The following is a 72,089-nucleotide window of genomic DNA, read 5'->3' as shown; positions in this document are numbered from 1 at the left end:
AAAATAATTGTGTTTGTTTCGGTTTTTAGCAATATTTGTAAACAAATGTGTAAATATTTGCGTGCTATAACGAGCATGAGGAATTGTTCTTTGAAAAAAAATGGCCTCTATAAAAGTTCAATTATCGAATAATTGTGTTTAACCGAATCTGGAGCAATATGGACGTACCTTGCATTTTCATTTGTTGAGCGATTTGCTGCCAAACACATCTACGATCCGATAAGGACGCATTATTTTTGTAAAGCAAAGGACACTGACGCACAACCTCTATAAGACGATGATTTACATCCATATTATTTTTATACTCTAGCAACAAAGTTGCTACGAGAGTATTATAGTTTTGTCCACATAACGGTTGGTTGTAAGTCCTAAAACTAAACGAGTTAGATATGATCAGGGTGACGAAAAAATTTCAAATCCGGGTGTCTGTCTGTCCGTCCGTCCGTGCAAGCTGAGTAAAAATTGAGATATCTTGATGAAACTTGAAAGACGTATTTCTTGGCACCATAAGAAGGCTAAGTTCGAAAATGGGCGTAATCGGACCACTGCCACGCCCACAAAATGCCGAAAACCGAAAACACATAAAGTGCTATAACTAAGCCAGAAATAAAGCTATTGAAATAAAATTTGGTATGAAGAATCTCGCAAACTAATTAAGCTATATCAAGGAAACTTTCTAGAGTCGTTTCTTTTAGGTACTACTTATACAGTCCAAAAATGAAGGAAATCGGGTCATAACCACGCCCACCTCTCATACAAAGGTTATTTTGAAAATTACTAAAAATGCTGTTGCGTCAAGCGACATAAATATACAATTGTAAAAACCTAAAACTTAAAATAAGAAAATGAATTGTAAAAGAAATATTAAATAATTGAATTTATATATACTGAATTATAAAATTTACATATGTACTTACCCTAAGAATTAATTATAATACCAATCTTTTACTTACCTTAATACTTACCTTAAAATTACTCTATTACAATTTTTAACGAAAGTTCGAAAATACTTATACTTACCCCTTTTATAATATGTACGTACAATTACCACTAGTTTAAGCCGTTAGTTTAAGATTTAAGCTAAGCAATTCCTTAAAACGGAATAAAGAATTCTTCTTGTTTTAACCGTGAAACCGTACGCACGCGTTTTATTTTGACGGCTATTTTATATTTTCATTTAATACAGGCAATTAGGTTTTTTATATTAATCGCGCACCCCCTTATCTTTTCGTAATCGTAACTTTTCATTTCTCAAAAACGCTTGAGAATTTTCATGGCGCCCGAGCAGGGACTTTGTGAGCGATTTTAGTTAAAAACTTATTGTAAAGTGCCAACTAATAGTGTTAGTGCTAATATACTCTTTTCGTACCAATTGCCTGTAATTCTTTTCGGTTTTCGGCTTTCGTGACAGTGAAGTGAAAACAAATAAAAATTGAACATATAAAACATACATAAAAGCACATTGGAAATTAAAATACAATAGTGTACCTATATATACATGTACATAGCAAACAGCAAATAATTTGCTATATAGTGAAGTGTGGTGAAAATTAACAAATAAGATAAAAAGTGCAAACGAATACAGTGCATAAAATAATCAGTGCTTAAATTTGAAAGTACAATTACATATATATACAATAACATAATCGGTATATCAAGTGCAAGTGTCGATAGTGCAGTGTAGTGGTAACTAAAGAAGTAAAAAAGGGAAAAAAGAATAATTAAAAATTATATACATAAATAAATATACATACATAAGTGAAGTGGAGAGTGCAAAAAGTTGGTTAAATATACGTACATACACATATACGTATACTCTATATACTTACCGGCGGTTACCTAATACCTGTGAAATAAAAGAAAATAAAATAATAAATAAAAATAACAATTATAAAGTGTATATAACAACAATACTTACCCAACGTTACGTGAGAAGAAGTGTGTGCTGAAAGTGAGATAAATGTACATATGCTAATGCTAAATACTCAACTTACCTCAACTTCCCTAAACCTTCAAAAAATAAAAACAACAAAACCAAAGAGGTGCATATGTACAAGTGCTCAAAGTGACAACCAAACAAAAGAGTGTAACCAAAAAACGTGCGAAAAGAGAAAAGGTACAGTGAGTGTCCTAAATAATCGGCTAAAGTGTAACAAAAAAATATATATATAAATCTATACGACATACAAGCATATATATTTTTTATAAAATACCGCTTTTAGTGCCGTAAACTCTGAAACCGCTAAAATATCCGGTGCCGCTAAATCCGTTAAGGAAAAAGTGCCGGTGTAGAGATACAACACCGTTTAAAAAAAAAAAAATCATAATAAATATACGTACCAAATTTACTGTGCGGTGATCAGTTAGCATTTACTGTTTAAAAAACCCTACGTCATCATCCATCCTCGCTGCTGCTGCTGCGCCATCATCCTTGCTGCTGCTACTACGTCACCACCATCGCCGCTGCGACTTTAACGCCAACGTCATCACTGCCGCTACATTCACCACTGCTACGCCAACGTCATCGCTGCTGCTACACCGGCCACCGACGCTGCATCTACAACACTACTTACGCTTCGTGGGAATGAGCTGCCGCTGCATCATCTGCCAAAGGGAAGTGAACGCAGGCAAACCGCCTACGCATTCACAACAGGTAACGAGTGCGGATTATTGAAAGTGGTGCAAACAAAAGAAAATTCCAATAAATAAAAAAGTGCACACTTTCAGTTTTTGGCTCTCCCTTTTTCACTATATTGACTTAAATACATACACATATAACAATATATACATATATACATATTATATATTTGAACCCCACGTATATTTATATCTAAATGTACAAAGTTGAAGTGAAACAATAAGGGATTTTGGGATTGCGGTAGCTTATATATAAAGCAATAAATTATTTATTAAATAAAGAAATAAAATATATAAAATTAAAATTATTAGTTTTTTTTTCGCAATTTTTCCAAATCATTTTTCACAATTTATCGGTCGGTTTTTCGCAATTTTATCGATTTTCGTACATCAAATTAATTCTATTGTGCTATTGCTCATTTTGCATTATTTTCGATTTGGCTTTTTTATTTGGGAATCGATATTTTTTTTCGTTTTCGTGAATTGATTCCCAATATTTTCAGACTTTATTCTGTTGCCAAATTTTCTTTTTCGTGAATTTTAATTCAAACAAAGCAAAATGAGCAAGCCAAAGCCAACTATCGCTAACCTGTCTCCAACTAAGGAGTTGACGGACTTAAAGTCGTTAAGACGTCAAAGAACGGTTGCGAAAAGTAGCATTTTGCGCATTAAAACGGGCCTTCTCGAAAAAACTATGTCACTTGATCCTATTAAATTAGAATGTCGGCTCGACATCTTGAATTCACATAGTGAAAAATTAATGAAATGCCAATCTAAAATTGAAGAGATTGATGAAGATGACATGGCCCGAGGGGAGTTAGAGGATATAATCGTAGAAACGAAATCCCTAATTAAATCAATTTTATCAAAACATAGAACGTCAATTGCCGAAACATCATTCGTAGCTTCTCACAGCTCACGTCTTCCAAAAATGAATCTGCCGAAATTCAAGGGAGAATATTCCGAATTTAAAAATTTCATGAGCTTGTTTGAGAGTTTGGTTCATAATGATCCAAATATCCCAGATATTGAAAAATTTAACCATTTGATTAATTGTTTATCTGGTGAGGCTTTGGGAACAGTGAAAGCGTTCCAAATGTCGGATGAAAATTACCCGAAAGCGTTGGCAAGTCTCAAAAAAGTTTATGATAATAAATGTTTGATATTTTTCAATACAATATCTAAACTTTTTGAGCTGCCAACCATCCCAAAGCCATCCGCGCCGTCATTGCGATCAATGATTGACGAAGTGTCTGCAGTATACGACTCATTGCTATCGCTGGGCGATGAGAAGCAGATAACAAACGCGATAATTATACACATAGTGATGACAAAGGTCGATTCTGCCACCCGATCCAAATGGGAAGAACAGCTGGACTACGACAAGCTGCCACTGTGGAAGGACTGCGAAGCCACCTTAAATAGACGATACCAGCAATTATCAGCGGAAGGAGCCTCACATTCAAGGACGAAGCCCATACCAACAGCCAGTGCGAGCCATGGGAAACAACAACATATGGATAGGACCAAATCGGCGCTAGTTGCAGCTAATACGAGGCAGCCTCTTTGTCAGCAGTGCAAATCAAAGGACCACTACTTAACTGCCTGCCCCACTTTCAAGACGCTTCCGGTGCAGCAGAGGTTCGAGTTTGTGAAATCGGTGCCCTTATGCATAAATTGCTTGCGTAAGGGGCATACTGTATCCAAGTGCAGAGCGGATCGATGTCGTGTATGCAATCGATCGCATCACACATTGTTGCATCAGTATCCGGTTTCCTTCCCCGCTGCACCTCATCCGCAGCCATCAACCACTCATGCCATGCATACAGCGAGTATGCCGGATCGGGTCATGTTGGCAACAGCAGTCATCCAAGTGAGGACCAGTTGTGGAGAGTACCTGCCTGCCAGAGCGTTGCTGGACTCAGGATCCCAGGTCAACTTTATGACGGAGGACTTGGCGCAGAAGTTGCGGATTCGACGCCAACATAAAATATTGAGCGTAATTGGAATCGGCAATTCCAATACGAAAGTGGGGGCGAAATTAAGCACGTTTGTTAAGTCGCGGGTAAATAACTATGAATTTTCGGCGGAATTCTGGATAATGCGTAGCATTTCGGCTAATCATCCAGACCATAACATTACTGTTAATGGCTGGAAAATTCCGCACAATATTGAATTGGCGGATCCAGAATTCCATAAATCTAAAAAAGTTGACATCCTATTGGGTGCAGAAATATTTTTCGAGCTTTTAGCTGTTGGCCAAATTAAAAATGGTCCTAATCAACCAACTTTTCAAAAGACGCTATTAGGGTGGATTGTATCTGGCAAATACGCCAGCAATTTAAGTTCTCCTCCCAAAATACAAAGCACATTATGCCAAGCTGAAGAAGACTTAACGTCACTAGATTCAGTAGTCCAAAAATTTTGGGCTTTAGAAGAATTACCTTCAGAATCAAATGGCAATAGATTCACACCAGAGCAACAAGAGTGTGAAAATTTTTTCGTTAATACAACTCAAGTATTACCATCAGGACGGCTTCAAGTCAGAATGCCCTTTAAAGCTGACCGTAAGTTACTCGGTCACTCATATGAAACCGCAGTTCGGCGGTTTCAGGCCCTGGAGAGAAGGACATTAAAAGATCCAGAACTTCGTAAAATGTATCTGGACTTTATGAATGAATACAGAGCACTGGGACACATGAGCCCAACAAACAATAAGATCCCGAGTGAGCCACACTACTTCATTCCGCATCAATGCGTTTTAAGGCCCGAAAGCACTACAACCAAATTACGTGTTGTCTTTGACGCTTCGAGCCGATCTTCATCTCAAGTAGCATTGAATGAACTTTTGATGGTAGGTCCAACCATCCAAGAAGAGTTATACTCAACTCTTCTACGTTTTCGCTTACATAAGTATGCACTAACAGCGGACATTACTAAAATGTACCGTCAAATTATTATGCATGAAGAAGACAGAAATTGTCAACTCATAGTGTGGAGAGAGCATCCTTCAGAGCAAATACAAATTTTTCGACTTAACACCGTCACTTACGGCACTGCGCCTGCTCCATTTCTCGCAACACGGTGTTTGCAAATGCTCAGCGATGCCAATACAATTAAATATCCACTCGGTTCATTGGCCATTAAAAGAGACTTTTATGTTGATGACTTATTAACAGGATCCGAAAATTTTGAGTCTCTAGATCTTTTAAGAAGTGAGGTAATTAAAATATTAGACTCGGCTGGATTCACCCTAACGAAATGGTTTTCGAACCACCCTAAATTTTTCGACAGTGATTACACTGAAAAGTCATTAAGCTTCAATGACAACAATTCCACTAAAACGTTAGGAATCCATTGGTTGCCGAAAGAGGATTTGTTTCGATTTGTCTTAGATGACAATTTTAATGATCTTCGAGCCACTAAACGAAACATATTATCAGTTTCTGCTCGTCTTTTTGATCCTCTTGGATTACTAGCCCCTCTAGTTACCAAAGCAAAAATCTTATTACAAGAGCTTTGGATTCAAAAACTGGATTGGGATGAGTCGATTCCATTGCGCCTTGACACTAGCTGGCAGAACTTCAAAGCCAACCTACTGCAGCTCTCATCAATCAGCATTCCTCGCTATGTAAACGTAGAGTCGAGTGCCATCTGCCAAATACATGGCTTCGCCGATGCCTCAATAAGGGCGTATGGATGCTGCATATATATACGAAGCCAATCTGCTAGTGGTATTAAGTGTATGCTGCTTACTGCAAAGTCTAGAGTGGCTCCGCTGAAGACCAAGTCTCTTCCGCGTCTCGAGCTCTCGGCAGCACATCTTCTTTCGAAATTATGGTCAAGAGTAGCGCCTATGTTGAGTCGACATTTCGAAAATATAACATTTTGGACAGACTCTGAAATCGTTTTACATTGGATCAAAACGCATCCATCTTCATTACAAACCTTCGTCGCAAATAGAGTGTCCGAAATCCAAGAGTTGACTGACAAAGTACATTGGCGGCATGTACCAACAAAACAAAATCCTGCGGATCAAGTGTCTCGGGGTTGTAACGTGGACGAATTGAATAATTCGATATGGTTTGGCGGTCCACAGTTCCTCCTAGAAGACCCTGCATTATGGCCAATCAATACCCACTTCCAGCTCTCACCAGAAGACGAAGCATTAGAGAGGAAGAAAAATACATTCACACTAATTTCGACCACTGAGAAAAATTCAATATTGGATCTTATTGAAAAAGTCTCTTCTCATAAAAAATTGCTTCGTGTGGTCGCATATATATTACGATGGATCAGACGACCATCAAAATCCTCCATGGGCAAGGATCTGACTTCAGATGAATTGAACTTGAGTTTTTTAAAAATTGCACAGGTGGTCCAACATTCAGAGTTTTCGGATGTTATTCAAAAATTGCATAAAGGTACCACCCTACCCGCAAACTTGCAAAAACTCAATCCATTTTTGCATGAATACTCGGATTTATCGCTTTCGTTTAAATTAATCCGAGTAGGAGGTCGCCTATTAAATGCACCTCTCCCATACGAAGCCAAATTTCCGCTATTACTAAATAAAAATTCGCACTTCGTTATAACATATTTACGGTACCTGCACATTCGAAATCACCACGCTGGGGCTAAAGCGTTGGTTGCGCTTCTTCGAGAACGCATATGGCTAATTAATGCCCGAGAAGCTTGCAGTAGAACCGTAAGAAACTGTATACATTGTTTTCATTACAAGCCGAAGTTGCAAAACCAAATTATGGGAAATTTGCCAGCCGAAAGACTTCGAGCACTACGACCCTTTCTCATATGTGGCGTAGATTTTTGTGGTCCGATATATACAACTTTAAAAATACGCGGTCGACCCCCCGTCAAAACATATATTGCAGTTTTCGTTTGCTTCACTTCAAAAGCAGTACATTTAGAAGTAGTTTCGGACCTTTCTTCTAATTCTTTCATTTTCGCCCTAAAAAGGTTCATTGGACGCCGAGGAATGCCGACGAAGATATTCAGCGACAACGCCACCAATTTCGTCGGCGCCGACCGCAAGCTGCGCGAGCTGACAGAAGCATTTCTGGCCCAGGCTCCAGAATTGAAGAGATTCGCCGCAGACGAAGGGTTCAAGTTCATCTTTATACCACCGAGGGCGCCGCACTTCGGAGGATTATGGGAAGCCGCGGTGAAGTCCGCCAAGCACCACATCGTTCGCGTAATAGGCAACGCGCTACTCACCGCAGAGGAGCTAGCAACACTGTTGGCCGAAGTGGAGGCCATACTCAACTCTCGGCCCCTAACACCGTTGAGCCAGGACCCCAACGACGGCGAAGCGTTCACCCCAGCGCATCTACTGATTGGGTGCTCCCTGCGAGCACTACCCCCAGAGAAGGTGCCAGAGGACCCAATTCGTTGTTGCGAGAGATGGCAACTTGTTTGCTGTCTCAAGCAACAGTTTTGGCGACAGTGGTCCAAAGTATATCTGACGGGCCTTCAGGAGCGGAACAAGTGGCTGCACCCCACACGCAACATGCAGCTCAACGACCTCGTACTCGTCCACGAGGACAACGTGCCACCACAGCAGTGGGTCCTCGGACGCGTCGTCGCAACCGTCGAAGGGCAAGACGGCAAGGTGCGAGTCGCAGACGTGGCAACGAAGACGGGCACAATTAAGCGCCCCATCCACAAACTGGCCTTGCTTCCAATGGATGTTGAAGGAACCTGATCCTGTCAAGGTGGCCGGTGTTGCGTCAAGCGACATAAATATACAATTGTAAAAACCTAAAACTTAAAATAAGAAAATGAATTGTAAAAGAAATATTAAATAATTGAATTTATATATACTGAATTATAAAATTTACATATGTACTTACCCTAAGAATTAATTATAATACCAATCTTTTACTTACCTTAATACTTACCTTAAAATTACTCTATTACAATTTTTAACGAAAGTTCGAAAATACTTATACTTACCCCTTTTATAATATGTACGTACAATTACCACTAGTTTAAGCCGTTAGTTTAAGATTTAAGCTAAGCAATTCCTTAAAACGGAATAAAGAATTCTTCTTGTTTTAACCGTGAAACCGTACGCACGCGTTTTATTTTGACGGCTATTTTATATTTTCATTTAATACAGGCAATTAGGTTTTTTATATTAATCGCGCACCCCCTTATCTTTTCGTAATCGTAACTTTTCATTTCTCAAAAACGCTTGAGAATTTTCAAATGCTTTAATTCAGTAAGGAAAACCACCAGAAACCTTAAATTTCATTGTAAAGATGGTACAGAAGAGCTGCTCAAAAAATTTTAAATGGGCGTGGTTCAGCCCACTTATGGGTCAAAAACCATATCTTCCTTACTTGTTTTATAATTCTTTTGTTTTTTAACTTTCGACTGTAAATACGCAATTGTGATGTTTTTCATTTGTTTACAAATTTTACAGCAATTTGTATTTATTTTGAATTTATTTCTTTTGAAACAACTGTTTGACAGCAAAATGCTTTTCACCTCAATTGGTGACTTTTTTAAGCTTTTTTCTTATGAGATTCGAGCCAGAATAGACTCACAAAATATATGTACGTCACAAGAAACCTCACAAATTTTTCCTCTCAACTCAGTTATGTGGTTTTTTCAGAATAGGGCTGTAAGTCACGAGTGGGGGGTGATATTGTTGAGTTTTTCTCTGTAGACCAGTGTTGTCCAACGTGACTGTGTGCACGTTATGCTTGTGTTGGTTATTAGCGTACATTCGGAAAGCTACGAGCAGACAACACGAATACGGAACAGTGCGTACAAATAAGTAAACGTACTTTTTAAAAATTACGGTCAACTAACTTTCTAGCGTCAACTGATCGCAAAATTCTGCTTTGCTTACCTACGAAGTTGAATACGGTAGCACAATCGTGCTTTCACAGACAGGCCGACTTCCTAAACGCAAGTTGCGATGCATAACTCGAAAAAATGCGTATGAAATGCAAAGCTGATTTTCAACGCAACTCTGCGTTGCAAATAAATGCTTTGCATATAAATGACGTTTAGGAACGTCATCGTAAAACTCATACATAAAATATATGTCAAATAATGACTGTTATTACAAATAACGAAATTTTGAGTTAATATGGACGAGAGAAGAAATTATTCATTAATTTTATTAGCAAATGCTGAAGAATTAGCTTTAGCTAATTCTTCAAATATTAAGTTAATAAAAAAACTAATTGAAAAGAAAAAAAGAAACGGCAGTTTTTATTAAGGACTTTGAATTTAACGAGAAGAAAGGTGGTGAAAAATAAACATTTTTGTGAATCTGTTGTATTGATGGAAGACGATATATTTTATTCCCATTTTCGGATGCGAAGAAGCACGTTCAAGGTAGTACACAATTGAATTTCAAATATGGATAACATAAAACGTGTTCGCTGCAATTTCAGAGGTTGATGACAATGCTACAACCAATGTGGACCGAATCATCAACAGGTCGTACTGCAGTTTCCATGGAAAAGGCATTGTATTTGACAATTTGGAAGCTTGCCAATAATACATAATTTCGACAAATTAGTGACAGATTTGATGTAGGAATGGGCGCCACTTATAGAGCATTTATTAAAATCCTCAAACTTATATGTCGTCTAAAATCGACAATAATAAAATTTCCGACTACTACTGCAGCTCAAAAAAAGATCGCTGATGGGTTTTCTCAACGTCGCCACAATATATTTCCTTTTGTATTAGGATGCATTGATGGAACGCACATTCCCATATCACAACCAAAAAACGATGCAATAAGTTTCTATAACAGAAAAGGGACGTTTTCCATCATTGCACAGGTAATTACACATGTATACTCATCTCTGGTCAAATTATAATAAACAATTTCTATAGGCCATTGTTGACAGCGATATGAAATTTCCGGACGTCTTTGTCGGCTGTTCCGGACGATGTCATGACGCATCAGTGTGGCAAAGGAGCCCATTTCGTAGAGCACTAGTAAGCGGTGAATTAAAAATTCCGCCAAATCACCACTTCTTAGGCGACGCAGCTTATCCGCTAGAAACGTTTCTCATGGTGCCATATCGGGATAATGGTTTTTTAACATCGCAGCAGAGCAAATTTAACATTATTTTAAGCACTAACCGAGTTTATGTTGAACATTCGTTCGGGATATTAAAACAAAAGTTCAGAATTTTAAAATTTATTGGTGTACAGCTCGCTCATATTCCAAAAATTATTGTATTAACGTGCATGATAATACTTTTTTTTTATATACATATTTCTTTATTTATTGCATCTGCTTTGTTTAAAGCCTAACAATAAGTAATAAAATCTTAAATCTATTTACAACTAAAAAAGCTCAGGAATGTGGTTGAGCTGTTTTGGTAGAACGGTGCTCTCTAATAGGCTGGTAGATCTCTCCTTTTTAAACGTGTTTGATTGCAGGAATGTACCAAAGCATTAGCCGAAGTGTTTGGATGTTCACGAAGTTTAGAAATATATTTCTTTCTACTGTCCTCTATCTCCTTCTTTACCATAGGAATATCAAGATCTTTATGGATATTTTCGTTACGCATGTACCATGGTGAACCCGTGATTGTTCTAAGCATTTTAGATTGGAATCTCTGAATTATATCAATGTTGGTTGCACAGGTCGTACCCCACAGTTGAATACCATACATCCAAATCGGTTTTATGATTGCATTATAACAGGACTTTGTTGTCTAGGCTAAGTTTAGAATTTTTGTTTAAAAGCCAATTTAAATTGGCTGCTCTTAGCTTCATGCATGTTATTTTACTCGCTATATGTTTCCGCCACGTGAGCCTTCGATCCAGGTGAATCCCAAGATAAGTTACTTCATTCGCTTGGGGTACTAGCACATTGTTTATTTTAACTGTCCGGCATGTTTCCGATCTTAGCGAGAATGTAACATGCTTGCATTTTTGCTCATTAATACGCCAGTTGGCTAGCCATTCTTCGACACAAGTTAAGTGCTCCTCTAACACTCTTGATGCTCTTATGTGGCATTTGTTACGGCTTATTAGGGCTGTGTCATCCGCAAAAGTTGATGTCATTACGTTATTAGCTATTGGAATGTCTGCTGTATATATTATGTACAGAGTAGGGCCTAATACACTGCCCTGAGGTACACCGGCCCTTATTGCTCGTTCTTCTGATATGAAATCTGCTACTTTAACTGTAAATTTCCTATTTCTTAAATATGACTCCAATGTTTTATGCAATTCGTAAGGTAAAACGTTTTTGATTTTCTATAAAAGGCCTTCATGCCAGACCTTATCGAACGCCTGAGCTACATCGAGAAAAATAGCTGAACAGTACTCTCTGTGCTCGAATGCTTTCCTGATTTCGTTTGTAATTCTATTCACTTGTTCTACTGTGCCATGTTTAGCACGAAACCCGAATTGGTGGGTTGGTATTATATTATTTTCGTGGAGGAAAGGAGACATTTTTGATAGTAAAACTTTTTCGAATATTTTGGAAAGACAGGGTAAGAGACTTATTGGTCTGTAGGAAGACGGTTGTGTTAAGTCTTTTCCAGGTTTATCTATCATGATGATCTGCGACTTTTTCCACGAAATTGGATAGTACCCGAAACCAAGAATTGCATTAAAGAGCAAAGAGAGCACTGATATAGCAATATTTGGCAACTCAATTAACATTTTTGGAGTAATATTATCGTGTCCTGAAGACTTTTTCGGATTTAGCTCTTTTAGGATCTTGGTAATTTCATAAGTAGACGTCCTAATAGACACGCTTAACTCGTTTGCGATATTGGACAAAGTTGGCAACTTAAAGTTGTTTTTTGGTCCATTGGGTTGAAATACCTTCTCTAGGTGATTTGCAAAGCAATTTGCCTTTTCCTCATTACTACGCGCCCAATTACCATTCAAATGTCTTATAGGCATGTTGGAATCTACTGGTGGCTTAAAAGACTTTTGGGCTTTCCAAAGAGAGTTTTTTCTTGCTTGAATGTGGACACAGGTGCTTTATATAATTTTCAGTATTGTATTCTTCATCGCGTTTAAGAGCTTTTTTTTAACTTACGTACAGCCGATTTCAGTTGCCGCAGAGTTGAAGGGGAACGACTTAACTGCCATTCACGTCTGGCTTGCCTTTTCTCATTTACAAGCTTTTCTATTTCAATATTAGAGATGTTTCTAAAAACCTTACCGTTTCTTTTAGGTGTTGCCAAGACAGCTGCATTAGTTATTACATCATTGAATTCCATTATGCTTTCATCAATATCTCTTCCTGTACTTATTTTTAAATCGATATTAATGTGGCTACTGATATATTTTCTATATTTCAACCAGTTAGTTTTAAAAGATGTTAGAGATACTTTTGGCTCAAATATCATGGGCTGTTCGCATAACTTTATAAGTACAGGAGAATGATCAGAACATAAGTCAATACATGTATCTACTTTTATTAGTGATCTATCTATATTTTTGACTACAGCAAAATCTATTAAGTCTGGTATTTTGTTTCTATCACTGGGCCAGTATGTCGGCTTACCAGGAGATATTATATCAAGGTTATTGTGCTTATTTATAATAGTGTAGTACAGCTGTCGTCCTTTCGGATTAATAAGACGTGAGCCCCAGTACATGTGTTTTGCATTATAATCACCACCTGCTAGAAATCTTGGACCTAGCGTTCCAAAAAAATCTTTAAATTCGCAGTCTGTAATTTTAAAACGAGGTGGACAGTATATAGCCGTCAGATTGAGGTCAGAACCTCGATTTTTCAATGATATTGTTGTAGCTTGTAACTGCGCTGTAGCATGCGGTTCTAAAGCATGGTGGTTTAGCCGATTTCTAACCAATACTGCTGTTCCACCGTGCGCCTTTCCATCTGGATGATTTGTAACATAAAGTCTATATCCCGGTATAAAGAAATTGTTTTTATTTGTTAAATGAGTTTCTGACAGTAGCATAACATCTATGCTTTTTTCAGTCAGAAATCGTATTAACTCCAGTTTGTGTTGGTTTACACCGTTGGCATTCCATATGCAAATATTTAGAATACTAATTTTTAGATAATAAGGTTTGTAACATTTGGTTTTGAGATTTGATCAAATCTTGGATCATGTTTTGCATGGTAGACATAAATTGTGTCATACATTGAGTAAGATTTAGAATCATATTTTCAATACCTCCATTTGGTGGACTTTGCTGTTGTTGCATTTGCACAGTGTTGCCTCTTACCACATTTGCATAGCTTCCCTGGACAAGGATATTCTTAGAATTACCAGGTTTCGAACTCTGGTCTGCAATTTCTACATTTTCATTACGAGGGATATTCATCATTTGGTTACGACGAGCCTGAATTCCCAGCGATAATTTTGATTTCAAGTCTTTATATACAGGGCAGCCTCTGTAGTTAGCAGTGTGATTTCCTCCACAATTACTGCATTTTTTATTTGTATCCTCTTTTTTAAGAGTACATTTTGATGTTGGGTGTAAATCACCACATACCACACAAACACTGCGTAGAGTGCAATAAGACTTGGTATGCCCATACTCTTGACAGTTGGTGCATTGTACCGGACCGTTTCTTTTATGAGGTTCTTCAACGGTAATTCTACGATGTAACAAATATTTTAAGTTGTATATTGGATGAGTTTCATTCTTTTTAATTGGATTAGAGTTTGGCAGCAATTCTACTTTAAACATTGGTTGTGGTACCTTATTTCTATTGAAGATATTTACCACATTTTTAATTCCAAAGCCGCATTCTTCAAGGGCTTCTTTGATATCATTAGATTCTACCGAAGACTCAATGCCTTTTACAACAACAACTAGGCCTTTAGAGCTCTTCAGTTGATAAGAATAATAATTCTTGTTCTTATTTGTCAAAAATTTCACTATATCCATGAAACTTTTCTCAGTGTAGGACTGTATTTTAGTTTCATCTATATTGCCTTTTTTCAAAGGCACTATATGAAAATTGTTGGTACCTACAACTTCACTTAGTTTATCAACGAGTGCATTTGAGCTACGCTCACGCAAATATATTGGCGGCGGCTTGGCATTCACGACTGTGGTGGCACCCTTCGCATCGTCGTCCAAACCATTGCTTAGTATGGCAAATCTGTTGCCATTTAAATTCCCAGGCTTATTTGTATTAACCGTGGCGGGTTGAAACTTTTTGGCATTAACCGCTGTCTTGAAAGGACTTGATTTCCTTTTTATGTTGACGTAGCGGTCAATGCCAGTTTGTACAGATTGTACTTTTCTTTTTGGTACAAGTTAATGACTTATTAATTACAAAGTCAAAAAAATAAATATTTTATGGTCAAGAGTGACCTTTATTGATTGAAATCAACTTAACAACTAACTCTAATTTACAATTAAACATATTCTTAATATTGCCTAAATCTACCTGCGGCAGCAATTTTGGTTAACGTTATGGCGGATGTTGTTCCCAATTGTTTGATTCTGCTGACTAAACGTCTCGAATATTTCCTATTGGGTGATAGTTGACGTCGGCAGTTATAGGTTTACTTGCAATATTTCTGGTGTTAACTTACATGCTCACCTTGCATTGTTTTTTCCTTTGGTGTCCGCTCGTTTGCTGATACCTGCTTGGTTGATGTTGCCTGCTGATTTGTTGTTGCGTACTTGCTGTTGTTTTCAGCTTCTGCTGATCCCTTCTGCTGCTCGGCTGAGCGCTTCGTTGGCTCATCTTTCTCACCGTTGGATTGTTTATTTGCGAGAGCAGATTTTGCAGGCTCAACAAAGCTGAAGTAGGCGTTTAGAGAATGCCTACGACCTTGCTGTTAAGGCTGCGCAGCGCTCATGTTTGTTTTTTTATTTGTTTGTTTTGTTCACTTTTATATGTTCTTTGTTATTTATTGTTATTTTAAACCAATTTGTTTTGGGAAAATTTTGTGTTTTGAAATTAATTTTTGCTTACACAATTTATTGGTTGTTTAATTGTTTTTTTGTTTTGCTTTTATTATTGTTTGTTTATAAAAGTTTTCACGGAGCGCATTAAACACGTCCGTACTCTCTGAAAGCTGAAATAAATACATAACGTGATTATAATCAATGAAGGTCAGCAAAACATTGATTGGATAGAATTGGACGAAGAGGAGGCCCAAACATCTGAAGTTAGTGTTCCATCATTGCAAAGAGATGAAGCCCAACAAAAACGAAATGCCCTGGCAACGTTGTTTTCAAGCTGAATTAAACGACAATTCTAAAATAAAAAACACAATTTGAATAACATGAACATAAATGTATTTTATTTCATAAGATAGGAACTTTCAAAACTATAATATATATATATATATATTTCTTATAATTATATAATAGTAATAATTTATATTATTTATAAACTATCCTGGGTTTTCAAATAAAGCCCGTAGTTGCTTTAATTCTTTAAGTTTTTCTTTTTCAATTTGAAGTCTTTCACTTTTTATTTTTATAAGCTTATTTATAGCTTCGTTTTCTTTTTCGGATTCTTTGTCTAAGAATTCGATTACGTCATTTCTCTTTTTTTTTAACTGATGTTGTAGGTGTTACATCCATTCCGTCAAATGTTGCTGTGGTGGAGGGACTTTCCAATGAAATTAAAGAATACTCGGTCATTTCTAGTGGCACTTCAATACTTGAACGACTCCCAAACACTTCATCGATTTCACTAAAATATTCCCAATTTGATGCTGCTTCGCCAGAAGTACTGTTTCTTTTTTTTATACGCTTATAAGTCCCCATTATGTTGAGAAAACACCTCGCTATTTCGTCTCTTGAAAATGGAAACGAGCTCTCAACGTCCCTCATTTCCCTTAAAATCGACTCCCAAATTGTATTTCTCTTCCTTTTTTTGCCGGAAAATTCTACTTCATGACGAAGCCTTGTTGTCATTAATAACTTCTTCCGCTCGTGTGTCCACTTTTTTTCTCTATAATATAAGATAAAACGAAATGATAACACAATTTAAATTAGTTACAATAAATAAAAATTACTTACTCTGCCATTGTCTGTTCTGCATACGAAATAAAACTGATGCACGCTTTAAACATCTGATGCGTTTAAAACTGAGTTGCCAACTAATTAGGAACATTAGGCGTTGCCAGAAAATTCAAGTATGACTTTAGGAACTATATGCATTGTAAATATGCATTGCAACCTGCGTTTAGGAAGTCGACCACACTTGTCGCGACATCTTGGTGTGAGGTGTCTGGCTTGTCCGTGCGCTATTGTGCGAATAGGCCGTGGACAACGCTGATGTAGACACTGTAATGGATACTGAACAAGTAACATCCTACCCTGTAGAATTTCTTAATTCTTTAGAACTGTCGGGAATACCTTCACACAAACTGAGGCTGAGAGTAGACGTTCCTTTCCTTTTGATGCGGAATTTAGATGCACCAAGACTGTGTAATGGCACACGGTTGCAAGTAACACACCTCGGTCGCAATATTGTAAAAGCAATCATTATGACTGGAATGGCAAAAGGAGAGAATGTTTTAATCCCCCGTATACCCATAATTCCGACAGATTTGCAGTATTCAGTATTTTAAACCGATTTACATTATTTACTTGTTATATTTACTAAGGAAACAATCGGAGCTATCCATTATGTGCTTAGGTTTTCTTTTGAAGAAATTTTGATGTGAAGTTGACGACCGGAACACGATAGTGGGACATTGTTGCAGGGGGACTTACAGCCGGGAGAAAACGAAAAAACGTATGCGGACGAAGTCGCGGGTAAAAGCTAGTATATATATAACCCCATATCTAACGCTTTTATTTCTGGGTGACACAAACAACCGTTATGTGAACAAAACTATAATACTCTGTGTACTCTGTAAAAATGTGTTGAAACTTATGGGGAAAGTGGTTAGGCCTAGCTGGCAGGGAAATGTACATAAAGCGGAAAATACTTTTGCAGACTTGTCTGTACCACATGTCAAGTATGGCATATCGTCGCTTCGTGTAAAGCCTGGTCTGCATCCCAAATTTTAGGTCTGCATACAAGTATGCAGAAGATTGAAATGTTTAAATTTTTCTGCTCGTTGTTGTCAATTATTACATAAGTGCGCATGTACCTTAATATCAAATATAAACAAAATATTTATAAATTGCATATATATATACTAATATGAAAAGTCGTTTGCGCATTGTATGTATATAAGCGAATCTGTTTGCGTACATTTACTAGTAACATAGAAATTAACACCATTTTTCTCATTTAACACTGAAAAGACTCAAATCTGCTATTTTCGAGTCCACTGATGTTAAGCTGGGGTGAAACATGCTAATAATTTTCTGTGGTGAAACACGCTCATCTTGGCGAGTACCCCTGCGAAAAGAGGACCAACTTGACATTCGGCACACCATGAACCTTCACTATATTATACGTTCTCTGTTGATACTACCAGTGCAAAGTGGTTCGGCTTGTATGAAGACGCGGTCATAAATACTGAAATATCTCAAGCTTTTTTCAGAAACGAGAAGTTACGAAAAATTAAGGGGGTGCGCGATTAATACTAAAAACACCAAATTGCTTGTGTCGAAAAGTTTATAAAAAATTACCGATTAAAAGAAACACGTCCGTATCGTTCTCCGGTTAAATACAAGAATTTTTTATTCCGTTTTATGGAATCGCTTAGCCTAAATCTTAAAGTAACGGCTTAAACTAGTGGTAATTGTAAGTATATACATATTACAAAAGGGTAAGTATAATTATTTTTCGTTAAACATTGTACTAGATTATGTTAAGGTAAGTATTCAGGTAAGTAGTAGATTAGTGTTATAAATTCATTATTTAGGTAAGTATGTAAACTTTATAATTTAATGCATATAAATTTTGTTGACGCCGCCCCAGCCTAATATCACTGCCACGTCTGTGTCGGAATAGAGATCACTACTTCGAAGCTTTTTCGAAGTCTAATTTGAACGCAACCAAATATTTGAAACTGCGCTCTTGCTTTGCTTCTTCTTGCTCCTTCCTTTGCGACATCTCAGCCGATCCAACGTGGTAAGTGAAATTCCAATATATTAAATAAAATTATAATTATTACAAAGAATATTTGTTTGTTTTTTGGATTACTTTGTGTGGAATCAATTGCGCCCTCTATTTCCCCACGGCCAATCATAACCACGAAACGAAGCACACCTTACTCCACCACCTGAGCTAACATTGGTCGTTTCAGCCGGATAACAGGTAACAAGTTGAATTTTTTAAAGTGAAAGTGCATTGATTCGCAAGAGTTAGCAACACGCAAGGTTTCAGCCAAACATATTTTGGACTTGTGCTCTGCAAGCTATAAGGCAATAAATTAGTTAATTTGTACAATATTACACAATATTATTTGGTGGAATTAACCGGGGAAATTGAAAAGGAAAATTATTTTGATGACATATATAAACATGTACATATGTATGTTTTGTAGTACATTTCATGTAAAATCTTCGTTGCCACGGACAACAAATGACCGCAAATAGTAATTTTTTTGTCACAGACTTGTAATCAGTGTCGCGTTTTCGCAGGCAAAGAGCTCCATGTCCCCAACTCATATTATTATGGATTGTTTTATGCCTTGATTCTTACTAAAATCAATTGTAGTACATTAATATATGGCATCATATATTAGTAGAATATTTAAATACATTTAATTATTAATATTTGCTAATAGTAAGTCAATACTATCCAATAAATATTTTGCGCATTTATAATTACGGAGGGATCACTTGAAACGACTCTGTAAAGCTCGATGTGTCGAAAAATTGCTGGCCGCCTGCGCGACGCTACATTGTGTTGTTGGTAGAAAATCGGCTTGTCGTAAATATGTATGAATATGTATGAGCACGTAAACATATCGGCATAAATTTTTGGCGCTTGTTGTTTTTGTAGAGCATTGCTTTTGATTTTTGGTGGTTAACAAACTTACGTGCACGCATATACAAATGTAAGTTTGTGTGTTTGTTCAATGACATATAAACATGTACATTGTATGCGCGACGCTACATTGCGTTGTTGGTAGAAAATCGGCTTGTCGTAAATATGTATGAATATGTATGAGAACGCAAACATATTAACATAAATTTTTGGCGCTTGTTGTTTTTGTAGAGCATTGCTTTTGATTTTTGGTGGTTGACAAACTTACGTGCACGCATATACAAATGTAAGTTTGTGTGTTTGTTTAATGACATATAAACATGTACATTGTATGCGCGACGCTACATTGCGTTGTTGGTAGAAAATCGGCTTGTCGTAAATATGTATGAATATGTATGAGCATGCAAACATATCGACATAAATTTTTGGCGCTTGTTGTTTTTGTAGAACATTGCTTTTGATTTTTGGTGGTTGACAAACTTACGTGCACGCATATACAAATGTAAATTTGTGTGTATGTTCAATGACATCCCTGCAGAAAATGCGACTACCCTAGATCTTAGAAAGAACTACCTATTGTAACGGCAGTACTAGTTCTAGCTTAATACCTATGCAATGCGTTCAACTGTCCACTTTAACATGGAGATGTCATTGGCGGTGGCAATTATCGTCCAGTGCATTACTTTGCAACTCGGCTTTCACCGGTTCCACAGTGGACAGTTGTTAGGTAGTTCCATTTGATTGGTTCTACGGAATACATTTTTAAGATAGTCCAAAACTAGTGAATTCAAAACTAAAATATTCCTCATTAAAAACTAAAAAACTAGTTGCAATAAAACTCTACTATAACGATTAATTTTGAATTCATTTGTAATTTATTTATTTACGAAAAAACGTCGTAGAAATATTTATACATGCAGGTACATGTACATGTTTTATATGAAAAAAGGTTACATTGTTTTATATGAAGAAGGTTACATTACTTCAATTGAATAAGTACATGTTTTATATGAAAAAAGGTTACATTGTTTTATATGAAAAAGGTTACATTACTTCAATTAGTACATGTTTTATATGAAAAAAGGTTACATTGTTTTATATGAAAAAGGTTACATTACTTCAATTGAATAAGTACATGTTTTATATGAAAAAAGGTTACATTGTTTTATATGAAAAAGGTTACATTACTGCAATTGAATAAGTACATGTTTTATATGAAAAAAGGTTACATTGTTTTATATGAAAAAGGTTACATTACTTCAATTGAATAAATACATGTTTTTATGAAAATGAATGAAAATCAAATTATGGAGTTTTTGAAAGGGACACCATTTTGAAATTTCTCTTTTTCTGCATCCTAATAGCCTTCCGTAGGTGATCCTCCGCATCAATTACATTGGGTAATTGTGAAATTGAATCTATGAATTGTATAGAGAGAGAACATTAATTATATATGCAGATTTAATTAATTTAAAACAAATATTACTTACCTAGCAGGACAGCATAAAACTTTTCATAGAACTTTAACCTTTATTTACCATGTGTCCCATCTACATTGTGGCTTAAAACTATACTATCGCTAAGTATGTTTTTAAAGTTCCGTGTAAAATTTTGGTGAACTAACCTCTTAAGGGTTAGTTTCCAGCTCTCAAGAAAAGCAAAAACTCCATACAAAAAAACACTAAAGAAAAGCTCAAGAAGTTTTCTTGTATTAAATTTTCTTGTGGCAACATCCAGCTCTCAAGAAATTCAGTAAGTATATTTACTACTTTTATTTTATAAATTGTGGATAGGCAACACTGGTTTTGCGAAGAAACATAACAGTTTCTATATATTTCTGAAGTAAATTGAGCGGGAAGAAGAAGCAAGTTTGTGGTTTTATTTGAATTTGATTTGAATTTTATATATTCTTTGGCTTAAACATTAGAAATGGAAGACTTAATACCTACAACAAAGCGGCAAAAGCGAATTGGAAATTTCACGGCAGGTGAAAAACAAAACTTAATTAAAGAAGTGGAAGAATGGCCCCGAATATGGGACATTACTAACGTTTTGCATTCAAATAAAAATGCTGTGGAGCAGGCCTGGGTCCACATAAGCAATTCCCTTGGCAAAACTGGTAAGTGTATATAAATTAAACTTTTATTTTATGAATCTCTTAACTTGTTTTTATTTTGTATTAGTTAGTGAGTGCAAAGCTGGGTGGATTAGCTTACGGGAGAGCTATCGCTATCACGCCAAAGTGGCCCGCAAGCACAAAAGTGGTAGCGCTGGTGGAGAAATGCTGGAGGAGCCTTTGTTTTCAGATACTGTTGATTGGGAGTTTGTTGAAGAAATGGCATTTTTGCCAAATGTATCACAGAAACGAAAGTAAGTAAATTTAATATTATTTTAAAATTTCATGAAGTTATGCATTGTTTTCGCAGAACTTTCACAAGTCCAGTTTTTGAAGATTTCGATTCATCTTCCCCCATAAATAGAGCGGATGTGGAGGAGTTAAATGTTCCGCAATATGATTATGTAAGTGTATATCATGTGTATATAATGCGCATGTAAATGAAAATGTTTTATTTTTTGTTTGTGCATTTTTCAGAATCCAACACCCACCACAAGTAAGCGGAAATTTAGCGGAAGCCAAAATGATGAGGCATGGAGTCGATTCAATAACATCTTGAAGAAACAAGAGGATTTGGTAGCAGGAAAGAAGAACTCACCATATGCACAAGTCCTTGCTGGTTTTGACTGGTTGTTGAATAAGCTTCCACGGTCAGTTGGTGATGATATGTGTATGGAATTTAACAGTATGCTGTTACAGCAAGTAAATGAACTTAAAACAAAAAAATAGAATAAGGAACAGAAATAAAACTAACAATTAACTTTTTATTCACTTTTACCTTATGATTAGTTATGAAATAAATAAACATGAAATTTAGAAACATTAAACTTATTTTTTAATAAAAAAACATATATATTGGTATACATAAAATAAATAGTGAGTATTTTTTTATAAATAAACATGAATAATGGAAAGTTCAAAGAAATGTTGCATTATTTTGCCATGGAACAGATCCAGATGTAGAATTTACATAATCTTTTATGACATTTCGTACATATTTGCCATAATCTGATGCTCTTCCCCGGTAGGCACCTAATTCATTTAAAGGGCCTTCTTGTTGTAGAGTTTCCCATTCTCCTGATTCCCATACCCCATCGATGCCTTCGAATCCAGAGAAGGTAGGAGGATTATAAGCCGGTCGACATTTATTGATCAGGTAGTTATGTAGTAAGCAGCATGCTGAAACAATCGATTGTGCACGATCCGGATGACAAAATAATACCTTTCTCAGGCAAAGCCATTTTGCACTTAAAATTCCAAACGCGTTTTCAATACACCGTCTTGCTCTACTTAAACGATAATTGAAAATTTTTTCCTCTTTGGAAAGGTTTTTGCTATTATAAGGCTTCAGTATACGTTTACACAGTGGAAATGCGTCATCTCCTACAATGAAATATGGTACTTTTTTGCCATCGATAAAGCCGTCGGCTGGAAATTGGCAGCTATCATTAAGAATGCTGATACCGAAACTTGAATTCTTCATAATATTGGAGTCTCCTTCACTTCCGTAAGCGCCAATATCCAAGTATGTGAATTTATAATTGGCATCACATATAGCCATTAACACAATGGAATGGAATCCCTATAATAAAAGCATATTAATAACAAGTAAAGAAAGTCTAAGTTCGGGTGCAACCGAACATTTTATACTCTCGCAATAAATTTTTGTAATTTTATTGAGATAACACACAATTTAACCCAGATATTCTTCATAAAGCCCAATAGAATAACGAAAATCGGCATATATAGTATGTGAGGGCTGAGGTAATTCCTGAACCGATTTTACTCATTTTCATACCCTAGCGTACGAGGGTATTATAATCTATACATATACAGACATATTTACTTACTTTGTAATTATAAAACACGCTTCCACATTTTGGTGGGGCTTTGATAGATATGTGTTTTCCATCGATAGCTCCGACGCAGTTCGGAAAATTCCATTGCGTTCGGAAGCTATTAGATATTTCCAACAACGTGTGTTCAGTCCACTCTGGTATTTAATTTTTCAATACGCAGCATATTGCTTTACACACGTCGGACACGATTCTTCCAAAATGCTGCTTACTAATTCGGTAGCAGGAGGCAATATGGCGTTGTAAATCTCCAGAAGCCAGGTACCTGAAAAAAGAAGGCGGTCAAATCCTATTTGTGCTAATATAATATATTATATATTTTCATAACATACTCTAGTACAATTGCAAACTTGGCTTTAGCTGGGATGAAATCCTTTGGTCTGCCATTTCGCTTTGGAAGCAGATGTGGCTCCAGCATCTCCCAAAGCTCATCAAATATACATGGCGGCATGCGGAAATTTTCCACGAAACGAGCTGGATCATTCCGCAAGTTTTCGAAATCGGTGGCAAACCTCCCCTTCTCATTTCTTGCCTTGAGATAAGGGCTCACTCAATGACACATTTTCCTGCGATTTTTCTTGTTGCTTCATGAAAGCACCACAGTTCATCAATATTATCAAATTTAGCCTAAAATATAAGAAAATATATTTGTATAAAAACTATAATTTGGTGAAATAGTGTATAGAATTTACTCATCGTCTTCCATTCTAGAAACTAAAAACCACCTGAAAAATAAATACAAATAGTTAATCACGATATTTTTAAATAAATTTAAATAACTTACCAATTACTCTTGCTTAAATAAATCTCTTTTTTGTTTGTTTTGAATTTTTCACACTCTTCTTCTTCCATTGTTTAACATTCACGGTGCAATATGAAATGTCAAAATTTCTTGCTTACTACTATTTCATACAAAAGAAACAATACCGATAATTTCTTGAGCTTTTTCTTGAGAGCTGGAAACTAACCTTAATAGTAGAAACCTGTTAAAAAGAGAAAAAATTATGAACATTTACGTTTTGTTAATATCCATTACACTTACAAAACTTTCGCGATTTTCCAAACAAATATGTTCCTCCACATCCCTCAAAGTTTCCTCTGTCTTCAGCGGGGAAAAATCTGTTATGGGGGCACCCACTGACTCTTGTCGAATTAATTTCTGCTGCAATACTTTTTGCTCAGCCAGAGCTTCCATAATGGCCTTATTTTGCCTAAATTGAGAATCTGAAACAAACAACTATAACATACATATCTAGTTATATATTATATAAATTATATTTAATACCTTCCATTTTTTCGGTAAGTTTTTAATTTCAGCCAGATAGCCACAATTAGAACAATTAGAACAATCACTGAGGGGAACTGTTGGAACAGAGTCTGTAAAAAATTACATGTTACAACTGATTAGATTAACATTACATATGTATAAAGTTTACTTACATTGGGGTAAAATATTTTTCTTAGTTTGTTTTAGTTTTTTGAAAGATGACATTATTATCTATGTAACGGAAAAAATAAAAATATAATTTTATTATATCAAGTATTACAAGCAAGTATGCAAAATTGGAATCATAAGCAAACGGTTCTTATGAGGCAAACCAAACAACTTGCATTCTATTTTATCAACAGAAAATGACATTTCCTCTTCTAATGGAGTTGAATCTACTATACATATTCCTAAAGTTGTTGACTCTATAGGCTCCGTGAAAAAATTTGTAATGTTAGTAAACTTTTTTCCTATAACCATACCACCATTCTCAGTTGTAAATCGTTGGATTTCTATTGGCATATACGGCTTTATAACACAATAGTTATTGGGATTTTTAGGGGTAAAAACGCAGTCATTATGAACATTCGTAGTAGTGAAACATTCCGTTTTTAAGTGATTTCAAACCAATGTGCGTTGGCCCTTTAATCAAATTCTCGAATGATATTCTGTTAAAAAGTTGTTGTAATATATGCATTGGTTTCTTGACATACTTTTGTAAAATTTGCAAATAATTTTCAAAATCATAAGCTGAGGAGCTCGATATAATACCAATTGCCTTGATATTCTCTGCTAAATGAAGGAGGTGGTGAACATTTTACGTCACACTGGTTTCTCCAAATATTATAGGAAAATTCTCAACAAATAACGAAAGCATATTTTGTGCTATATTGATATTAGCAACATACGTTTTAGGGCATAGTAATAATCTGCAAGCAGAATGTAAAAGTAAGAACTCATAATACAAATCATTGGATAGATAATCCTTTAAAACAGAAATGCCTGTGTAAAGAAGAAACTGACGGAATTCTGTCGCTTTCCAATTTAATATTTCTTCAAAACCTCTAGGTTTTCTGTCGAATTCTTTAGGAACATGTGACCTTAAATCCTTTAAATCTTTTGAAATACTATCTTTACTTTTTTTATCTACCTTAATGCTAATTTTATCATTTAAAATTCTTAATAAAATTTTACGCATTACTCCTAAGTCAATGAGGTGAATGTAATCTATGGTTACTTGGCTAATCATTTTAACACCTATTGTTTCCAATGGCGTTTGTTTATTTCTGTATTTTGGTAAATGATGACTAACATATTTTCTGTTAGCGAATTCATAGTCCGATATTAATTCTAAACTTTCTACACTGTGTACAAGCGTATGTTGAATTTTCCGACCCACTTGCGTACACATAGAACAACCATTTGCCGACACGTGACCTGGAATTCCGCAAATAAAAGCTATAGCCGGGGCATCACAAACTATACAACGTATTGTAACTTTAATGTTTTTTCCTAAAATTTGTATACCATTTTTAATAATATCCTTCATTTCGTCCACAAATGAAAATAAAAAGTTTTCTAAACTATCTGGCTTTTTTGACCCTACATATGTACATATATTCCTACAGGAAAAACTGAAAGGTTTTTAACGTTATTAACTCTTAATAATATTGGCCAAAGCTGAGTACGTGAACTTTTAAACAAAGGTAAGCCGTCAATATTAATATCCACTGAAATGGAACTGTGTTTTACGAAACGTTTGCTGCTTTTAATAATTGTTTTTTCACACCGATGTGACAATAAAATCCAGACGAGACATTTGTTATTATTGCCCGCTGCTTATGCTTTGCAAGCAACGTTTCCGCACTTTGTGGCACATCTAAATTTTCGCTACGTAAAATTTGCAACAATTCTTCAAAACTTTTCCGCGAAGGTCTATATTTTAAAAGCCACTGCGTTACTTTCTCCTTTAAAGAAGGTTGTGCACTTTCAGATTGTTCACTTGAAGATTGTTCACTTAATACATTTAATACGACATTTGAATCACTCGCCACACCACCTGCCACATTCTCTTCCTCAAACCTTCCTCTACCTAGCCTAGCAATATAAATGTCTCTTTCCTTTTTTATTAATCTTTTAATATGTCTTTTACTCATTTTTATTAATATATTTCCTATTTTTATTCAATTTATACTTACAATTTTCCAGAATGTTGATATTAATATATATTTATATTTATATATATAAACATGTACATATGTATGTTTATGCATAATGTTGCGCAACAATTATCGCAACTGTTCCGAACTCGTATAAGAAGTATAACTTCAAAAAGGTGCTTGGAGTCCCTACGCGCGAAAGAAGTTATACTTCTTAGTGATATTCCAAGAAATGCATATCATTTTGTATGAAAGAAAACTAGCGAGAGGGAAAGGATAAAAATATTTTTTTATTAAAGACTTGGTGCAAATATCTATTGGTGGCGTTACAAGCAAGATTGGACATGGTTTAATATTTTCTCTTGGAACATCCGGTACAATTCTGTAAAGTACTTCCTGATCAATATTCTCAGGAAGTGCGATTAAATCTTGCTTGAACCACAGGCGATCACATATCGAGCAAGCAAATCCAGAACTATTATTCGTAAATTTTGCCATTAGAAACTCATGTGCCTTTTTATGTTGTTGAAAGTAAGCATAAGGAATTTGTGGATTATTTCTCACGTTTTCGGTGCCGGTATTATTGGTGTTTTGCTCTGTATCCTCGGTTGTACTCTCGTTTCTTTGCCGTGATGGTGCGGCCCTTGTTAATTCTCGCTGAGATCTTTTCCGTACTCTATACTCTCGCTGATATTCTGCTGTTGATTTCCTTCGTGGTATATCCCTGAAATGTATACCACTACTTGTAGAGGGTCCTGCATTCGTTGCTTTGCACGTAGAAAGTCCACCAATCATTCATGGATCAACATTGATCGGAGGTCCAGCCATCATTAATCCATTGTGCTGTTTTCCCCCCTCTTGAAGCACGGGCTACACTGTATATTTCCGCTGTAAAATCAATTTAAAATCAAACCATTAAAATGTTTGCCAATTCAATTGATATTAGTTTCAAGAGCACAAGTTTAATGCACAAGGTGCATCTATTACGGACAATTCAAATATTCAAGAGAAACTTACCATCACATAACCTGGAATTCGCTGTGATATGCGTATTATCACTGTCACTTATTTTATTGTTTGTTTGAATCATTTGAATCACTATTCACTGTGTAGTAATACTACAAATAGTACGTCAATATTATATAGAACACGAATTAATTAGTAAATAAACACTGTCTACAGAAATTATCCTGTGAAGTCTTAACTTTTCAACTGCTAACGCAGAGTATTTCAACCAAAAGTCACACAAAATATTTGAGAATTCGCAGAAATGAAACAGAAACGAAAGAAAAACATATAATGCGCAAGCATACAATCATACATATGCGTACACATGTGAATATGTCACCAACCAAAAATTTAAACATTGTTCTACAAAAACAAGAATTGCTCAAATATCATAAGCATGGCAAGTGCTTTAAGTTCTCTGCTTTACTCTCATTCACTATCTCTCGCGTTAATTGTTCAACGCTATTCTCTCTCCACTGAAGCGTTAAGCAATTATCGCAACCTTTTCCGAAGTCGTATAAGAAGTATAACTTCAAAAATTCATAATGTAAAACATTAAATTTTTAAGCAAATACAAACTACCAAGGAGGCATAGCTCCTGCGGAAAGATTAATTATAACACTATGTTTTTAATTTATTTATTTTTATACTCTCGCAACAAAGTTGCTAAGAGAGTATTATACTTTTGTCCATATAACGGTTGTTTGTAACACCCACAACTAAACGAGTTAGATATAATGTTATATACATATACCAAAGTGATCAGGGCGACGCACAGTGGGGCCAATGGAGATCATTTCTCGGATTAATTAACTGAAGCTTTATTTTTATAATTTTTGATTATTTTATATTTTATTCAAATCCAGTTAGTCACAACAAATAGTTTTTAAGAAGATTTGGATGCAGCTGTAATATTAAAATAATGGTTTACTATATATGACTATAGAATTGAAGCAATTCCAAAAAGTTCTTATTTAATATCGATGTCATCTGTATCTAAACTCTCATTGTAATAATTGTCACCTTCACTAACATCATCATCGTCATCGTCGACGTCATCATCATCATCATTATCATCATCATCAACATCTTCACTATCATCATCGCTATTTCCATACTCATCACTTATAATTAAATCGACAGCCTCTCCTGGTAAATTTTGCAAGTTCTTTTTTGGCAATCTTCGCATGCTTGAAATTATTGGATCTGAGGTTAAAAAAAAAGAATTGAGAATACCTTGATTAGACTTTTCGCGGCTGCACTTGAATGGAATTCCCGATATTTTTTAAAATCTTTATTGCGAGCTTCTTGTGCTTCTTCTGATAATTGGCCAATAGGCAAAAGTGCGTTATCAATAATTTCAGGTCCGTGTATAAAGTATTTGTGCAAAGTCGGGGGCATGTTGTACCACATATACAACTTAACAAAAAGTTTTGCTGTTTTACGTGAAAAAAATCGAAATTTTTTGTTGTTTATTTCATACCCACTAGATACCACAATTAAAAGAATGTGCATTTGCTTTATCAAATTTAAATTTATAGAGGTTATTTCAGCAGGCTTTTCTGCATTTTGAAAAAAAACGTCTGGCGGTATTACCCTCATTTGTGTTTCCAAAGCCAGGTTTTGGTTGGTCCACTATTAATCCTAAAATTTCTTTAAATTGCTTCTGAATTTTTCGCTTCGTCTCAGAAACGATTTGTTTTTCTGAATCGGTTCTAGCTTGTCATTTCTGTATCGGCAATTTGTATGAAATATGTAGGAGGCTTTCAAAACATCTAATCCAGCCGTGAAGAATAGATAAGCCAAATTTCAAGTTTTCTACATTTACAGGTCTTTCGATCATGTCTTCTATATTGTTAAAATCCTTAGTAATTGCCCCACATAAATAGCACTTTTGTGTTGATGTAGTTCCAGTTAAAGCATTGCACACCTTCCCATCAATCATTGTCAAAATTAATTTGTGATCCACATATACAACTTTGTCATTAACTAGTATACTTGTACAAATTAAATTCTTAATTTCTTGTTCTACCCTTTCCTTTTCCGTAATCGCCACAGATTTGGTTTCCTTCACAAATTCAATTTTTAGGGGCCTACAAAATCTAGTTGATGATGGTCGAGGATTTTTCCAAATTACTTGTTCAGCCAACATAAGTTTTAGAGGCACAATTGTAGTTAAAAATACGGAGGAATCGATACCATCACATCCATGAAAAGCTTGCTTGTACGAACTGTGACCAGAGCTTCCATCAAATCCCCATTTAGTATACAGTTGGAGTTTTTGGTTAATTAACGAGTCAATACGGTTTTCATGAATTTGTATTAATCGTTCTGCTGTGTGGTTTAATAGTGCTTGTAAACTTACTTCAGCGGAAGTTTCGCTTATTGTAATGCACCGATATTCTGGATAGCACTTTTTTTTCTCGTTTTGTATAATTTTATATGACGGAAACTTATCTGGAGCAGATTGTCTAACAACATTGTATTGGTAGCGAGATAGCTTAGCTTCTACGAAGACAGCTAGAGCTTTAAGATTTGACATTTTTGTACTGACTACAGGTTTCTTTAAACTTTCGTTAAACCTTTTGGCTGTTGATGGTGAAAAATGTACGATACTACGTATCGCTTTTGATTTTTCTACGGAGCCGGTTGTTCTTAATTTAGTTTCTGCTGCATGAAGTAAAACTGGCAACTCTGTGGTATCTCTTAAAAATTTAGTTTTTTTTTAATTTAGACGAATCACTAGAGTCACTAAATGAAATTTCTTTTCGACCTCTTTTACATGCTTGACCTAGTGGAAACCCAATTGACGATTGTACCCAATTCTTATTAATATCAGATAGAAATCTATCTTCCCTTCTATGGGCCTTATTCCATTTTTTCTTGAACTCAAATACAAATTTTTTTATTCGTTCATTGAAAACTTGAGAGTTGTCTTCAGAATAACCAGTACGTTTTTTGAGCTCTTCTTTTAAATGCATGATTTTATCATCCATTGTCCTACAGCTGACAAAATTGAAAATATTGTACAAGCTGAGGCGAGTAAAAAAAACGACGTTTGAGCATGTTCCTGCAAAATTTAATCACATGACTCTTAAAATATGGTATATTAAAACAAAACAAAAAATAAAAATATAAAATAACAACAACAAAAGCAACGAAACTCCAACAATATAAACAACAACAGTAAATGTAACAACAAAAACAACAACAAAACCGGCGCACAAGCTACAGTCCAGAAGCAAATTTAATTTATAAATTGCATACGGAATATTATTACAAATGCGAGGATATCTTCTGAGGCGCACTGATGCGCAACCTAAATTTCTCTAAAATAACATTTAATTGTTCAGGCTTTCCAATGGTGTTTAAATCTTATCTGAACTCAATTGAACTACCAACTTTTTGTCTACTTAAACTAAGAAAATTAATTTTTTTTTGGACTCCATATATATAATCTCAAAAAACATACTTTTGCAATTATAACTTTACACACAATTTAGCAAACTAGTTCAATTATTACCTGAGTTTGATGGTTCCATGGTTAAGTTTTACAAATTTTTAGAATTACTTTACAAAAACACAATTTACGTACAAAAGATCTGCGGCTTTAAAAAACAAAAAATTAGATTTTTGTTTCACAAATATCAAGTTTGTAGCTTCACTACGTAAGCACTATTACGTATTTGACATTTATTTTTTTGCTTACTGATATAGAATTTTGTGTACTTTAAGCAAGTATACTTAGTTTTGAAGGATCTTCATATATTTTTTTTTAATTAATCCGAGAAATGATCTCCATTGGCCCCACTGTGCGACGAGGCGAATCAAAATCCGAATGTCTGTCTGTCCGTCTGTGCAAGCTGTAACTTGAGTAAAAATTAAAATATCTTGATGAAACTTGGCACACTTATTTCTTGGCACCATAGGAAGGTTGCTTTCGAAGGACAAAATCGGACCACTGCCTAGCCCATAAAATGGCGAAAGCCGAAAACACAAAAAGTGCCATAACTAAGCCACAAATAAAGCTATGAAAATATATGGTACAAAGGATTGCACTAGGAAGGGGCATATTTAGATGTAATTGGCGTGGCCCCGCCCCCGAATAGGTTTGTTGTATTTATCTCGCAAACCAATAATGCTATATAAACAAAACTTTCTGCAGCCACTGCTTTTAGCCACTTCTTAATACAGTCCAAAAATTAAAGAAATCGGTAGCTAAGTACCTCGTGCTTTTCTTTTAAGGAAACACTTACCACTGATAATTCTTTGAATGAAAAGAAATAAAGTTTCTTTCAACTGTATTGTCACAAGACTCGATTGGTTTATTAAAAGATTACAGCGAATTATAAAAAAGGACGCGAAAAATGCGAAAATTCAACGTTTGACTTAAGCGGAAAGGCTTGCGTTTGTTATCGACGGCGTATCGAATAGAGAAAAAAAGGGCGAGATCTCCTCTTGCGATCCCTTTTGTATGAAAATGTGGCCGGTGTGGTGTCCTCGTGTGTGCTGTTATCGGTTTGATGTACGTGTGTGTATTGGTGTATCGGTGTGTAGTATTGATGTGTAGCGCGCTCTTGAGTGTTGTATGATGTGGATGGTAAGTGGTGATGTGGTGAATGTAGCGTGTTAGTGATGTGTGTTTGCATGTGGAAATGGTGTGTGTCCAGGGTGGTTGAGACTCATTTAGCCATCCCGGGCCCGCTAGGAGAATATTCAGTCTAGCAATCGCTGGAGTTGCTGCGACGTAGGAACCCACATAGCATTGAGTTGATTGTATAGTGATTTACGTATCATTATTGATTGTTCTTGGTGATTGTTTTTTGATAAATTTGCCGTTTACAATAACAAAATGTACAAGTATCAAAAACAGCTCAACAAGTTGATTAAATATCAGTTGTGTTGTTTCGTGATCCCGTTATGAGTATACAGTTAACAACATCAAAATATTTCTTTTTGTGACAAAATAATGCATGCATTTCTCACTTCCATATAGTTCATCTCCAAAGCAACAGCTCTCTATTGCGTGAAATAAATAAAATAAAACATAATTTTAAAGTAATTAATTAAAATAGCTTAATAATTCATTATTTTTGAATTTGCCAATTAAAGTAATAAAAATTAATTATTTTATAATGCCAGCCACTCAAATAAAAAGAAAAGCTAGAAAGGAAGCTAAAAAAACTATAAATTCAAAGTTGTTGCATAGTAATTCAAGTGTTGAAGTTCAATTTCAAGACCATGGTGTTGCAGTGTAAATAATATTATTATTACTAAAGGAAGAAAACAAAATAAAATTGTTGAAGCTGACAGAGGAAGTTATTGCGGTCAAATTGGAAAACAGGGGAAAACACTCTGAAAGTCAAAGCCCACAATTCGACCAACTATTATTTTACCATAAGAAGGATCTTGACGATTTCGAAGCACAGCTTTTACAAAAGCCAGACTTGTTGGAAACATTTGTATGTATAATGCTTGTTATGTTGCTTTTACCATTTACAAATGTATAACAAAGAATTATTTATAGAAACTATATATTAAGAAGACTGGGGGTGAAGCGTCAACCCCTTTTCTAAGAGCAGCAATCAGGCGCATTTTTTCAGACGAATTGGCAATGTCTTTTTCGTGGAGGGGCACGGCAGATAAGCCAAGCGCGGAAAAATGTTTAGTTACAACAATAATAAAAAGTGATATTATTTTATATTGTACTAGCTGACCCGGCGAACTTCGCCCCGCCCAATTTTTATTTGAAATAGTTAAAACGCTTTTTGAACTCTGTTCAAGGCCATTGTTAATATGAATGATATGAAATGAATGTTAATATATTCAGGGAATAACGTCTCTGATCAATTTAAATATTTTTAGGGAAGTTCGTTCTTTGTTTTGTTGTGTAGCGTGTAAACAAATAAAGAAGATGGCTCTCCAACACGCTAACATGACACATACATACCTATGTATGTACATATGAAACTGTAAAATTTTGAACTTAAACGATAAATCGGTTTGAATCATTCGAATTCTCAGAATGAACATTTCCTCACTTTTAGATTTGCTGTGTTGAAGTAAACTATTCACTACAGTGAAATTATTATTTATGAATAAAGACGGAAACCTTAGTATATATATGGTATAAAAATCCACGGGATTTTTAAAATTATTGATGAAAATTTTCGTAGAGTTGATAATAAGCACAAATTTTCATAAAATAGTTAATTTTTGATTTTATATTCAAGTTTTTAACAAATAAGTTAATTACAAAGTTGTTAGTTGACAACATGTAACATTTAATTTTATAATCTTAGGATAGATAATTCTTAATTTTTAATAGTAGTATTTATTTTTTTGAATTATGTATAAACATTTTAATTTAACTTAGCACTAATTGGTGCACAATATTTTTGGTTAACCTGTCTCGAGCTAACACAAATAGATTTGATGGTTTTCCCACACGTGAGCATGCAACATATAATTGCCCATGGGAAAAACATAGATTATCCAAATCTAACCCACAAATGGACATTTATTTATAACTTTACTCCATACTTATGTTGTGCTTAAGATAAAACAGGAAACTAGTGTTTTATAGTTCATACTTAGGTTATGCTTAAGCACTGAAAATGGGAGGCTTAAGCAATGCTTAAATAACAGCTGATTTTTGTTTTGAATTTGCTTTGAATTTTCAGAGACATCTTTCGTAGCGTAGGGTAAGTGTCCGTTCGTTTGCACTCAATAACAGCTTATACTTTTCCTTCAGTTCCCATAGGTGCTCCGACTCGCTAGTGTTGAAATTTGGGGTTCTTTTGTTGTTTTCATCAATTTTTGATATAATTTTCCTCGCAAATTTATGTATTGTCTGTAATAATTTAAATATTTCAAACATATTTTTATCAATCACATTTGTAAAACATATGTTGCCCATAACGTTGCCATATATCATAATAAAATTTTATAGAAATTAAGCATTGACTGTGAAACGCAAACGACTACTCAGTTTGCAACAATACTTAGCTAAGATTTTATTTAGGCACAACTTAAGTATGGACTGTGAAACCGGGCATTAGCCATACAAAATTCTATACCTAAATGCAAATAAATGAACTTTTTTTTTGCATTTAGGAAATACATGCAATACATAAATTCCTCTGAAATCTCCCAAATTCGAGGAAGATTTACTGGAAAAGAGTGGCAGCATTGCTTATTTGTCTGACCATACATATGTACATAACTTTATTTATTTCACAAATTGTATGTGATTTTTTCTTAAATTTAGAATATTGGAAGTCATAGATTCGTATAATTTTACCACAAATAATATAAACTTCAAACAACGCATTTTCATTTAATGTTTTTAGCAAGTGGCAGCTTTTGTTATGACAGCCTAAATCCATGAAAATTTAGAAAGAAATGTAGCGCCATCTACTGTAACATAGCGCACTTAGCGCCACCAACTGGTGGATAGCTCTTTGCTAATAATAAACAAATAATTTGCAATAAATAAATAATGCGACTATAAGGAGAGTTATAAACTATCCTATCTTTCAAGTTGGACCAAACTGCACACAGTGTTAAAAATTTCAATAAAATCGGTTCAGTAGTTTAGGAGTCCATCGAAAACAAACAACGTGACACGTGATTTTTATTTATTAAGATTAATTCTTTTAACAATAACTACATTTCTTTCCTCTTTTTTAGATATTTGCCATGAAATGTTTCAAGTGGACGAAAAAGCCGTTAGATCAACGCTACAAAAACATTTCGTTTATGCAAACGAAAGAGTAAAAAAACGCCGTCTACCTTTGTCTGAAAATAAATGATTGTATTGAGCTGTAAGGAAAAACATGTTAATGAATTAATTAAAAATATAAATAAATTTGAATTTAACAAGTAAGGAAAGGCTAAGTTCGGGTGCAACGGAACATTTTATACTCTCGCAATTTATTTAGATATTTACCTACAGTATGTCAAGAAACAGTTTACACATAGAAAATAAATACGTTTTTTCACTTTCCGCAGCCAAATTTTTTACTTTTTACTTCAATTCAACATATTTTTTGAATCAGGGATGGTTACTTACGGTATTTCAAGAGATGTGATGCAAAAAAAGCTGCGAAAGCAATGCAAAAACCAACCAAGAACAACAAAAAACAAAAATCATTCAATTTTGTTAGTGTCAAGAAAAACTTTACACACTTCGATTATTTGACTTGTTAAGCACGTGTTATACAGCTAACCGTACTTCACCGTTACCTATTCTTCGTAAAGGCATTTACAATGAATTTGTCAGTTAGTTGGTGATTAATTGTTGCTTTTTTTCATATCTGAATTACCCATTATTGTCTTTTTAATCTTCCATGCAAAGGGTTTAGTTTGAAGAGGTCCAATTATTGCCCCATAATCCCCAATGGGGTAAAACGTTTGAGATCTAACAGCAATGTTTTCTTTGACCCTCTAAATAGTGTAAAATGGCTAAAATTGATCGGAAAATATGGAAATACAAGAACCAAAGCCAGAAAAAGGCCCTAAATTATATATAAGTGGACATGTACAGTGCTTAATGTCTCGAAAACTTGACCAAATTCCAAAAATTTCGATCAGTGTTCTTAAGAAAGAGTCCTAGGAAGAGTGCAACATTCAGATTTCTCATGAAACTGCGTGACAAAACATGCTACGACATGAACATGCACGAAGATGTGCCAAAAAAAAATGTAGAGAAACGTTTTTTGTTTGCTATTACTAAGTATATTTCTGAACCTGGGAACTACTGGGATGATGTCATATAATGGGACGAGAACAAGAAGATGTTATATTTCAACAATTGGCTAACTAGAGTACGACACAAGGCATTATTTTCATTAGAAAGACACAACATCATTTCGATTATTTTTTATAGCACATCTTGATACATATGTATTCATGTCGTAGCATGTTTTGTCGCGCAGTTTCATGAGAAATCTGAATGTTGCACTCTTCCTAGAACTCTTTCGTAAGAACACTGATCGAAATTTTTGGAATTTGGTCAAGTTTTCGAGACATTAAGCACTGTACATGTCCACTTATATATAATTTAGGGCCTTTTTCTGGCTTTGGTTCTTGTATTTCCATATTTTCCGATCAATTTTAGCCATTTTACACTATTTAGAGGGTCAAAGAAAACATTGCTGTTAGATCTCAAACGTTTTTACCCCATTGGGGATTATGGGGCAATAATTGGACCTCTTCAAACTAAACCCTTTGCATGGAATATTAAAAAGACAATAATGGGTAATTCAGATATGAAAAAAAGCAAAAATTAATCACCAACTAATTGACAAATTCATTGTAAATGCCTTTACGAAGAATAGGTAACGGTGAAGTACGGTTAACTGTATAACACGTGCTTAACAAGTCAAATAATCGAAGTGTGTAAAGTTTTTCTTGACACTAAGAAAATTGAATGATTTTTGTTTTTTGTTGTTCTTGGTTGGTTTTTGCATTGCTTTCGCAGCTTTTTTTGCATCACATCTCTTGAAATATTCTAAGTAACCATCCCTGATTCAAAAAATATGTTGAACTGAAGTAAAAGGTAAAAAATTTGGCTGCGGAATGTGAAAAAGTGTATTTATTTTCTATGTGTAAACTGTTTCTTGACATACTGTATATATTCGGTGAAAAATTTCCCTTAGGCACTGAGTTCTTCATGTTTGATATCAGGGGCCTTGAAAAGTCATGGTCCGATTTTGACAATTTTTCCACAAGTGATGTCACAGCTCAAATACAATATTTGTGTAAAGTTTTATTTCGCTACCTTTATCGGTTCCTTATGTATACATTATAAAGTGAACGAATCAGAAGGATTCAAAATTGAGTTATATGGGAAGTAGGTGTAGTTGTGAACCGATTTCGCCCGTATTCCACCAGTGTCATAAGTATGTCAAGAGTGTTATATACCGAATTTCATTGAAATCTGTCGAGTAGTTCTTGAGATATGACGCCACGCCCGTTTTCCATTTTGTAAAAAAATCTCAGTGCAGCTTCCTTCTGCTATCATTTCTGTGAAATTTTGTGTTTCTGACGTTTCTCATTAGTGAGTTAACGCACTTTTAGTCATATTCAACCTAACATTTGTATGGGAGGTGGGCGCGGTTATTATCCGATTTCTTTAATTTTTGGACTGTATAAGGAAACGGCTAAAAGAAACGACTGCAGAAAGTTTGGTTTATATAGCTCTATTGGTTTGCAAGATATATACAAAAAACCTATTTGGGGGCGGGGTCACGCTTAGGGATGGCAAAAAATTTTTTTTAATCGATTAAATAATCAAATGATTAATTGCAAGATGTAAAAAAATAATTGCAATTAATTGCAATTAATGTAAAAAAATCGATTAATCGATTAATTCCAATGTTTGCAACTTTGCGTAAAAATAAAACCAATAAAATATAGGAGACTATATTCTTATTTCAGACATTCAAATTGTGTTCGTATATACACAAAAACAAAAACGGAAATAAAATTAAAATATCGTATTAAAAATTCATTTGTCTTAGCATAAAGGAAAATATATTCATTGAATATATTCAGAAAATTTAGAAGTCTGTTCAACCAAGTTTGAAGAAAAAGCAATTTCGATAAACTTTGTGTTGTCAAACGATTGCGTTTTTCGGTCGCAGTTGCACCCGCTTTTGAGAAAAGCCGCTTAGCTGGTACTGAGGTACCAAGTAGATGACAATACTTTTTTGAAAGTCCGTATAGTTTGGGTAAACGGTTTTCATTTCTTCCCAAGCATAAATAGTGTTTCGACTTAGTTCTAATACCTGACAATTCAAATAAAAGCTCAATTCATCTTGTGGAGATGTAAAATCGTTGTCCTTCCTCCTTCTTGTGTGCACTAGAGTGCACAAAATGGTGTCAGTGTCATCATAGGGAAACATTGTTTTTACTCCAAGATTGCAAAGTCTAATTTGTACACATATATTTATATATAACTAGAAGAAATTTAAAATGTAATACCGATTGCTCCGACTTACCACCAATTTGCAGGCTACATTTGCATGTTTTAATTTTAAATCCTGCAACATATTTGAAGTGTTATTAGAAAATTTTAAATTTTTGCAGCAAAGCTGACATTTAACGTAGTTATTGCTTATTTTATTAGAAAAATGTCCACACTTCCCTTTTAACTGGCGCCATTGCTCTTCAAACAGCTGAACGTAAAATGCGTTTGACTTAACTGTAAATGCAGTGTTACCAGACATTCATTTGTTGATATTAAACTACGTTGACATATTAGAATTTAACTATGTTTACACCGTTTGCAATTTCGACACTTGTAGCTAACTTAGATGAACATAAAATGTATTAAATTCCAAAATGCTGTTTGCGATTATTTTGAAATTACTCGAGTAATAGTCGAGTAATTAGAAAAGGTGTTTCGATGCAATTAAATCGTAAATTGAATGAAAATAATCGATTAATTTAATCAAATGATTAATCGTTGCCATCCCTAGTCACGCCCACTTTTCCAAAAAAATTACATTCAAATGCGCCCCTCCCTAATGCGATTCTATGTTTCAAATTTTATTTTCATAACTTTATTTATGGCTTAGTTATAGCTCTTTATGTGTTTTTGGTTATCGCCATTTTGTGGGCGTGGCAGTGGTCCGATTTTGCCCATTTTCGAAAGCAACCCTCTCACGGTCCCAAGGAACGTGTGTTCCAAGTTTCATCAAGATATCTCAATTTTTACTCAAGTTATCCGTTGCACGGACGGACGGACAGACAGACATTCGGATTTTGACTCGTCTCGTCACCCTGATCATTTTGAAATATATAACCCTATATCTAACTCGTTTAGTTTTATGACTTACAAACAACCGTTATGTGAACAAAACTATAATACTCTCTTTAGCAACTTTTGTTGCGAGAGTATAAAAATGAATATTGATTAATAAGATGACTGAAAACTGACTGAAAAAAACAATCGAAATTTATAATAAAATGACTGGGAATCAAAATCATTCAATTTTGTTCGACCATTTTCTCCCGAGGAAACAGTCAATTTATAATGAATGATACTGAAATTGACTGTTTTCTATCACTTTTCTATTGAAAATGAGTAATTTTCCATTAAAAATTGATAGTAAAGGCTGGCTGGTAACTACGGTGCTGAGGCCGCTTTGGCGGCGGGATGGTGACCTAGCTGGGTAACGTCGGGTCTGTGACGTGTTGGGACGGTGCCTCGAACGGGGTTCCCCTATAGGGGATGCTCGGTTTCGCTGCTTCTGTCGCTGCAATCGTACGTTACCCCAGGTAACTCCAGGTACGTGGAGTAGGGTGTCGCCCGGCTTCGTGGTTGGTGATACGGTGTAGCATCGTGTGATGCGGAAGCATACATACTTGGCACAGATGGCGGGCGTACACTCCTGTGTTGTGTATGTAAGTGCGAGGCAACTCAGGCAATGGCCATGGGCCTGGGCGACCCGCTGAGGTTGCGGAGGTGGCATCCCCTTAAAGATGCGACAGTGGGACAAGCGGTGCGGGCAACAGCAGAGAGGACAGCGTATGCGTGGTGCTTCATTCGGTTGAGCTGCCGTAGTGGGGCGTGCTGTATTTCTTGGAACGATTGGCTGCGGTGTCGTGCTGCTTCGGGGAGCTGGAGTAGGATCAGTGCGTGGCACAGTGATTGCCGAACGAATAATTGGCATTGGTACTGCAGGCATATCGGCGTCCATATCAATCTGTATGGAAGAGAGTTATTAATATTATAAATTTCTGGCATGCATATGAATGCGTCGGAATGTGGCATGGATGGGTCGTCATATGGATCGATCACTTATGGTACTTTGCTGGTGTAGGCAGATTTTCAGTCGGTTTTTCTTAGGTTTTTATACTCTCGCAACCTGTTGCACAGAGTATCATAGTTTTGTTCACATAACGGTTGTTTGTGTCACCAAGAAATATAAGAGTTAGGTATGGGGTTATATATACATAAATGATCAGGATGACGAGTAGATTTGAAATCCGGATGTCTGTCCGTCCGTCTGTCCGTCTGTCCGTGCAAGCGATAACTTGAGTAAAAATTAAGATATCTTAATGAAACTTGGAACACATGTTCCTTGGCACCCTGAGGAGGTTGCTTTCGAAAATGGGCAAAATCGGTTCACTGCCACGCCCACAAAATGGAGGAAACCGAAAACTTATACAGTGTCATAACTAAGCCATAAATAAAGTTATGAAAATGAAATTTGGAACATAGGATCCCATTAGGGAGGGGCACATTTGGATGTAATTTTTTTGGAAAAGTGGGCGTGACCCCGCCCTCAAATAAGTTTTTTTGTATATAACTCGCAAACCAATAAAGCTATATAAGCCAAACTTTCTGCAGTCGTTTCTTTTAGCCATTTCCTTATACAGTCCAAAAATGAAAGAAATCGGATAATAACCACGCCCACCTCCCATACAAAGGTTAGGTTGAAAATTACTAAAAGTGGGTTAACTCCCTAACGAAAAACGTCAGAAATTTTACATAAGAAATGGCAGAAGAAAGCTGCACTGAGATTTTTCTACAAAATGGAAAATGGGCGTGGCGTCGCCCACTTATGGGTCAAAAACCATATCTCAAGAACTATTCGACCGATTTCAATGAAATTCGGTATATAACACTTTCTTGACACCCTGATGGCACGAATATGGGCGAAATCGGTTCACAACTACGTCTACTTCCCATATAACCCAACTTTGAATTCCATCTGATTCGTTCACTTTATAATGTATTCATAAGGAACCAATGAAGCTAGCGGAATAAAACTTTACACAAATACTGTATTTGAGTTGTGACATCACTTGTGGAAATATTGTCAAAATCGGACCATGACTTTTCAAGGCCCCTGATATCAAACATGAAGAACTCAGTGCCTAAGGTTAATTTTTCACCGAAAATATAGGTAAATCCCTCAGATATTTTAATGTAATTCATTCCCTATGAATTTTTTTTTCTTATAACAGTTTCTCTCTGTACCTGAAATGGTAAAAATCGGGTCATAACTTCCCCCAGATCCTATATACCTATTTCTAAGTAATATTAAATTAAGTGATCGTATAATCTTCGATATATTGTATCTTGGTGGTGAAAACGAGTGAAATCGGTTTAGGAATTACGTCAGTCCCCATATACTATTTACGATGATTTTCGTTATTCTATTGAACTTTATGCCGAATATATGGGTCGAATTGTGTTGTCTTTATAAAATTACATCAATAAATTGCGAGAGTATAAAATGTTCGGTTACACCCGAACTTAGCCCTTCCTTACTTGTTTTTTTTTAGTTTTGTGCGGTTTATTTGCTGCGGTTTTACGTTTTGGTGTTATCGGCGGTCGGCAAAAAGCATAGTTTAATGAGCGGTCTCGTTAGTATTCCAGTTTGTGTACGCAGATCGACTACGCGAATATGACCGTCAGAGCCGTAGTGAAGCTTCTCTATGCGACCAATCCGCCATTCTGTGGGGGGAAGACAATCATCATTGATCAAGACACAATCTCCAAGCTGAGGCGCCTTTTGTGGCGTTTTCCACCGGTACCTTCTGTGGAGATCCTTTAAATAATCTTCTTTCCACTTCGACTTAATTCATGATGGAGAATTTTGATTCTTTCCCATCTGTTTAATAAGGAGAGTGTCTCCACGCCTGGCTCAGGTATGGTCAGGATGGGCGCTCCTTTAAGAAAATGCCCAGGAGTGAGGGCAGGAAAGTCTGAGGCATCTTGCGAGAGTGCAGCGAGAGTCCGCTCATGATTTTTTAGGGGAAGCCACGTCGTCCGACGAAGCGAGCAAATGCCGCGAGAAAAGCGTCCGTCGTCAGATTAGTACATAGCTCAAGGTGGACTGCTTTTGTCGTGAAACAGACAAAGACAGCCACATAGCCTTTCATGAGTGTGGGTGATCGTAGCATGGACGCCTTTATCTGAAAAGGCCCAGCAAAATCCACACCGGTAGTGGTGAAAGGCAGAGCGAAATTGCAGCGTTCAGGTGGAAGTGCTGCCATAATTTGCGTTCGCATCGCATAGTGCAGATCTTGCACATGAAAATGCACTTCTCTATTTGGGGCTTAAGTCGGGGTATGTAGAATTCTTGGCGAACCATATGCTGCATGAGGCGATGTTCAGCGTGCAGCATGAGTATATGAATATATGCGATGAATAAGGTATCAAATGGAGACTTTTCTGGTATAATTATAGGATGGCGTTCATTATAAGTCAGACTTGAATTAGCAAGCCGACCATTCGCATGAAGCAGACCTTTCGTATCTAGAAAGGGGTTTAGAACTAAAAGTGAGCTCCTTTAATCAATCGGCTTCGATTCTTTTAGCAAGGGTATGTCGCGGCTGAAGTAGCGCGTTTGTGTAGATGTGATAAGAACGACCTTTGCCTTTTGTAGGTTTTTGTACGTCAATGTATCGCATAAGGGATAAGTTAATCCTTTGACTTTCAATTTGAGGCGCTCTATGAATTTGAGCATATAGGCGACTACTCTGAGTGCCCGGGGGAACGATGAAAACCGTTGAAGGATGTCAGTATCATCCAGTGTTGCAAGATAAGTGTCGATTTTTCGACTTTCATGGGCGATTGTGGCCAAGAATCGGGAGATTCTGTTAACTATCTGGGACCATTCCACCATAGGGAGATGCAGAGGTTTGCATCCTCTTGTACCTAGATCAACAGGGTTGTCAGCACTGGCTACGTGTCGCCAAGTGGCTGATCCCACTAGGTCAAGTATTCGAGACGTTCTGTTAGAAATATACGTTTTCCACACATGTGGTGGTTTTTCTAACCATGCTAGAACTATTTCGGAATCAGACCAAAGATATAATTTGTATCTTGCCATGTTTAAATGGGTCTGCACCATGGATACTAGCTTGGCTAGTAGCAGTGCGCCGCAGAGTTCAAGCCGTGGTAGACTTAGCGTTTTTAAAGGAGCAACTTTCGCCTTTGCTACTAGTAGGTGACTTTTTGCTATATCGCTTTGTGTGCGCACATAGACAGAATGCCTTTTCAGAGGTGTCACAAAAGCGTGTAGTTCTACTTTGTATTCGAGGGGATAGTTTACCCACCGAGGAATTTGTATCTGAGAAATGTCGTTCAGATTAGTAGCAAACTGGGACCATTTCTCTAAATGAAGAGGCTTTACTTGTTCGTCCCAGTCAGTTCCGTCTAGCCATAATTCTTGGATCAGGATTTTCGCTTGTATCATAATTGGCGAAAGCCATCCTGCGGGGTTTTCCCACAGAAGATAAAATTTGTCTCTTTGTTATGGCCGATAATGCGAAAATTGACTCTGTAGTATATGAAAACTGGTCAGATATCGCATTCCATTGGATGCCTAGTGTTTTAGTTGTACTTTCCTTTTCGAATACAAGGAAATTAGTATCCAACAAATGATCTTTTGGAATATTTTTTAAGATATTTGGGTGATTGGCTGTAATATTTTTTAACGGAAATCCTGCGGTGTTGAGGGCATTTATTACCTGTGATAAGAACTCGTATGCTAATGGAAGACTGTGGCTTCCAGACAGGATATCGTCTACATATGTTTGTATTTTTAACACTTGTGTTGCCAGAGGGAATTCTGACTTTGTGTCTTCTGTCAGTTCGTGGAGAGTACGAATGGCTAAGTATGGAGCACAGTTTACGCCAAAGGTGACTGTTTTTAATTTGAAGTCTCGTAGTGGACTATTGTCAGATTTCCGAAAAATAATTCGCTGAAAATATTGATAATCTTTATGTACGGCTATTTGTCGATACATTTTTTTGACATCCCCATTGAATACGTATTTGAATATACGCCAATTTAGTATGAGGAGCATTAAATCTGGTTGGAGTGTAGGTCCCGTAAATAAAATATCATTCAATTCCCCGAGTTAGTGTATCTCGATGCATTAAATACAGCTCTAACTTTTGTTGTTTTTTTATCAGGCTTTACTACTGCGTGATTTGGCAAGTAGAATGAGTGATATTTGCCTTTTATGATTTTTTCGCATGGGCTTATTTCCTCCATGTGATCTAAATGGAGGTATTATTCTAAGACATTATCTCTTGTTTGAGTTCACCTTTTCTAAGTAGGTTTTTTTCCAAACTGCTGTATTGTTTTAGTGGTAGTCGTACGACATACCGACCATTATCTGATCGAGTAGTTGTGGCTTTTGTAAAAGTCTTCACAATACTGATCTTCTAGTGTTGTAACCGAAATGGGGGAGAGCTCTTCTAACTCCCAAAATTTCCTTAATTGTGAATTAAGACATTCGTTGGATATTTCTTCAACTTCAGTTGTCATGGTGGAAAGGGTGTTTGAGATTTTTTCAACACCTTCTAGTATAATTTGTGGTATAAGGTCGCTGCCTAGTAGAATGTCTATCTGAGCTGGGGCGTTGCAGTTGGGATCTGCTAGACTTAGGTGTGAAACCTTATCCCAATGCTTGCTATTTATTTGATAGCTTGGAAGCATGTTTGTTAGTTGTGGTAAGACTAAAGCTTCTGCTAGAATGCGCTTATTTGATCGTATGATATTTCTCTTGTGTATTCGGCACTGTTAGTTAAATCTGAGTTAGTAGTATTAGCTGGCATCGGCAGCCCAAAATCCTTGATCGATTTACCCGAAAGTAATTGCAGTACTTTATTCAATTCAAATAATGCTTCGTCAAATATGTGTTGATCATATCATCTGAGTTTAACTCTCGCCGTCGTCGATTCAAAATATCACTGGCCATGTTTTCTTGAAATTTATTGCATAGATTAACAGAATCAGTTACTTGACAAAACGCTACTATGACAGCAAATAAATATCTTAATGATGTAGCTGAACTACAAACAGCTACATCTGATAATGTATTTTCCAAGTGAGAATCATCTTCCAAGATCCCCATAGTTTTGAATGCTGCTTGTATTGTAAAGTATTGTAAACAACACCTTGTACAGTCCTTAGGCGTGCAAAGGTTGTCGGGCCTTTTAAAATATGCAGTAACATTCTCAGATAAAAGCATTAACTGTTGTTGGGATGAATCGTGTAGACTCTCCCAAGAGCATCCGTTTTTCTTACTCCGGGAAAACCATCAACCGCATTACCTTGTTTTCGCCGTTGAAAAGTTTTAGAAATCTGGTTCCATGTATAGTAACTTGGAACTCTGTCATATGTCAATGTTTTCGCGAAATCATCTTGAGCACATAACTTGAAAAATGCTGTCAATGTTGTATCCCGCGGATTACTAACAACTTCTTGTATATTGTTCTCCATGAAATATACCCTTTGTCCATTTTCTAAATGAACTGCAAGGTGGACAATTGTGGGAGCCCGGTCGTGCACTTCGAATGATAATATCCTCCATACAGCTTCAGAGCTGCAGAAGTAACGTCCAGACTGATATTTTTCCACTTCATTTGGTGATTGTATGCTGAAAGTGGCTTGATCACTAATTTTATTAATGTACTTAGTAACATATTGGATTGACTTTATCGAATTGCACAACTCTACGTTGATGTGGGCATCAAAAATGTTCAAAAGAAGCCGATTATAGGGAACGATCCATCGGTTATCAATGTCACGGTTTCGGACGGTAGCACTTTTCCCGCCTTGTTCTGGCGATCGTCGACGATATTTGGGGTATCCGTCATCGTTAGTGATTGTTTGAGTTTGGAATGACTTCGGAAATTTTTTGGTGCATTTAGAATCTCGCATACATGGAGAATTCGGATTTAAAGTCCCGCAAGGGCCGTGTACCATATTTGTCTTTACGATTTCGTACAGGATAGGATCTTCATCTTTATCCGGCAACTCAGCTGAAATGACCTTGTCAATTTGGTTTGGTCTAATTTTGTTCACTAACCACACCAACAGGTGCACATGTGGCAACCCACGTTTTTGACATTCTATTGTGTACATATGACAGCGCGGAGTTTCTGAATCGACTATTACTCGAGTAATTGCAAAATAATCGCAAACAGCATTTTGAAATTTAATACATTTTATGTTCATCTAAGTTAGCTACAAGGGTCGAAATTGCAAACGGTGTAAACATAGTTAAATTCTAATATGTCAACGTAGTTTAATATCAACAAATGAATGTCTGGTAACACTGCATTTACAGTTAAGTCAAACGCATTTTACGTTCAGTTGTTTGAAGAGCAATGGCGCCAGTTAAAAGCGAAGTGTGGACATTTTTCTAATAAAATAAGCAATAACTACGTTAAATGTCAGCTTTGCTGCAAAAATTTAAAATTTTCTAATAACACTTCAAATATGTTGCAGGATTTAAAATTAAAACATGCAAATGTAGCCTGCAAATTGGTGGTAAGTCGGAGCAATCGGTATTACATTTTAAATTTCTTCTAGTTATATATAAATATATGTGTACAAATTAGACTTTGCAATCTTGGAGTAAAGACAATGTTTCCCTAAGTGATGATGACACTGACACCATTTTGTGCACTCTAGTGCACACAAGAAGGAGGAAGGACAACGATTTTACATCTCCACAAGATGAATTGAGCTTTTATTTGAATTGTCAGGTATTAGAACTAAGTCGAAACACTATTTATGCTTGGGAAGAAATGAAAACCGTTTACCCAAACTATACGGACTTTCAAAAAAGTATTGTCATCTACTTGGTACCTCAGTACCAGCTAAGCGGCTTTTCTCAAAAGCGGGTGCAACTGCGACCGAAAAACGCAATCGTTTGACAACACAAAGTTTATCGAAATTGCTTTTTCTTCAAACTTGGTTGAACAGACTTCTAAATTTTCTGAATATATTCAATGAATATATTTTCCTTTATGCTAAGACAAATGAATTTTTAATACGATATTTTAATTTTATTTCCGTTTTTGTTTTTGTGTATATACGAACACAATTTGAATGTCTGAAATAAGAATATAGTCTCCTATATTTTATTGGTTTTATTTTTACGCAAAGTTGCAAACATTGGAATTAATCGATTAATCGATTTTTTTACATTAATTGCAATTAATTGCAATTATTTTTTTATATCTTGCAATTAATCATTTGATTATTTAATCGATTAAAAAAAATTGTTTGCCATCCCTAGTCATGGCGTCTTGCGATTTTTCGTGTAAATATCGAGGTCCACCTGTGAATGATGAAGGTAGTATAACCAACTGACCAATGCCGTTGACATGTTCATTCGCCTGTAACGCATCCTGAAGATGAACGTAATTTTCGGCTCTCAATTTAGTTTGATTATTACGGATGTAGGCCAATCTCTCAGATTCAATTTTCGCATATTGATCGACCACGTATTGGTTTGTTAACATTCCATATCTAAGCAAAGTGTTGAAATTGTTACGTCTTGTCATTATACGGTAGCAATAGTAGTTCATACATGACACTGTTTTACGCAGAGGTGTTCCACCGATTTGATCAACTTGAGAAATATTAATGACATAACGATTTTCTCCATGACATAGCATCAAAGGATATTGTAAGCTGTCATAAGATCTGTGTAACTCTGAAATTTTTTTTGCAAATTATCATCACGACTATGCAATACAATATCTCTTTTATCAAATTACTGTCCAGCTATCACCACTGCTACCTCACTCGTAGAAGGCGCGTTATATCGTCCTCTGTGTTCTCCAACAGGAACTTTATTTGCATGGATTACGACTTTAAAGTCAGGAGTATCTGCTGGAATACTCTCAATCGCAATTTTGAAAGACTGTATATAGTAATTATGAGAATGTAACATATCTTGCAGAGATCTTGGTTGTGCAACACTTGAACACCGCGTAGATGCTTGTGTGTCTGGATCTGCAATAAAATATATTTGCAGAAATTTGTGATCATCGGGTCGAAGTGGTAGCAAACTCCCAGCTAAGTGGTACACTTGCCCTTGAATTTTAAATGTAGGCATGAACCCACGCTCAACGACTTGCTTACTCTTAAAAGAGGTCATTTGAAATGCGTTATTATAACGGCGTATATTGCGCATGAATTGTTTGGATTTCTGATTATCACCCGTAAGAAGAGAGTGGAGTGGTTCAGGTGGAGGGAGAATTTCTTCTAATTTGACTTTTCCTTGTAAGCAACACATGGCTTTTGATTCGTCCTTGAATTTCAATGCCAAGCAATATTCACATACTACTGACATAGTACCTATTGATACTATACGAACGTCCTTGTAAGAAATCGAAGTATCGTAATTCATGTCTGAATTTTCTTTATTTACCCAAGAATTAGTAACTTGTGCTGATGATTCTCTGGCTCTCTGTATTCAATGTCTATCCCTATCTCGACTTCGGCGAGACGATTCTTCATCTCTTTGTGAAGGTACTCTTCTAGCATTCACTGAACTACGACATATGTTCGAATGACGACGTCTTCCAGACATCATCATCACTACATAGTATAAAACAAAATCTCCTTTTCTGTCCCTATATCCCTATGTGCGCTTAAATCTTTAAAGCTACGCAACGGACTTTGATGCGGTTTTTTCCAATAGAAAGAGTGATTCAAGAGGAAGGTTTATATGTATAATACATGCATCATATACTAAGGCAACATTGCTAATTTTAGAGGTTTCTAACGTGATGTCGTAAATTAACCTATTTTTTTTGGGCTTATTTAGCAATTTAGCAAAAACGCTGCCTAAACCCTACGAGTTAGATCAAATTAATAATGTACTACTGTATTTTATACCATAAAAAGGTCTACAAAAAAGTCCGCGATGGTATATGTTTATCTTTTAGAGATAACCCACATTAACCATTTTTATTGTTTACTTTTTACATGAAAAAATGGCTTATTTAAAGCAATACGGCATTAATTCTTATCGAATTAAGTACCTTAAATACAGTGTGCAATTAATATAGATCAATATGGTTCCTTATAGCATGTAAATTAAACAAATATTTTCGGAGATATTACAAATTTACAAGTTGCGTTTGCGGCATGTAAATTAAACAAATATTTTCGGAGATATTACAAATTTAAAATTTGCGTTTGCGGCGGGTGGTACCGGTCCGGTCGGACGGGGAGGCATGCTTATAAATAGCGCGTCAGAGGCCGCGGTTCCCCCTATAGCACTTTGAATTTAGCAGCAATCGGACGCGTTTAGCGAGGAAAATAACAGTACTTGATAAAAACGTGCTTTTCAGCGCGGCAACGTATCAGTTAATAATTATAAGTTACGATAAATAATAATCAATTAATTTAATAATAAGGAAATTATTTTCAAAAATCTTAAGTAAGTTGAGAAAAAAAAACTTAATAGAATATAGCTATCTTTTGTTCTTGATGATTGCAGATTATCATTTGTGTCTAAATGGTAAGTATTTAGATGTTTTTACTGCGGCACATTGGTACCAATAATATGGCAATTTGTTCATAGGTAGGGAATCATACATAAGTCTAGAACTGAGTCAACTTTGTTCAGAAATTATAAAGTCATGTCTGGAAGACGTCGTCGTTCGAACATAGGTCGTAGTTCAGTGAATGCTAGAAGAGTACGTTCACAAAGGGATGAAGAATCGTCAACAGAACGTGAAGCTCGACTCAGTCCGCTTAGGGATAGATATAGAGCTGAGAGAGAGAGAATCTTCAATAGAGCGTGAGGTTCGCCGCAGCCGCAGTGAATGCTAGAAGAGTACGTTCACAAAGAGATGAAGAATCGTCAACAGAACGTGAAGCTCGACTCAGTCCGCTTAGGGATAGATATAGAGCTGAGAGAGAGAGAATCTTCAATAGAGCGTGAGGTTCGCCGCAGCCGGGATCGAGATAGGCATTCGGTTCAGAGAGATAGAGAATCGTAGAGCGTGAGGCTCGACTCAGTCAGCTTAGGGATAGATATAGAGCTGATAGAGAGAGACAATCTTCAGTAGAGCGTGAGGTTCGCCGCAGTCGAGATAGGGATAGACATTGAATACAGAGAGCCAGAGAATCATCAGTTACTAATTCATGGGTAAATAAAGAAAATTCTGCCATGAATTACGATCCTTCGATTTCTTACAAGGACGATCGAATAGTATCTATAGGTACTATGTCAGTAGTATGTGAATATTGCTTGGCATTGAAATTTAAGGACGAATCAAAAGCCATGTGTTGCTTACAAAGAAAAGTCAAATTAGAAGAAATTCTCCCTCCACCTGAACCACTTCACTCTCTTCTTACGGGTGATCATCAGAAATCCAAACAATTCATGCGCAATATACGCCGTTATAATAACGCATTTCAAATGACCTCTTTTAAGAGTAAGCAAGTCGTTGAACGTGGGTTCATGCCTACATTTAAAATTCAAGGGCAAGTGTACCACTTAGCTGGGAGTTTGCTACCACTTCGACCCGATGATCACAAATTTCTGCAAATATATTTTATTGCAGATCCAGACACACAAGCATCTACGCGGTGTTCAAGTGTTGCACAACCAAGATCTCTGCAAGATATGTTACATTCTCATAATTACTATATACAGCCTTACAAAATTGCGATTGAGAGTATTCCAGCAGATACTCCTGACTTTAAAGTCTTAATCCATGCAAATAAAGTTCCTGTTGAAGAACACAGAGGACGATATAACGTGCCTTCTACGAGTGAGGTAGCAGTGGTGATAGCTGGACAGTAATTTGACAAAAGAGATATTGTATTGCATAGTCGTGATGATAATTTGCAAAAAAATTTCAGAGTTACACAGATCTTATGACAGCTTACAATATCCTTTGATGCTATGTCGTGGAGAAAATGGTTATGTCATTAATATTTCTCAAGTTGATCAAATCGGTGGAACACCTCTGCGTAAAACAGTGTCATGTATGAACTACTATTGCTACCGTATAATGACAAGACGTAACAATTTCAACACTTTGCTTAGATATGGAATGTTAACAAACCAATACGTGGTCGATCAATATGCGAAAATTGAATCTGAGAGATTGGCCTACATCCGTAATAATCAAACTAAATTGAGAGCCGAAATCGTTCATCTTCAGGATGCGTTACAGGCGAATGAACATGTCAACGGCATTGGTCAGTTAGTTATACTACCTTCATCATTCACAGGTGGACCTCGATATTTACACGAAAAATCGCAAGACGCCATGACTTACGTCACAAATTAGGCCAAAGCAGATTTATTTATAACTGCAACATGTAACCCAAATTGGCCGGAAATTACAGAAAATATTAACACTAATTTAAGTCCACAAGACAGATATGATATAGTTAACAGAGGCTTCCATTTAAAAATTCAGAACCTCCTACACCTCATTAACAAGTCTCATATATTCGGTCTCCGCGCTGTCATATGTACACAATAGAATGTCAAAAACGTGGGTTGCCACATGTGCACCTGCTGGTGTGGTTAGTGAACAAAATTAGACCAAACCAAATTGACAAGGTCATTTCAGCTGAGTTGCCGGATAAAGATGAAGATCCTATCCTGTACGAAATCGTAAAGAAAAATATGGTACACGGCCCTTGCGGGACTTTAAATCCGGATTCTCCATGTATGCGAGATTCTAAATAAAGCAAAAAATTTCCGAAGTCATTCCAAACTCAAGCAATCACTAGCGATGACGGATATCCCAAATATCGTCGACGATCGCCAGAACAAAGCGGGAAAAGTGCTACCGTCCGAAACCGTGATATTGATAACCGATGGATCGTTCCCTATAATAGGCTCCTTTTGAAAATTTTTGATGCCCACATCAACGTAGAGTTGTGCAGCTACATCATTAAGATATTTATTTGCTGTCATAGTAGCGTTTTATCAAGTAACTGATTCTATTAATCTATGGAATAAATGTCAAGAAAACATGGCCAGTGATATTCTGAATCGACGACCACGAGAGTTAAACTCAGATGATATGATCAACACATATTTGACGAAGCATTATTTGAATTGAATAAAGTACTGCAATTACTTTCGGGTAAATCGATCAAGGATTTTGGGCTGCCGATGCCAGCTAATACTACTAACTCAGATTTAACTAACAGTGCCGAATACACAAGAGAAATATCATACGATCAAACAAGACTTTTACAAAATATAGCTCACGATGAGCCACGATTAAACATCGATCTAAAAAAAGTATTCACTGCATTACTATCAACAATTGATAACAATGAAGGGAAATTCTTTTTCCTCCTTTTAGAAGGAGGTCGAACCGCACACTCTACATTCAAGCTCCCGCTGAAAATCGCCACCGATGACAATATCAGCGTCTGTAGTGTTTCTAAACAGAGCAATACAGGAAAATTGATGCGTGACTACTCATTAATAGCCTGGGACGAACTACCATGTCAAAAAAAGTCATCTGTGGAAGCACTGGATAGGACAATGTGCGATTTGCGCAACAAAAATTCACCTATGGGTGGATGTACAATTCTGTTTTAAGGAGATTTTCGACAAATCCTACCAGTTGTGACTCGAGGAACACGTGCTGACGATATAAATGCTTCCGTAAAAAGATCAAACCTTTGGCCAAATGTCAATAAATTAGAGCTTAAAACTAATATGAGGGTTTCGTCATCTTCACGTGAGAACAGGATGCTTCTAAAAGTTGGCAATGTAGAATTAACACAAAGTGAGGGAAGGATTAACCTTTAAAACCTTTGTATTTTTATAGACAACATCCAAGAGTTAGTCAACAAAGTCTATCCTGACATTGATGACATAAGTTACAAGACAGTATTTTGGTTTAAAGAAAGAGCGATTCTGTTACCAACTAATGAACAAGTAGATAAGGTAAATAACTTGATTCTTTCAAAGATTGATGCGTCGACGAAAATATACTACTCGGTGGATACTGTTCTCGATTTGGAAGAAGCTGTTCATTTTCCTACAGAGTTTCTAAACTCTCTGAACCCGTCTGGACTCCCTCCTCACAAAATGGTGTTGAAAGTAGGTTGTCCTGTTATTTTATTAAGAAACCTGAATCCATCTAAACTTTGCAATGGCACGCGTTTGCTGATAAAATTACTGAAAACTTTCATAATAGAGTGCACAATACTCACAGGATGTGGTACCGAAGAAGATGTATTGATTCCTCGAATCCCTCTGATTACCCTTCCAATTTAAACGTTTACAGTTTCCGGTAAAGACATCTTTTGCAATGACCATTAATAAATCGCAAGGTCAAAACTTCAACGTTGTAGGCTTAGATTTGAGCGTTGACTGTTTTTCACATGGCCAACTGTATGTCGCTCTTTCAAGAGTAACCTCAAGAGAAAAGGTATTTATTTTATTTTTAAAACAATTAATATATTACAGGATGTCTTTATACACAACGTTCATAGTTTTTCTGTAGTGTATTTAATTAAGTATCACATTGCACCCGTGCGAAGCCGGGGCGGGTCGCTAGTTCTATATAAAGGTATTTTAAGCATATATGTATGTTAATAAATAAAATTTTCCAAAAAGTTATATTAAGCAAATATAGATATTAATAAATTAAATATGCATGAATGTAAGTATATGTATGTGTATTTATATTTTATTTCTTTTCCTGATTTCTTTTCATGACTATTTCCTTATTTTTATTTTATTTTTAGGTTTTTATACTCTCGCAACGAATATCGCTAAATAGAGTTTTGTTCACATAACGGTTGTTTGTAACACCCAAAACTAAACGAGTTAGATATAAGGTTATATATACCAAAGTGATCAGGGTGAAGAGTGGAGTTCAAATCCGAATGTCTGTCTGTCCGTCCGTCCGTTCGTCAGTCTGTGCAAGCTGTAACTTGAGTGAAAATTAAGATATCTTGATGAAACTTGGCACACTTATTTCTTGGCACCATAGGAAGGTTGCTTTCGAAAATGAGCAAAATCGGACCACTGCCACGCCCACAAAAAGGCGTATGAAGGATCGCACTATGAAGGGGCATATTTGGATGTAATTTTTTTGGGGAAGTGGGCGTGGGCCCGCCCCCTACTAAGTTTTTTGTACATATCTCGCAAACCAATAGAGCTATATAAACCAAACTTTCTGCAGTCGTTTTTTTTAGCCACTTCCTAATGCAGTCCAAAAATGAAAGAAATCGGATAATAACCACGCCCACCTTCCATACAAAAGTTAGGTTGAAAATTACTAAAAGTAGGTTAACTCACTAACGACAAACGTCAGAAACCCAATGATATGTTGTGAAAATAGGCCAAATCGCTTCACAACCACGCCTACTTCCTATACACCAGAACTTTGAAGAGGATCTGAATCGTTTACTTTACAATATATAAAGTAAGTACTAGTGAATATATCGTTGCAGAACTTTGCAGAAATACTATATTAATAGTGTGGCAGCCCCATTCTAAAAATCTCCGAAATCGGACCATAGGATTTTAAGGCCCCATATATCGAACACTAGGACCTCGGTGCTTCTAACCTAATATTATGGTTTCCAACTTTCAATGGACTTTATATAATATATATGACGAATATGTGGGTCAAATTGTGTATTATATAATAAGGGTATTCGTTTAAACGTGTAAAAGCCCCGTAAACCTCTTAAACCGTGTATATTTACGAATGCGTAAAAATCTGGCAGCAACTTATATGGAAATTCATTTAAACACATTACGCACCAATGTCAGTGTGTAAAGAACACTTGTAAATTTACGATATTGCAAAAGCAACCCTACCAAACGACCAGCTGATGAATATTATTGTGAAAATTAAAATGGAAAAGGTAAGAATGAAACTCGGAACATAAATTTTATTTAATTGTTGCAATTGTTTTATATTTCAGGATAAAAAGTTAAAGCAAAAGCGTCTACGGCTGAAACCGTCCCATCGCTGGACAGAGTCGCAGTCCCTGCAGCTGTTGCAAGCAGTATCCGACGCAATTAAAGATAGTCCAGAATCTTTTGAGGTAAGGGTTTTAGAAAAGTGAAAATGTTTAGGTACATATGTTTGTTTTAACACGAATTTACGCATATCTTCCAGAAACCGACCTCCCAAAGGTTTTACGAAAAATTGCAGCAAAATACACCGGCACTTCAATCTGTCGTTTGCGTAGCTATGAAAAGCAAAATGAGGTATCTCAAAGCGTTGTACGTTGCCGCGGCAGCCTGGAAAAACAAAACTGGGTCTGGACTACTCGCTAATGGTGACGAGTCAAGCGTATCAGCGCATGTCAACAAAATTTGTCCCAACTTTGACTTACTGGAAGTTATCTTCGGGCAACGCAAAAATGTAAATCCCGGAGTAATTTTTGAAAGCACTGACAGCATTGAAGTACTGGCTGATTCCCCTTGTGCTGATAGTTCGTTAAACGATACCATCGATTCCTACGACTTGTGTGCGCTCGATTGTGAGGATTTAGTTGACCCAATATTACCTATAAGTATAAGTAGCGATTGCAGTGCCGCCGCCGCGGCAACTTCTACACCACAAAGTTCGTTGGACTTTAGAAGTTCAACAAAAAAACCAAAAAGAAAGAGTGAAGCCCCGTTCAATAAATTGATTTTTATTCAGGAGAAAAGGTTGGAATTAGAAGTTAAGAAAATAGAATTAGAAAAAGAAAAAGAAAAGAATGAGGTCGAGTTGAAAAGAATTGAACTGAATAATCAATTAGAAATGAAAAGAATTGAAACTGAATCAGAAAAAGAAACCAAACTAGAAATTGAAAAACTGAAACTTGCTAGTGAAGAACGCATTAAAATGTTTGAAATAGAGTTAAAGTTAAAATCAAAATAAATGTGAAACTTTAAGAGATTTCACATGGTACTTTTTTCGCAAATTTAAAAGATCTCATAGCAAAATACATGTATATTTGAATGTAACTAAATGTTAATAGGCACAGAAGCACTTTTTATTTTTCTGTAAATAAAAGCATATATTAATGGATTTTAAAGATATGTAAACATGGGTAATGCTCGAAAATTTTATGAAAAGATGAGGCGATTAACAGAAGGTTTCAAGACCGGAGCATTATCATGTAGGGACCGAGAAGGTAATCTGGTAACGGATGTCCAGAGCACACTGGGATTATGGAGGGAACACTTCTCCGACCTGCTCAATGGCAGTGAAAGTACAACACCAGGAGATGGCGAACCCGATTCCCCAATCGATGACGATGGAATAGATGTTCCATTACCCGACCATGAAGAAATTCGAATAGCAATTACCCGCTTGAAGAACAACAAAGCGGCGGGGGCTGATGGATTACCGGCCGAGCTATTCAAATACGGCGGCGAAGAACTGATAAGGTGCATGCATCAGCTTCTTTGTAGAATATGGTCGGAAGAAAGCATGCCTGACGATTGGAATCTTAGTGTGCTCTGCCCAATCCATAAGAAGGTAGACCCCACAATCTGCGCCAACTACCGTGGTATAAGTCTCCTCAATATCGCATATAAGGTTTTGTCGAGCGTATTGTGTGAAAGACTAAAGCCCACCGTCAACGAACTGATTGGACCTTATCAGTGTGGCTTTAGACCTGGAAAATCTACAATGGACCAGATATTCACCATGCGCCAAATCTTGGAAAAGACCCGAGAGAGAAGAATCGATACCCACCATCTTTTTATCGATTTTAAAGCTGCCTTCGATAGCACGAAAAGGAGCTGCCTTTATGCCGCGATGTCTGAATTTGGTATCCCTGCAAAACTAATACGGCTATGTAAGCTGACGTTGAGCAACACCAAAAGCTCCGTCAGGATCGGGAAGGACCTCTCCGAGCCGTTCGATACCAAACGAGGCTTCAGACAGGGTGACTCACTATCGTGCGACTTCTTCAATCTATTGCTGGAAAAAATAATACGAGCTGCAGAACTAAATAGAGAGGGTACAATCTTCTACAAGAGTGTACAGCTCCTGGCGTATGCCGATGATATTGATATCATCGGAAGCAACAACCGCGCCGTTTGTTCTGCGTTTTCCAGACTAGATAAAGAAGCGAAGCGTATGGGTCTGGTGGTGAATGAGGACAAGACGAAATATCTCCTGTCATCAAACAAACAGTCAGCGCACTCGCGTCTTGGCTCCCACGTCACTGTTGACAGTCATAACTTTGAAGTTGTAGATAATTTCGTTTATCTGGGAACCAGCATTAACAACACCAACAATGTCAGCCTTGAAATCCAACGCAGAATCACTCTTGCCAACAGGTGCTACTTTGGACTGAGTAGGCAATTGAAAAGTAAAGTCCTCTCTCGACGAACCAAAATCAAACTCTATAAGTCGCTCATTATTCCCGTCCTGATGTATGGCGCTGAAGCGTGGACGATGACAACATCCGATGAGACGACTCTTGGGGTTTTCGAGAGAAAGGTTTTGCGCAAGATTTATGGTCCTCTAAACATTGGCAACGGCGAATACCGCAGACGATGGAACGATGAGCTGTACGATTTATACGACGACATTGACATAGTTCAGCGAATAAAAAGACAGCGGCTACGCTGGCTAGGTCATGTTGTACGGATGGAAGAAAACACTCCAGCTCTGAAAGTATTCGATGCAGTACCCGCTGGAGGAAGCCGCGGAAGAGGACGACCTCCACTCCGGTGGAAAGACCAAGTGCAAAGTGACCTGGCTTCACTTGGTGTTTCCAGTTGGCGCCAAAAAGCAAAAAGGAGGAATGAGTGGCGCGCTCTGGTGGATTCGGCTATAATCGCTTAAAGCGGTTCCTACGCCAAATATATATATATATAAACATGAGTTTCAATACTTTATTTTTAAGTTTCCATTAGTGATAACAATGAAAGGCGCTTAGATGCACCTTCAACTGTTGGTAAGTTTTGATCCCCAGGCTCGTCGACTTCACTGTTTTCACTAATGCTTTCTTCGTCAACATCAAAACCACCGTCGTTTTCTTTTAATATAATATTGTGCAATATCGCACAAACTAATATCCACCGGCATGCAAACTTTACCGAATTATCACTCTTTATTTGAATTTTGAGTTCTTTCAAGCTATTAAAACGTTCTTTCAATAAACCAAAGCAATGCTCAATTCTTATTCGGTACTGGCTGAACGTTCTGTTGAACAGAATTCGTTGATTCAAGGTGCCTTCCGTTGCGTTTATTCTAAAAGGAGTAATAAGGGTCGAAGTTAATTTATATGCACTGTCTGCAGCTAACCACTCTGATCCTGTTAGCATTTCAGTGGCGTTTGTGGATAGCTCGCAATTGTTGTATATCCTAGCGTCGTGAACACTACCGGGATACCCCAATACCATATGACGAATTACTAGTTTGTGGTCACACACACATTGAGCCTTAAGTGAATATATATGCTTGCGAGAAAAATATGCTTCGCAATCTACAGTGGGTTTTTCCGCCAATTTTATCTCCGTTCCATCTACGTAGCCAACACAATGTGGTAGCTCACTGAGTGTTTGAACAACTAAAGCTCTACGCTCTACAGGGTCCGGCCAAAACAGAAACTGAGTTTTCCTTTTAATAATTGCATCAAATACCCTGTTGGTCATGACCTATTGAGAAATTTAAAATACAGCTGAAACACAAATTTTAACCGATACATATGTAAATAGCTCACCTGTATTACTCCACCATCGCTAATACCAAACAAACTAGCAATTTTAGTAATTGTTGCTCCTTCTCCACATGAACCCAGTCGGTACATTACTACAGCCAATTGAATTTGGATAGGAAACTGTTTACATGAACGTGGACCATTGAACACTTCGTCATCCTTTATCAGATCAATGATAAAATCAAATGTGGTTTTGCTGACTCGCACAATTTCTCGAAACCTGTTTTCATCCAAATGCGGTAATACATCTATTAAAAAGTTGGGTGATTTTGGGACAGAATGATGAACAAATGTAGATCCATATCTAAAATATGCAGCAGCTGCCAATGCAAAGCTAAAGTCTTCCATAATTTCATCTTCCTTTTTGCGTTGGATTTCTGAAATCATTTATATATTTATGTATATATGCGCCTTTAAAAAATGTAGCATTGACGCAAAACAATTACCGTCATGTTTTCCAAACAGCTCCAACATTAACAAATCAAATACTAGTGATTTTTCGCAAAGTTGAATAAATTTTGCTTTTTCGCTAACTTTCGGCATTTTAATATTTTGACACCCAAACAGCTGTTTAATACATAAATAAGTGGCATTTACACAAAGAATTTGAAGTGCGTTCATGTAACACACTGCGTATTTGCATAAATTTATGCGATGGGTAACATTACACGTTTAAACGAATACCCTTAATATAAATAAAGTTAAATAAATAAATTGCGAGAGTATAAAATGTTCGGTTACACCCGACCTTAGATTTTCCTTACTTGTTTAAAATTTGTTTTTGTATAGACAATTGTAAGCACATATAGGCAAATAATTTTATATCTAATAATATAAAATTCTCGTGTCACGGTGTACGTTATTGAACTCCTCTGAAACCGCTCGACCGATTTTCGTGAATTTAAGCGTGCATATTGGCTAGGGTGGAGAATCAGACAACATCTATTTTCCATCCTCCTAAATGTTAAGTGTGGTCCACCCCTAAATTTTTTTCTAAAATCGGGAAGTTATTGGTTGTTGAAGTTATTAGACCCGCTTATAACTTTTGAACGGATCAAGCGATTCAACCCTACCCAACGGCATTTCAAAGAGTTTCACTTAACTTAGATTTTCTAAACCGATTCGGATCGGTAGATTTCGAGAAAACTCAAAAAAACAGCAAAAAAAATTTTTTCAAAAGTTTTTTTTTGGGAATAACTTCTAAACGGCTATATCGATCAATTCTATAAACTAATCAGCACTCAACCACACAAAACTACGCCGATTACCGCAAACTGGGTCAAAATCGATCAATTTTCTTGCGAGAAATCGTTGACGAAAGAAATCCCAAAATTTTTTGAAATAACTCTGAAACGACTCGACCGATTAATTCTGAAGACTAATCAGCTTTCGACTCTGAAAAATCACGTCGATGGCTTTAAACGAATATTACAATTGTAGTACGATAAATTCTTATTCATAGTTCATAATTTCAAGTTTCATTAATTATAAGAGTAGGGATGAGGACGATGCCGGTCTCCTGTCTTACTCACTATACATTTTTCAGCCATTTTTTTTCTGGTCTTATTTGTGTATCAATCGTAGCAGTCACTGTTATACCTATTTCTTTAATTTTTCTGTGCAACTCTCATGTTAATTTTACTGTCATCATAAATTTATCATTCATTTCCAGTGCAATAATTATTTATTTACAATTTATTAATCTGACAAAGACAGTTTTAACTCTCAGTTTATTAAGTGATATCATGTAAATAAACACGTGTTGTAAGCTCCCGTCAACAACGGCCATTATCGTACCTGTATATATTGTTCTTAACTATTTTTGGAATTAGTTTGAAATCAAAACGAAAAAGTTTAAGTGATTAATAAATATACCGGTTTTATTATTGTGAAAGGTAAGTCAAATAATAAGCAAATGAATACAATATTATGTGACTGTTTTTCATCAATACACTGATAGAAGGATTCATTACCTATTAATAATTACAGTCAGCAATGCCAAAAAAACGCAAAGGGGCTAATTTGAGTCGTCGAACGACTATTTCTAGAGCTATGCGAGATATAAGAGCACGAAGATCAAGCGACCAAGTTCAAGAAAATAATGCAGATACGCGTGTGAGAGTGAGGCAGTTACGTGAATCACAATCACAAGAGACACGAGATGAACGAAATCAACAGAGACAATTAGAACGAAGAGAAACTCGCAGATTCATAGTCGACAGACGTAGAGGAATTGACCAACAACGCCAACAAGTTTATCGAGCATTAACATCAGATTCAAAGTGGTTATTGGTACTTTGGAAAAGTAATGCTCGCATTGTCATGCACTTAAATTTAAAAATGAGCCAGTTGGGATGTGTTGCTCATCAGGAAAAGTACAACTAACTGAAATTGAAACACCACCTGAACCATTGCACGGTTTACTTATCGGTACAGATCCAGATTCTAGCCTGTTCCTGAAGTCAATTCGCACATTTAATTCATGTTTCCAAATGACATCGTTTGGTGCAACAGAAATAGTTAATAATATTGCTGCAAACGGTCAACAATTTAATTCCACGTTCAAAATCAAAGGCCAAGTATATCACAAAGTGGGCTCATTGCTGCCAATGCCAAACGAATCTCATACATTTTTACAAATCTACTTCATGGGTGGTGAGAACTCCGACCATGCACTCGCCAATCGCGTGGATGCACGTTGCGACTACTATAATCTCAATTCAGCTTTTGCCAGGCGTATCGTCAGCGAGCTGGACGCTCTGTTAAATGAGCACAATGAATTATTAAAGTTATTCAAATCACACTTGCCCAAGCTACAAAGTGACAATCACGCAATTGTCATCAACCATGATAGAACACCAGCTGGAGAGCATATATGTAGATTCAACGCACCTATTGTTGACGACGTTGCTGGAATCATGGTTGGCGACCGTACATCTTCGCGACAAATTGTGATTCGAAGAAGAAATAATGATCTTAAGTTCATCAGTGATACCCATCGTTCATATCGGTCGAGACAACATCATTTTACGATTTCGTGAGCTTTGCCAACAATTTATAGTCGACATGTATGTGAAGATAGAAAGTGGACGACTACGATACTTGCGATATAATCAACAGAAGCTGAGTACGGAAGAATATATTCACTTACGAGATGCTGTTGCGAACAATGCTGACATTGCCGAAATCGGTATCTCTGTTATCTTACCATCATCGTACGTAGGTAGGCCACGTCACATGCAAGAATACATTCAGGATGCCATGACTTTCGTGCGTGAATATGGACGACCGTGTCTTTTCATCACTTTTACATGTAATCCAAAATGGCCGAAAATTACATCGTTGCTATTACCAGGACAAAATGCAATACATCGTCATGATATTACGTGTGTTTAAACAAAAATTAAAGTCTTTAATCAACTTTATTACAAAATTGCATGTATTTGGCTCCACACGTTGTTGGATGTATTCAGTTGAGTGGAAAAAGAGTGGATTACCTCATGCTCACGTTTTAATTTGGTTGGTCGACAAAATACGTGCTGAAAACATCAACAGTTTGATTTCTGCAGAGATTCCAGATCCGTCTACTGATCAATTACTGTTTGATCTTGTTACTGCAAACGTGATTCATGGACCGTGCGGAAATCTGAATCGTTCATCACCTTGCATGGTAGACGGAAAATCTACAAAGCGTTTTTCTAAAGATTTTACTAACGATATCGTCGAAGAAGTACGGAAAATGGGGGACAATCTTTCATTAAAACTATCAGCAACGCAGACATCGACATTGACAATCGTTGGGTGGTACCATATTCACCACTGCTGAGCAAAACATTCAATGCTCATATTAATGTTGAGTCATGCAGTTGGGTGAAGAGTATCAAATACATTCTCCTCCGTTGAATCAAAATGATGAAATTACGAATTACCAAATTGGCCGGTATGTCAGTTCCAATGAAGCAGTCTGGCGTATTTTCGGTTTCCCAATTCATGAACGGGATCCAGCAGTTATTCATTTAGCTGTCCACCTTGAAAACGGCCAGCGCGTATATTTCACGAACGATACAGTGCTTGATCGTGCTATAAATCCACCAAAAACTACGCTGACCGAATTTTTTGAACTTTGCAATCGTGCGGATGCTTTTGGTGCCTTCGCACAAACACTTCTCTACTCTGAAGTTTCACGGTATTTTACATGAGCTCAAAAACGAAAATGGATACCCCGCAAGCAAGGGACACCAGTTGATTCGCACCCCGGTTTATTTAAATCAAATACTTTGGGTCGTGTATATACAGTCAATCCAAGGCAGACTGAGTGCTTTTAGCTGCGACTATTGTTGGTTAAGGCCATTGTAATTTCAAGATATACGTAAGGTAGATGGACAACAGTATTCTACGTATAAAGATGCATGACTTGTTCTAGGCTTTTTAAAAGACGACAATCATTGGGACAGTACGCTTGATGAAGCAACATTAAACTGCACAGGATCACAAATTCGTCTACTATTTGCTATAGTACTGACTACATGTTTCCCGGCCCGAGCACAAATGTTGTGGGATGATCACAAAGATTCAATGACTGATGATATATTGTATCGACATCGTACAGTGATCTAACGATATCATTCAGTGATGCAATGTACAATGAAGCATTGATTCCTATCGAGGATCTTTGCATTGCTATTGCGAATTTGCCAATCAGTCATTTCGGTATGAGCTCACCGAATCGTAGTGCATCTGATTTACTCAACACAGATATCAATCGTGAACTACAGTACGATACTGGAGAAATGGCAGGCATTGTTAGTCGCAATGTTCCACTACTAAATGATGAACAAAAAATTATTAACGACCGCATCATGCTGGCAGTTTCGGCAGGACAAGGAGGATTCTTTTTTTTTTGGATGCACCAGGTGGAACCTGCAAAACATTCCTTATTTCGTTACTTCTGGCCTAGATACGATCAAAAAATGACATCGCATTGGCCGTTGCATCGTCTGGCATTGCAGCAACTTTATTAGATGGAGGCAGAACAGCTCATTCAGCATTTAAGCTGCCGTTGTACATTTAAAATAATCCAGATGCAGTGTGCAACATAAAAAATGAATGCACCATGGCACACAAACATTCGCTTGAGGCATTAGATAGGAGATTTGTTACTTCTACTGGTGATTTTAGACAAACACTTCCCGTTATTCCACGTTCAACGTACACTGATGAAATTATGCCAAATGTTGCCTATAGGCAACATTGTACTTATCGGCTTCTAACTATCGTTATTTAAATATTTTTGACCAGCGGTTTTTTCAATTATGTAGACTTATGTGTTGTGCAAGCTTACAGTTACATTTTTTGTAATGAGCTGTGCACGTATTCATTCAGTAGGCCTTCTCCGCAGAGTGGAATTGTCAAAATCGGTTTCGCGAAAAAGTTATACTGAAGTGTTTATATAAAAAGTGCTCAAAACATAAAAAAAAATTGTTTTATTTTAAAACAAAATGAACTATATAAATAAGTAAAGATAAGATTACGACTATGGCGTAATGTTGAAAAAGTACAACTGACGGTGAACATGCGCGTTCAAATGCTTCAGGATCCATCTGCCGAAAATTTCTCTAAACAACTGTTAGATATTGGTGATGGGAAAGTTGATGTACATGAAAATACTGTATGCATCAAATTACAGACGGACTTCTGCACAATCATCGACTCGCAAAATGCTCTCATCGATCACATATTTCCTGACGTACACACACAATATGCAAATCGTAAGTGGCTGGCAGAAGGAGCGATTTTGGCAGCTAAAAATGTGGACGTCAATGCGTTAAATTTAAAGATTAAACAGTTGTTGCCTGGGGACTTGGTGTCATACAAATCTATCGATGCAGTTTGCGATACCAACGAGACTGTGAATTATCCAATTGAGTTTTTAAATTCAAGTGGATTTTCCAGGCATGCCACCACATCATTTACAATTGAAGGTTGGATCTCCGATTATTCTGCTTCGCAATTTAAACCGCAATTTCAGCTTAAAGCAGCTCGCGAATGCGAATGCGAACGTTTGACAGTTGAGTTGAATACACATGTTCTTATGAGATGAGCTACATAGCTTTCGCATGTTTTCGCAAACAACGCTCCGAATTTCGAACTCGGATTCGAAGACGCACAAAAGTTGAAAATTTTCAACTTTCATGCGCTAACACAGCAACCTTCACATTCTTAAGAATAGCAACCAACATTATGTTACTTACAATCTTGTGTGTTTTAATTATTTAAGCCCGTTTTCTTCGTTACAATATAAGTATTTTTGTGATATATAATATTTATTGATTTATTAATAATATATTTATCAAATATTTAAAATATTTTTTTAAAATTAGGGGTGATGAAATTTTAATAAACAAAGTAGGTAGTTTAAATTTTCCTTCCGTTTCTTAATTCGAGGTTTTCTATGTACATTACTTATAAAAATCAATATAAATTTAAAATCGACGTCCATCTTATTTAGGTCGTTTTCAAAATCGCAAAGAAAAAGTGTGTATGTGTATCACCTTGTACACAGCTGTCAATGCATTCAAAAGCGCATTTATGGAGTTGATCGATATGTACGCAGTCAAGAGTATTTTTTCGCTTCCTCATTCGCATACGCGAGCTATGTAGTTTCAGCTTAAGGAAACACTCTTCACAGCTGTTTACCGAAGCTGTGACATTCTTTTGGCGGTTTGTAGTGAAAATCAGCTCTGATTAAACAAATGTGACCAACAGATGGCGTCAAATCAGAGTCGCACAGGGGGATTTAGAGTAGTTCAGCTTCAAATCACTTCGGTGAAGTGATTATGAAGTGTCATTTTTGTATGGCGACATCTTGTTAAATCCAGCGGGTTAGTGAGTTAAACTACTCAACAGCCTAAACATCGCGGATTAGTGTCTGTGGGAACATAATATCTGAAGAAATTCAATCTACAGCAATTTCAGTAAAAATGCACAGTCAGTCATTATACTTAATTGCTCTATATAGTCCGCCCAGGCATAATATCACAACTGATACTTATACGAGTTTATTAAAAAAATATTACGGAAGGTACATCATGGAGGGTGATTTTAATGCAAAACACGCTTATTGGGGATCACGTTTAACTACAAAGGTTGAGAACTACTGAAAGCTATACAAGTTATTGGATCCAATGTCATTTCGACAGGAAGACCCACTTATTGAACTGCAGATAGTGGGGAATTACCAGATCTATTTGACTGAACAAGAAATGAGATCAATAGTTTTCTTTTGTTTGGGAAATTCTAATTAAAACAAGTGAGGAAAGGCTAAGTTCGGTGTTCCGCAATTTATTGATGTAATTTTATAAAGATTACACAAATCACCCATATATTCGGCATAAAGTTCAATAGCATAACGAAAATCATCATAAATGGTATATGAGAACTGAGGTAATTCCTGAACCGATTTCAACACGTTTTCACCACCAAGATACAATATATCGAGACTATACGCTCACTTAATTTTATATTACCAATAGTTAGGTATATGGGATTGGGGTTATGACCCGATTTTAACTATTTTTGTTACAGAGACATTTTGACAATTTTTCCACAAGTGATGTCAAAGCTCAAATACAGTATTTGTGTAAAGTTTTATTTCGCTACCTTTATCGGTTCCTTATGTATACATTATAAAGTGAACCAATCAGAAGGATTCAAAATTGAGTTATATGGGAAGTAGGTGTAGTTGTGAACCGATTTCGCCCGTATTCCACCAGTGTCATCAGTATGTCAAGAGTGTTATATACCGAATTTCATTGAAATCAACCATAATTCAACGTCTAACGCAGAGTATTTCAACCAAAAGTCACACAAAATAGTTGAGAATTCTCAGAAATGAAACAGAAACGAAAGAAAAACAAGTAAGGAAGGGCTAAGTTCGGGTGTAACAGAACATTTTATACTCTCGCAATTTATTTATTTAACTTTATTTATATTATATAATACACAATTTAACCCACATATTCGTCATATATATTGTATAAAGTCCATTGAAAGTTGGAAACCATAATATTAGGTTAGAAGCACCGAGGTCCTCGTGTTCGATATATGGGGCCTTAAAAACCTATGGTCCGATTTCGGCAATTTTTAGAATGGGGCTGCCACACTATTAACATAGTATTTGTGCAAAGTTCTACACCGATATCTTCACTAGTACTTACTTTATATATTGTAAAGTAATCGATTCAGATTGTCTTCGAAGTTCTGGTATATAGGAAGTAGGCGTGGTTGTGAAGCGATTTGGCCTATTTTCACAACATATCATTGGGATGTAAGGAAACTATAACATACCAAGTTTCATTGAAATCGGTCGAGTAGTTCCTGAGATATGGTTTTTGACCCATAAGTGGGCGACGCCACACCCATTTTCCATTTTGTAAAAAAATCTGAGTGCAGTTTTCATCTGTCATTTCTTATGTGAAATTTAGTGTTTCCGACGTTTTTCGTTAGTGAGTTGAGAATTCTCAGAAATGAAACAGAAACGAAAGAAAAACAAGTAAGGAAGGGCTAAGTTCGGGTGTAACCGAACATTTTATACTCTCGCAATTTATTTATTTAACTTTATTTATATTATATAATACACAATTTAACCCACATATTCGTCATATATATTGTATAAAGTCCATTGAAAGTTGGAAACCATAATATTAGGTTAGAAGCACCGAGGTCCTCGTGTTCGATATATGGGGCCTTAAAAACCTATGGTCCGATTTCGGCAATTTTTAGAATGGGGCTGCCACACTATTAACATAGTATTTGTGCAAAGTTCTACACCGATATCTTCACTAGTACTTACTTTATATATTGTAAAGTAATCGATTCAGATTGTCTTCAAAGTTCTGGTATATAGGAAGTAGGCGTGGTTGTGAAGCGATTTGGCCTATTTTCACAACATATCATTGGGATGTAAGGAAACTATAACATACCAAGTTTCATTGAAATCGGTCGAGTAGTTCCTGAGATATGGTTTTTTACCCATAAGTGGGCGACGCCACACCCATTTTCCATTTTGTAAAAAAATCTGAGTGCAGTTTTCATCTGTCATTTCTTATGTGAAATTTAGTGTTTCCGACGTTTTTCGTTAGTGAGTTAACCCACTTTTACTAATTTTCAACCTAACTTTTGTATGGGAGGTGGATGTGGTTATGATCCGATTTCTTTCATTTTTAGACTGTATTGGAAGTGGCTAAAAAAAACGACTGCAAAAAGTTTGGTTTATATAGCTCTATTGGTTTGCGAGATATGTAAAAAAACTTAGTAGGGGGCGGGGCCACGCCCACTTCCCCAAAAAAATTACATCCAAATATGCCCCTTTATAGTGCGATCTATCATACCAAATTTCATTTCCATAGCTTTATTTATGGCTTAGTTATGGCACTTTATGTGTCTTCGGTTTTCGCCATTTTGTGGGCGTGGTAGTGGTCCGATTTTCATCATTTTCGAAAACAACCTTCCTATGGTGCCAAGAAATAAGTGTGCCCAGTTTCATCAAGATATCTTAATTTTTACTCAAGTTACAGTTTGCACAGACGGACGGACGGACATACAGACATTCCACTCTTCACCCTGATCACTTTGGTATATACAGTGGGGAGCAAAACCGTCAACATGTTTACTGAATGCGACTAAAGGTCCTTATATCTTTTTTTCTACTAGCAGTATCGGCAACATTTATACACCAAAATAAAGATAATAATTCAATTTATTAAAAATAGAAAACAGAACAGCTTTTTTTTATTCTTGAACGAAAATATACGATAAATTCCATTTACAAGTCATTTTGACAGTTTTGCACCACTGTATAAGTATGCCATGAAAGTCCCGCTATATTTACCGGAATGGCTGGGTTCGGTAATTCAATGGAAGTTCTGAGTAGAGACGGAGTTAACAATTTATATTAGTAACGTTTTGTCTGTCGTGGCGATTACTAAAAATTATTATATATTATATTAAAATATGCGGACGAAGTCGCGGGTAAAAGGTAGTATTTATATAACCCTATATCTAACTCGTTTAGTTTTGGGTGTTACAAACAACCGTTATGTGAACAAAACTATAATACTCTCTTTAGCAACATTTGTTGCGAGAGTATAATAATGCGCAACTTATTATATATATATATACTAGCTGACCCGGCGAACTTCGCCCCGCCCAATTTTTATTTGAAATAATTAAAACGCTTTTTTAACTCTGTTCAAGGCCATTTATTTGTATGGAATGTTAATATATTCAGGGAATAACGTCTCTGATCAATTTTAATGTTTTTGGCGAAGTTCGTTCTTTGTTTTGTTGTGTAGCGTGTAAACAAATAAAGAAGATGGCTCTCCAACTCGCTAACATGACACAATTTTAAACACACATTTTACGTTTAATAAATTTTAGCTAAAATAAACGTTTGGACTTTTAATATAACAGCATCTGCATAAATAAATGTATTCTCATGTAGCGCCATCTACTGCAATTGCACATATAGCTTTAAATTTAACTCCAAATGTACTCCATGCTTATGTTGTGCTTAAGATAAAACAGGAAAATAGTGTTTTACAGTTCATACTTAGGCTTAAGAAATGCTTAAATAGCTGATTTTTGTTTTGAATTTGCTTTGAATAATAGCTTTCAATAACAGCTTATACTTTTCCTTCAGTTCCCATAGGTGCTCCGACTCGCTAGTGATGAAATTTGGGGTTCTTTTGTTTTTTTCATCAATTTTGATATAATTTTCCTCGCAAATTTATGTGTTGTCTGTTATAATTTAAATATTTCAAACATATTTTTACTAATGACATTTGTAAAACATATGTTGCCCATAACGTTGCCATATATCATAATAAAATTTTATAGAAATTAAGCATTGACTGTGAAACGCAAACCGACTACTCAGTTTGCAACAATACTTAGCTAAGATTTTATTTAGGCACAACTTAAGTATGGACTGTGAAACCGGGCATTAGCCATACAAAATTCTATACCTAAATGCAAATGAATGAAATTTTTTTTTTGCATTTAGGAAATACATGCAGAAATCAACTCTGCGATTTCCTAAATTCCTCTGAAATCTCCCAAATTCGAGGAAGATTTACTGGAAAAGAGTGGCAGCATTGCTTATTTGTCTGACCATACATATGTACATAACTTTATTTATTTCACGGATTGTATGTGATTTTTTCTTAAATTTAGAATATTGGAAGTCATAGATTCGTATAACTTTACCACAAATAATATAAACTTAACCAACGCATTTTCATTTAATGTTTTTAGCAAGTGGCAGCTTTTGTTATGACAGCCTAAATCCATGAAAATTTAGAAAGGAATGTAGCGCCATCTACTGTAACATAGCGCACTTAGCGCCATCAACTGGTGGATAGCTCTTTGCTAATTATAAACAAATAATTTGCAATAAATAAATAATGCGACTATAAGGAGAGTTATAAACTATCCTATCTTTCAAGTTGGACCAAACTGCACACAGTGTTAAAGATTTCATTAAAATCGGTTCAGTAGTTTAGGAATCCATCGAAAACAAACACGTGAGTTTTATATATTAAGACTAGGACAATTCACAATTTGGTGCAAATGGTCTTGCATAGTTGCAATTGCAAATGAGCGAGGCATATTGTTGCTTTTACACTAATAAAATATTCAGCGAATTTGCAATTGAATTGTTTCTGACGTTTTTCGTTAGTGAGTTAACGCACTTTTAGTAATTTTCAATCTGGCCTTTGTATGGGAGGTGGGCGATTTCTTTAATTTTTGGACTCTATAAGGAAATGGCTAAAATAAACGACTGCAGAAAGTTGGGTTTATATAGCTTTATTGGTTTGCGAGTTATATACAAAAAACCTATTTGAGGGTGGGGTCACGCCCACTTTTCCACAAAAAATTACATCCAAATGTGCCCTCTCTAATGGGATCCTATGTTCCAAATTCCATTTTCATAACTTTATTTATGGCTTAGTTATGACACTGTATAGGTTTTCGGATTCCGCCATTTTGTGGGAGTGGCAGTGGACCGATTTTGCCCATTTTCGAAAGCAACCTCCTCAGGGTGCCAAGGAACATATGTTCCAAGTTTCATTAAGATATCTTAATTTTTACTCAAGTTATCGCTTGCACGGACAGACAAACAGACGGACGGACAGACATCCGGATTTCAAATCCACTCGTCATCCTGATCATTTATGTATATATAACCCCATATCTAACTCTTATATTTCTTGGTGACACAAACAACCGTTATGTGAACAAAACTATTATACTCTGTGCTCTGTGCAGGTTGCGAGAGTATAAAAAATCTAAGTTCTTAAAATTAAAATTGATTTAGATATTTAGGTTTTAAGTAAAAAGGTTTGCTTTATCGAAGTTTTTATAAGAAATTGTCTTACGTTGCAGTCTTTAAAACTACCGATTTAAATAATTTTTAATTATTGTTTTCTTAGTCGTAGTTCTAGCAGGGCTCGAACTGCAAAAGTTGCTAGAAGCAAAGAATCTGAAGAGCAGACTCAGACGCGTCAGATGTTAGATTCTCAGCGCCACGCATCTCAAAGGGCCTCTGAGATGTTTACACAGACTCAGGCCCGTCAGACCCTGGATGCTGAACTCCACGCATCTCAAAGAGCTTCTGAGACAGTGGAACAGACTCAGACACGTCGAGTTTTAGATGC

The 72,089-nt window shown here is 36.2% G+C and overlaps 3 protein-coding genes and 1 pseudogene across 4 annotated transcripts; 2 read left to right on the top strand and 2 right to left on the bottom strand.

Moving 5' to 3' along the window:
- Window positions 1–21,149: 21,149 nt before the first annotated feature.
- Window positions 21,150–22,378, top strand: LOC128923538 (uncharacterized). Its single transcript, XM_054235806.1, has 4 exons — window positions 21,150–21,620; window positions 21,685–21,871; window positions 21,928–22,021; window positions 22,095–22,378. Exons 1-4 carry the CDS (start codon window positions 21,431–21,433, stop codon window positions 22,344–22,346), a joined length of 723 nt encoding a protein of 240 aa, XP_054091781.1. The 5' UTR covers window positions 21,150–21,430; the 3' UTR covers window positions 22,347–22,378.
- An 87-nt stretch (window positions 22,379–22,465) lies between these two features.
- Window positions 22,466–24,413, bottom strand: LOC128923537 (putative nuclease HARBI1; annotated as a pseudogene).
- Window positions 24,414–55,346: 30,933 nt separating this feature from the next.
- On the top strand, window positions 55,347–56,734 carry LOC128923472 (uncharacterized). The gene is made up of 3 exons (XM_054235738.1): window positions 55,347–55,563; window positions 55,624–55,746; window positions 55,821–56,734. Exons 1-3 carry the CDS (start codon window positions 55,531–55,533, stop codon window positions 56,571–56,573), a joined length of 909 nt encoding a protein of 302 aa, XP_054091713.1. The 5' UTR covers window positions 55,347–55,530; the 3' UTR covers window positions 56,574–56,734.
- Window positions 56,735–58,532: 1,798 nt separating this feature from the next.
- LOC128923471 (putative nuclease HARBI1) lies at window positions 58,533–60,062 on the bottom strand. 2 transcript variants are annotated; one of them, XM_054235736.1, is made up of 3 exons: window positions 59,820–60,062; window positions 59,377–59,750; window positions 58,533–59,311 (listed from the first exon to the last, which is right to left on the bottom strand). In XM_054235736.1, exons 1-3 carry the CDS (start codon window positions 59,992–59,994, stop codon window positions 58,553–58,555), a joined length of 1,308 nt encoding a protein of 435 aa, XP_054091711.1. In that variant the 5' UTR covers window positions 59,995–60,062; the 3' UTR covers window positions 58,533–58,552. The 2 variants fall into 2 exon arrangements, with proteins under 2 accessions (XP_054091711.1, XP_054091712.1); XM_054235737.1 differs by having other exon boundaries at window positions 59,377–60,062.
- Between the last annotated feature and the right edge of the window lie 12,027 nt (window positions 60,063–72,089).

This window comes from Zeugodacus cucurbitae, chromosome Y, assembly GCF_028554725.1.
Source record: "Zeugodacus cucurbitae isolate PBARC_wt_2022May chromosome Y, idZeuCucr1.2, whole genome shotgun sequence".
Classification (NCBI taxonomy): Eukaryota; Metazoa; Arthropoda; class Insecta; order Diptera; family Tephritidae; genus Zeugodacus; species Zeugodacus cucurbitae.
The sequence above is the reverse complement of the archived record's forward strand: the minus strand, read 5'-3'. Positions and strand labels throughout refer to the sequence as shown.

Bases quoted from the DNA above. Each gene is read 5' to 3' on its own strand.
- LOC128923471 (XM_054235736.1), bottom strand. From the start codon at position 59,994: ATGAACGCACTTCAAATTCTTTGTGTAAATGCCACTTATTTATGTATT. The intron at 59,751-59,819 runs GTAATTGTTTTG...AAATGATTTCAG, and splicing joins GCTGTTTGGAAAACATGACG to AAATCCAACGCAAAAAGGAA. The intron at 59,312-59,376 runs GTGAGCTATTTA...ATTTCTCAATAG, and splicing joins GCGATGGTGGAGTAATACAG to GTCATGACCAACAGGGTATT.
- LOC128923538 (XM_054235806.1), top strand. From the start codon at position 21,431: ATGGAAGACTTAATACCTACAACAAAGCGGCAAAAGCGAATTGGAAAT. The intron at 21,621-21,684 runs GTAAGTGTATAT...ATTTTGTATTAG, and splicing joins CAATTCCCTTGGCAAAACTG to TTAGTGAGTGCAAAGCTGGG. The intron at 22,022-22,094 runs GTAAGTGTATAT...TGCATTTTTCAG, and splicing joins ATGTTCCGCAATATGATTAT to AATCCAACACCCACCACAAG.
- LOC128923472 (XM_054235738.1), top strand. From the start codon at position 55,531: ATGAATATTATTGTGAAAATTAAAATGGAAAAG. The intron at 55,564-55,623 runs GTAAGAATGAAA...TTTATATTTCAG, and splicing joins TGAAAATTAAAATGGAAAAG to GATAAAAAGTTAAAGCAAAA. The intron at 55,747-55,820 runs GTAAGGGTTTTA...CATATCTTCCAG, and splicing joins ATAGTCCAGAATCTTTTGAG to AAACCGACCTCCCAAAGGTT.